The 72,089-nt window shown below is 40.3% G+C and overlaps 2 protein-coding genes and 1 pseudogene across 4 annotated transcripts; all 3 read left to right on the top strand.

The window, feature by feature from the left end:
- Positions 1 to 47,792: 47,792 nt before the first annotated feature.
- Positions 47,793 to 47,968, top strand: LOC122007480 (annotated as a pseudogene).
- A 4,768-nt stretch (positions 47,969 to 52,736) lies between these two features.
- Positions 52,737 to 56,135, top strand: LOC122005929 (serine/threonine-protein kinase PCRK1-like). 3 transcript variants are annotated; one of them, XM_042561178.1, is made up of 5 exons: positions 52,737 to 53,028; positions 53,531 to 53,902; positions 54,450 to 54,710; positions 54,835 to 54,957; positions 55,381 to 56,135. In XM_042561178.1, the coding sequence occupies exons 2-5, from the start codon at positions 53,531 to 53,533 to the stop codon at positions 55,891 to 55,893; spliced, it is 1,269 nt and encodes a 422-aa protein (XP_042417112.1). In that variant the 5' UTR covers positions 52,737 to 53,028; the 3' UTR covers positions 55,894 to 56,135. The 3 variants fall into 3 exon arrangements, with proteins under 3 accessions (XP_042417112.1, XP_042417111.1, XP_042417113.1); XM_042561177.1 differs by lacking the exon at positions 52,737 to 53,028 and adding an exon at positions 53,038 to 53,187; XM_042561179.1 differs by lacking the exons at positions 52,737 to 53,028; positions 54,835 to 54,957 and adding an exon at positions 53,038 to 53,187.
- Positions 56,136 to 60,342: 4,207 nt separating this feature from the next.
- LOC122005927 (DNA-directed RNA polymerase II subunit RPB7) lies at positions 60,343 to 64,816 on the top strand. The gene is made up of 7 exons (XM_042561176.1): positions 60,343 to 60,567; positions 62,298 to 62,442; positions 62,538 to 62,703; positions 63,008 to 63,058; positions 63,267 to 63,332; positions 64,113 to 64,181; positions 64,483 to 64,816. The coding sequence occupies exons 2-7, from the start codon at positions 62,327 to 62,329 to the stop codon at positions 64,546 to 64,548; spliced, it is 534 nt and encodes a 177-aa protein (XP_042417110.1). The 5' UTR covers positions 60,343 to 60,567; positions 62,298 to 62,326; the 3' UTR covers positions 64,549 to 64,816.
- Positions 64,817 to 72,089: the final 7,273 nt, after the last annotated feature.

Here is a 72,089-nt window from a genome sequence, read left to right as displayed (position 1 = left end):
CTGTTTCAGCAGATTTTTACCCATGAAGAGTTCAGTTTCAAGAGAATACTCTCAATAATGGTTCAGCCGGAGCTCCAAGATATCACTGACAAGAACTTTCATAGAGATATCACACAAGCATTAGAAAGAATGCAATGCAATCATATTGAAGGAATACATGCTTAAGTCATTATAATTCTTCCTTTCATGGTCTGTTCTATACACTTCTGGACTCTAAAATGTCTGTACAGAAAATGCAATAGACTCAATCTGGTTCCTTACACATTGCTAATCATTTTATAAAGTTGTCAACATGTGTATCACAGTTGAATCTGTAGATCTCTAAATTTCTGAATCCAGAATGCAGTACCATCTCTGGATTCCAGTAACAAAATCTAACACCAGTTGCAACGTATACATTTTTAAACTGAAACCATTGGATTTCCCTTTCTTCATTCTGCATTTCTCCTCTTCCCCTATTCCTGTTTTACTGAGGTTTTCTTCAGTTATAAATTTCTCACAATTGGGTGCTATCATCACATATACTAGGCACTCAACTAACATTCCAAGGCTTAATCAGCAATGACATACAAAGATCAATAGTCCTGTCGTGCCATCTCAGAATTAAAAACTGAAGTGCAGCTAGAAAATTCCAGATTCTGCATCTTTTGCATTCCTGTTACAGCAGCTTCCATTTTTTGTTTCCCAACATTATGTATTCACTGATTAGGAAATTCAGAAGTTTGGAGTTAACTTAATAAAAGCTGGGCATTATCAGAAATTAAGTCCACTAAAACTACATGCCTTGAGCCATGGAAATCTTCATACAAAGAATTTCAGAAATGGTTGGCACACAACACTTGACAGTTCCTTCTTACTTAAACTTCAGTTTGCAACTCTAAGAACCCATTATCAATTCTTGCACGCCAGAGACATTGGTACTTATTCAGTCATGAATTAACAGATGCTCCAATTCAAAGTGTTGATGGCCATTCACTTCACCAAAAATTCCAGAGTGGCACATTAGATCTATGACAGTTTCTTCCTTTCTCTTTTTCTATCAGAACCTTGGATTCAAGTTTCAGAATTCAAGAGCTAAGTTAAGCAAGAAATCTCATTTGGCATCTGCATTTCAAATTCCAACAGCTCATGCTTCTGTTGTCTAACACATACACTTTATTGAAGGAAAGCTATGACCTCATCCTAGACGTTATGCTTATTCAAATTAAAAGATCAATTTCCTCAGCATCAATGCCAACGAGAGAAAGAAACAAATCTTAGCTTCACAAGTTCAACAGCAAAATCAGTAACTCAGCTCAACAAATCCAGAATTACATGAATTCAGATTTTCTGTATTCGTTGATACAATTCCAGAATTCCAGAAATCAGATTCAAGAGTCTATTAGCAGGACTAAATCTATTTCAAATTCTGATATAGCTCTTAATGTGCATCACCATTCAAGCAATCAAAATTAGGTTTCAATTTAAATAGAGTTCCAAAATCCGAAACAACTCAACACTTCTTCAATAATGTTGCCAATATCAGTTACAAAGTCTCTAAACTGGATATAATATCTTGTTCCCGATCAGAAAATGTGTTGAAAGGTTGGCACAATTGCATTACTGTACTCCATCAATTTCTGAAAATTCCAGCCTCTTCCAGACTTAAGTTTCAAAATTTAGAATTCTAGAACTTTTTGGCTTAAATCAAGTAGAACTAAGCTTAACACAAAGTATCATTTAGCACTAATATTGATAAGAGCTTGAATTCTAAACGTTGCTGTTCAAAAATAGCATGAGGAGTTGGCACATAACATCAAGTTTAGTAACTTAACTTGAACAAACAACACATCAGATTTTCAACAATATCAATATCAGCTCCCTAGATTTTAAGAGCAGCACATACAAACCAAAAGTAGCCTCTAAACCAAGCCAAAAGTGGAAACTTAAATAAGAACTCCAATTACTGCACATTGTATCAAGTAACCATAATCAAGGTCCATGTTTGAGACTCCCACATCACTCTCAAAAATCACAATTCAATACTTAGGAAACCATCTCTCTTCTTCAAAATTCTTGAACATAAACTAATTTTCCCCAACATTTAAAACTTTGTCCATCTTGTCAAGCTAACTCATCAAGATAGTCAACCAAAACCCTCAATGAAATGGACCAAGCAAAGGTAATCAAAGGTTAAAAATAAAAGAGGAAAATGTTTTAAAAAAATTATGAAGTAAGGAATTGGAATTAATGAGGGAACTAGAATGGATAATATCCTTCCTTTCCATGCATAATATGTCATTGTGACTTTGAAAAGAAGTTAAGCAAGTTCTAAAGTTCAATTGTTGTAAGTGCATGCCACACAAAAATATAATAGAGTATAGGCTTAAAGTGGTCCTCTCTAGGTAATTTCATGCAATCAAGCTCAATCAATCAAAATAGAATCCACCACCATTTTAACCAATATCATATAAGTAAAGCATCCAATCATGTCACATGACCTAAAATTGATGATCAAATTTAAGATACTTTTACCATCTTAAAAATATTACTTAGAAAATTCTCATAGAGACTTTTATTCAAAATGACATGCTATATACTAACAAAATGCAAAGTATGAAAGTAAAATGCAATGTAAAGTATGAAACTAAAGAAGTCGCTCAAAAAGAATTTATTACCAAAGCATGAATTAAAATGCAAAAGAAAGCTAAATTAAAACCAACTCCCCTTTAATTCCCGGTGGTTGACGAAGATTTAAAAGATGAAGCCACCCCGGAAGTGGAGTAATCATGGATACAGACATATCCTTTTTATTCTTCATTTTTCCATTGCAAATTCTTTCTGGAGGACAGAGGCAGTTCAGATCAAGTAACCATTTCAAAATCCTATGGCTACCTGCAAGATCAAAGAAAAACACCTCCTGTGCACTCACATGATTAGGAGAAAATTAAATGCAATTAGTGTCTAAACCCAATGGATAAAAATGAGTATCACATGCTATAAAGTCAAAAATAGGTACCTTAAAGAAGTTTCCAGGGAAATACTAACTTTATCATGTTGAAAGGTACCTAGAGTGGTGTTTGTTACCTTTTTCTCATCAAGTAATGGCTCAGGTTCTGGTTCAGGAGAATGTACTGTTGGGTTTTTGGGCCGCAAAAATTACTTTTTCGCGTCGTGAAAACCCCGAAAGCCCCGCCACCGGATCCGTGCGAAGAATAAAACGTCGAAAACATTATGAGTACGAGTTTACAAACTCTAGATCTACATTATAGTATGAGTTTTACCCTTGATGCGTGCCTTTCGCGAATCCCGCTAGTCCAATGGTGTCGGATCTCAAGATTGTCAAAGTAGACAACCCTCTAGAAGTATCCACATGAACACAAGAAGGAGATCACCAAACTAAAGTGTGCTAGCACCTTAGTAGGGTTCGGCAAGATGAGGAGAGGAAGAGCAAGAAGAGAGAGCACTAGGAGGAAGAAGATGTGAATGAATACAATTGAATGAAAAATTCATTCTTTCCCATCAAAAGTGGTCGGCCACATTCATGGAGTTGTAACCTCCATTTTTACATTAAGTGTGGCCATTAAAGAGATTTGTAACCTCCATGAGGTGGCATACACATGTGCTAAATATGATGATGTGACACCTCATCATTGGCCACTTAATGCCAAGTCACAAAAGATGTGGCATAAAGTCAAGTCAAACTTGACTCTTCCTCTTCCTCTCAAGTCAAATCAAACTTGACTTAATCTCTCTCATGGTTGATCTAATCCAACCATTTAATTCAAGCCAATTTAATATAATGAATCTAATTCATTTAATTAAATTGATTCAATGAGTCATAATCTAAATTAGACTCATTGAACACATGAATCAACTTGAGTCCAACTCAATTAGCCCAATTAGGATTACTCTTAATCCAATTTGATTCATCACATGAATCTAATCCTCTTGGTTCATCATATGAACCTAATCTCCATCTAATTGTCCTTAGTGTGTGACCCTATAGGTTCTTGTAACGTTGGCAATGCCCCTAAACCCATTTAGGAGAATAAGTAATGAGCGGTATCTAGCAACACATCATTACTGTTGGTCCCTTTGAAGGCCGGCAAGAGGGGAAGGGTGAATTGCCCTATAAAATTGAAACCAAAAACCCTTCTCGGATATTCAACTAACTTCAAAGAACTTGTAATTAAAACGGCAGAGACTAATTAAGACAGAAAGTAGACACAGAGGAATTACTTGATTTGCAATCAGAGGATTGCTAATCCAAGGCAAAGAAGGCGCACTAATTGATTCTCCTCTGGGCGGAGTAGTCTCTTACAGCGTTGAAAGCACAGAAAGAAATAACACAAATGAAAGCACTGGATTACAAGTAGTTCGTTGTCTTTAAGCTTCTGGACCAAGGCTATATTTATAGTCTTGGTCCGGGTGCCTGGAAGGGTTCCGGGCGCCCTGGGGGGGATAAATTTTATCCCCCAACGGTCGGATCGAGTCAAAACTCGATCCTGTTGAAAAGTCAATTCCGAGCGCCCGAAAGGGTTCCGGGCGCCCCGGTCGGTTCCGGGCGCCCCGGTCGGTTCCGGGCGCTCGGAGCCCTAAGCTCAACATAAGTTGACTTTTCGACTCTGGTTCAGCTCGTCTCAATTCGGCTCGTCTTGGTCCGGGTCTGTTCGCTCCGGCTCCGCTAGCTTGGGTGATCTCGACCTTCCGGAATAGGGCTCACCCGAACCCATGTTCCGACATTCTCCTCGAGCAGCCTTCCTTCCCGGTTTCTCGTCCCTCTAGCGCCGCGCACGCACTTCTCATCCACCGGTGTACTCTTCCGCGGACACCTCGTCCCTCGGACGCACCGAGCCCGTCGGCTCTCTCCCGTGCCGTCCTTCTCGCTAGCCGCGTCTTCCGCTCGACTTCCTGTGTTCCTAAGCTCCTGCACACTTAGACACAAGGGTTAAACAAACGCAGGACATAACTTAGCTTGTTTGATCACATCAAAACACCTTGGGGTTCCAACAATCTCCCCCTTTTTGATGTGAGCAACCCAAGTTAAGTTAGGGAAAATATAAGCAAGAAGAAAAAATTTATATTCAAATAAGTCCAAGTATTTTTCATTTAAAAAATTATAGTACCTCCCCCTAGACTTAACATACTTCTCCCCCTTTGATCACATAAAAATTGGGGTTATAAATAAGTCTAAGGTAAATTAAAAAAAACTTTAAGTGTAAAATATTTAATAATGTCCAAGTAAAATTCATTTTGAAACTTATCTCAACATTAAAAAAAAAATTTCTAATTAAAAAAAATTCTAAGTTAATATTCATAAGAAACAATTCTAAGTAAATTTTAAGAAAAATTATAAGGCAAAAAAAAATTCTAAGATAACTTAAAAAAAATTCTAAGTCAATTTTCATAAAAATTTCTAAGATAATAAAAAAATTTCTAAGAAAAAAATTTAAACACAAATTGAATAACTCTTTTAAAGCATTAAGTAATTTAAATTAATGCTTTTTCAGTTAGTCAATTAAACTCTTCATTTCAATACTTGGCTTCCAGGTCGTGGCGAGGCACTAGGCCTTCTTAGTTATTGGAGCAACAACCACTTCCTTAGACAAAGCCTCATAAAGAAATTAGTTGTTTAATTTCCTTGCTGAAAATGCTAAGTCTGATTTTAATTTTAAATTAAATAGGTTTTTGGAACCTAGTAGAGGTTCCTACCTACAGGATTAACCAAGTATTTTCTAGGTATATAGATTTTTGATATATTTCTAATTTGACTTTGATGAAATCTATAATACCAATTTAAGCCTCTATAATTTCTAAAAGTTGAAATATTTGAACCATTGGATTTTTTCAATCTTTCTATTTCTTCTTTTAGTTTTTCATTTTCAATTTTTAATTTTTCAAAATCCTCTATAAGACATGATTTTGCCAAAATTCTCTTTGTTTCTAAGATTTCATTTTCTAATTTGGCATTTTTATTTTCTAATTTATACATGGATTTAGTCATAGCTTTGATACCAAAGTAAAGTTCATCAGGGGGTAAGAGGCATACCTCACTTACCATATCAGACTTGAAGCCTGAATCTCCCCCTGCTTCGCTACTTCCATCTGAGGTCGCTCCCCCTTCATCGATGCTGGGTTCTGATGTACTTTGTCCTTCGTGGCTTGCCATCAGTGCAATCCCCGCATATTCTTGAGCTTCTGATTCAGATGAAGAAGTGTCATCCCAAGTTGCTTTTAGGTTGTGTTTCTTGGGTGTCTTCATTTTAACCTTCTTGAGTTCTGGGCAGTCTTCCCTTAGGTGTCCCTCCTTCTGACACTGGTAGCACCGTACCTTTCTTCTACCTTTTTGATTCTTTTTATTCTGCATTTTAAATTTATTAGATCTAAAAAACTTTTTAAAGTTTCTTACCATGTACGCTTCTTGATCGTCTTCGGAGTCTGACTCGAGTTTATCCTTGTTGGTTGCGTTCAGCGCCATAGTCTGGGTTGTGTCCTTTGATATCTCTGCATATCTAGTTTCATGTAATTCAAGGGTAGAAAACAATTCTTCTAAAGTACTTACCTCCAGGTCTTTTGAGATGTAGTAAGCATCGACGATTGATGTCCACTCCGGAGTTCTTGGAAACGCGTTGAGCGCGTAGCGTATAGTGTCTCTGTTTGTTACCGTTTCACCAAGGTTTTCGAGACCAGTAACTAGTTCTTTTACCTTTGCATGTAGACCGGCTACTTTCTCACCTTTCTCCAGACGAATATTCATCAGTTTGTTGCGGAGGATATCCCTTCTAGCGAGCTTTGCTTCAGACGTGCCTTCATGGAGTTCCAAGAACTTCTCCCAAAGTTCTTTAGCAGATAAATAGTTTCCGATGCGGTTGACCTCTTGAGGCGGTAACACGCTCAGCAGGTGATGTTCCGCACGGCTGTTTGCTACCGACTCATTCTGCTCCTTCTTTGTCCAATCGCTCTCTTCTTTTTCTTTTCCATCTTTATCTATTAGAGCTAAAAAAACCATATTCCATAATAAACCGAATTTCAAAATCTGTTTTTAGGAATACCTCCATACGACGCTTCCAGTCTGCGAAGTTCCCCTCGAATTTTGGTGGGACGATGCTTGGTCCGGCCATCTTGTTGCTTCGATCGGCGGTTAGTCCTCCTGAAGCGTGCCTTGCTCTGATACCACTTGTTGGTCCCTTTGAAGGCCGGCAAGAGGGGAGGGGTGAATTTCCCTATAAAATTGAAACCAAAAACCCTTCTCGGATATTCAACTAACTTAAAAGAACTTGTAATTAAAATGGCAGAGACTAATTAAGACAGAAAGTAGACACAGAGGAATTACTTGATTTGCAATCAGAGGATTGCTAATCCAAGGCAAAGAAGGCGCACTAATTGATTCTCCTCTAGATGGAGTAGCCTCTTACAGCGTTGAAAGCACAGAAAGAAATAACACAAATGAAAGCACTGGATTACAAGTAGTTCGTTGTCTTTAAGCTTCTGGACCAAGGCTATATTTATAGTCTTGGTCCGGGTGCCTGGAAGGGTTCCGGGCGCCCTGGGGGGGATAAATTTTATCCCCCAACGGTCGGATCGAGTCAAAACTCGATCCTGTTGAAAAGTCGATTCCGGGCACCCGGAAGGGTTCCGGGCGCCCCGGTCGGTTCCGGGCGCCCGGAATGGTTCCGGGCGCCCGGAGCCCTAAGGTCAACATAAGTTGACTTTTCGACTCTGGTTCAGCTCGTCTCAGTTCGGCTCGTCTTGGTCCGGGTCTGTTCGCTCCGGCTCCGCTAGCTTGGGTGATCTCGACCTTCCGGAATAGGGCTCACCCGAACCCATGTTCCGGCCTTCTCCTCGAGCAGCCTTCCTTCCCGGTTTCTCGTCCCTCGAGCGTCGCACACGCTCTTCTCGTCCACCGATGTACTCTTCCGAGGACACCTCGTCCCACGGACGTATCGAGCCCGTCGGCTCTCTCCCGTGCCGTCCTTCTCGCTAGCCGCATCTTCCGCTCGACTTCCTGTGTTCCTAAGCTCCTGCACACTTAAACACAAGGGTTAAACAAACGCAGGACCTAACTTAGCTTGTTTGATCACATCAAAACACCTTGGGGTTCCAACAATTACTACCTAGGTTACAAGAATGTTGAGATCCAACATCACCTTGTGACTACTAATTGTGACTCCTCACAATATATGGCAAGTGTCCTTCTATCCAAGACATCTAGATTGATCAATGTGAGGCATAGACCGTGTCATCCTCTGACCAATCTAAATCTTGAACTCCAAGTAAACTCACTCAATCAAATGAGCTCAATATCTCATATTGACTCATTTAGGCATGGCCATGCACTTCGTGGTCTCACTCTATCAAGAATATCGATGTCGCTCCCGTCATATAGGAGGGATAGATCTCATCTACTTCACTCACATCCCTCTGCATAATTCGTTACATACCCGATAATCGGCTTTATAGTCAACCCAGTTACGGGTGACGTTTGATGAAACCAAAGTACATAACTCCTTATGTAGGGATCCATGGTGACTTCAGGTCTAAGGACTAGTAGTCATACTAATAGCCACATGAGAAAGTATATGACACTCATATAATGATCCATGATACTTTCTCATGGCGGGTCATTCAGTATACATTCTCCAATACATACCCATGTGTCAACTTGATATCTATATATCCATGACTTGTGAGATCAAGTCATCGAGTTGACCTACATGCTAGTCTTATTGCATTAACATTGTCCCTGAATATTAATACTCGACTAGGAATGATTAAGAGTAGTGTTCCCTGATCCTGTCCGAACCAGGAGTCAACGGACACTGGGCACGTGGCGCTCCCTGCTAGATCCTCGAGTGCTCCGGCGAACCTGCAGCAAAACCGAGCCGGGAGGGGTGTCCCGGCGACGGCCCTCCGACGCTCAAGTCAAGCGAGGAATAACAAAAAGGTGGCCTCAAGATGAAGACTTGCATACCTCCGGTGAAGAAATGGAGACCTTATATAGACCTCTCGAAGAAGCCTGGGCGCGCCAATCAAAGCAACCACCTGCTTTTGACCATGCCCAGGTATGGGTCTGTCAGAAGGACCATGCCCAGATATGGGTCTGTCAGAAAGACGTCCATGAGGCCATACTGCTACTATATCAACCTTTCCATGATGTGACGGCAAGATCCTCCATCGTGCACTCTTGTGTACGGCGTAATCATCAGACATGCCGTTATTGACATCCCATATCCTGAGCCAAACGAATAGGCCGCTCGGCTAACCTTCGTACCCTCGCCCTTATCCTGGCCGAACGGACCACCCGTTCGGCCCTTCGGTCCCAGCCGGGCAGACGCCCCGCTCGGCCATTCGGTTCTCCCGCCTTGGCGTCGGAAACCCCAGCCCATGACTGGGTTATCTTTGATTCCACTCGGACCTACTCAGCTGCTCGGCGCGGCCATTAACCGCTTAGTCAGCCCTCCATCTGTCCCCATTCTTACCGCCGTATCACTTGCCTTCCCTTCAAGTCTAGTCGAAGGAGGCAGTGAGTCCGACTGACTGGACTATGTGTCCGAGCGGGCGGTCGCCGCCTTTCCGTAGCTTATAATATCCCTAGGGCCGTTCGGCCCTTCTGCCAAATTCAGCCGCTCGGCTCTTCGTTTTGGTTGTCTTGTCGCTCAACGTGGATATTTTCTTGTCTAAATCTTCTCGAAAATCACGCAAATCCTCTCCATTAAGCCGAAGCATGCGCGGTATGGGCGCCTTAATTGCACCTGGTGACAGAGCGCCACGTGGCTCCTCTTGCGTGGCGGTGATGATCCGTACGATGGGACGCCGATTGCTTTGAAATGGACGGTTAGATGATGACCTTGTCTCCCGTGACCTGCATCCGACGGCGGAGGCCGACCGACCTCAGCCGTATAAAGCCTCCGTCTCCTTCCTTCGCCGCATATTCGCTTGCGCGTTGTGCTTCTGCCTCTTCCTCTGCCGTGACCTCCGACGATCCAGTTCCTGTTTTTCGGCGGCTACCATCTCACCGGTGATCCTTTCCGTCCGTTTCCTTCTCAGTGAGTCTTCTCCCTTCGTTTACAAGGTCTTCCCAACTTGTTTTGACTCTTTTGTTCCCATTCCCTCGATTTCTTGCTATCTTTTTGCTTCTTCGAGATGGCAAGCTCCTCCGAACCCACTGTTGGTGTTCATGGCCCTTGGTACCTGACCATGGAGAGTCGATTTGATGAGGAGGGTGCTCGGCGCCTTGTTCGGACGTATGGGATTCCCGATAACCATGAAATAGTTATAGCCGACCCGACTGACCGGCCCCATGACCCCCCGATCGGCACCATTTGTTTTTTTCTAGACCAATTCCAGGGCGGCCTTAGATTTCCTACCCATCCCTTTATTTTAGAGGTTTGTAACTATTTTCGCATCCCGCTCGGCCAACTTGTGCCGAATTCCTTTAGGCTGCTAAGCGGGGTGGTCGTCCTCTTTAAGCTGCACAGTATCCCACTCGACCCCAAGATATTCCACTATTTCTTCTATCCCAAACAATCCGAGTTGGGCACTTTTATTTTCCAAAGTAGAATAGGCTTCAAATTTTTGATAATATGCCGACCTCCAACAAACATTGGAAGGAGTTCTTCTTCTACATACGACTTCCCGAGCGGCCAGCGTTTAGAACCAGATGGCAGACCGCTGTGCCGACCCAGCTAGAGCTCGGCAAATTCAGAAGCAGTCCAGCCTACCTTCATGCGGCAAACTGGTTGTCCGGTCAACGGTACAAAATCGACCAGTTGCTTCTCAAGGGAGTGTTGTATATTTTTGGATTATCTCCCGTTCGGGCCAACCTCCCCTACTGCATGGGTAAGGACTCTTTACTTCTTTCACCTTTTTTGTCTAACTGATTTTAATTTCTTCTACTGTAGCTGAAGTCATGTGGCGCTCCAAGGCTACCGACCATCTGAAGTTGAAGGTCGTGGAAATTGAGGCGGCCACCAAAAAAGAGCTCGCCGAGCGGGGTCTCATACCCAGCCGCCCGGCAGATGCAGGAGAGGGGGGGGCGCAGTCTGCCCCTGAAACAGAAGTTACCCCATCTGCTTCAACGGAGGTTGAGGCGGATCCTGTTTCCTCGGCCCCCGCCGAGCTGGGAGTCCCTCAGGTCGGGGATCCACCACTGGAAGTTCGGCGAAAACGTCGAAGAGACTCCAGCCTTCCGCCGACCCAGGTGGGCGAGCCACAGGCACCGATCGGGGTCGCTTCGCCAGATCACACGCCGTCGCGGATCGAGACCCCAGTGACCTCACCTACCGCACAGCCCTCTGGCTCTCCTCCACGGACGCGTCGTCGCTTACGACGGTTGGGCGAAACTTCCACCATAGGGGAGTCCTCGTGTCAGGCGACCGCGGCTGAAGAAGCGTCGGCCGGCCACCCGACCATCAAGACCACCCTCCGATTCCCATCGGAGGAATATCTATTGTCCGCCGATCGGCCATCGAGCCCCGTTCACGAAGTAACCCTGACGGGTCCGCTTGCCAAGCTCTTCGAGGACGCCCAGATTCAGGTGGCCCTCATGACGCCCAAGCAGCTGGGCGATAACAACATGCAGCAGGCCACTCAGGTACGCTTATTTTTCTCCCCGTGCCATGTTACCGTTTGGCTCCTGATTTTATTATTTCCCTTATAGCGTTGGGCTGAGCAAATCGCCACTAGCCATCGGCTAGCCGAGTTGGAGGATCTCCTGGAAAAACTCCAAGTGTCGGGAGGTCCCACGGCCGAGCGGGAGAAACAAGCCCTCGAGGCCGAACAGAAGAAGGCCGCCGATCTGGCTGCAGAGGTAGCCCGACTCGAAGACTTGGTGAAGAAGCGTGACGGGGATGTGAAGCGCGCCAGTGGCTGGAAGAGGCGAGCGATTGCTGATCTAGATAAGATGAAAGTTGAAGTCCGGGCTCTAGATCAGCAATCTAAAAAGCTGGAGTCCCAACTGGCTTCCGAACGGGATGGGCGCTCTGCTGAACGCACCAAAGCGGAGGTGGACCAGAAAGTTCTTCAAGATTCACTGATTGCCTCCCGAGCGGCGCTCAGACAATATAAGGAGGGAGAGTCGAGTCGCCTAGCAGCAGCGCGCCAAGAATACCTCCGCTCGGAACGGTTCGGCGCAAAGTTCGGCGGCAACGTTTCCTCAACTTTCGCCGAGGCGGTCAAGGTCACCATGGCGTACTTGAAGAAGGGTGGCCACCTTCCCGCGGGGATGCACATTCCCGCTTCCGACCTGGCGGCCATGATAGATGATATCCCGGACGCCTTTTTTAATTTTGAGGACCCGGAGTGAGGCGAGTTCTTTTAAGTGCTTTCTGTATTTCATCCGCTCGGCGGATGCAAAGTTTTTGTATGTGCCGTTCGGCCTCCTTAAGTTCCTTTGCTTGTACTTTTTGTTTGCCCTTCATTGTCCCTTTTTATTCTGTTTGATGCTCATTCGTAGAATCAATTAGGCTCCACGTGTTTCTCAATAAACGACCGACCAGGTTAATCACTTGGCTCGTTTTCGTCAAACTCGTTTAGCGATTGGCTGTACTGTTTGCATTCAGTGAATGCGAAGTATTGACAAACCGATGGCCGATCGGACCTAATTAATTTAGTACTTGCGAACGCTCGTTATTTGGCGTCCTTAGTTTCGTCCAAGTTCACAATTGCGAGTTCGGCACTCGATCTTTGACGGAGCTCGTCGGCCTTCCGCTCGGACGTTTATAGACGTCGGCTCGTCTCTCGATCTTTAACGTCGGAGCGCGACGGCGCGAATATTTATAGTCAATCGGCGCGGCTCTCGATTTTTAACGACGGTGCTCGTCGGCGCGGCTCTACGGTTTAACGTCTGGGCTAGACGGCCTTCAAGGCTAACTCCTTACCAGGTCAAGCGACCTTGGCCTTCATAACTTATCCCGTACCTGAACAAATTTTATGCCCATCCGAACGGCACGGGTCATTTGCTTACGAATCTAAATGCATACGCCATTCAGCGGAGAATGCTCAATGTGTTTTCATCTTTTTGCTCCCTAGCTTGGAGAACGTACTCCTGGCCGAACGACTCAGGGTCTGCTTCGTCGAGCCTTTTGGCTAGGATAATATACCTCCGTCCGAATGGTACGGGGCCTTCAATTTTAGAGCGCTTGGCTCGACCCATTTACCTCCGGCCGAGCGGCTCGGGGCCTTCATTCTTTTGTTGGCGATGCTTTATTTGTTCTCTTGATTTTTCGTTTCTGCATTTCAAGTATTCAGTCGAAAAAAGTACACAAGATGATTTACATAGGCACACCTTTCACCCTGCCCGGTAAGGCTGGAGGTGGTTCGCGCTCCACGGCCTATCTAGCTGCCGACCTTCCTCATCCTCCAAATAATACGCACCCGAGCGGAGCTTCTCGATGATTTTGAAGGGACCTGCCCACGGGGCTTCAAGCTTGCCGACGTCGCCGACCGGCTTGACTTTCTTCCAGACAAGATCGCCAACCTGGAATGATCTGGGAATGACGCGCCGGTTGTAGTTTTGCTTCATCCGCTGACGGTATGCCATCAGCCGAACGGATGCCTTGGCTCGCTCCTCGTCAATCAAATCCAGCTCCATATTCCTCCGATCGGCGTTGCCTTCATCGTACAATTGGACCCGGACGGACTCGACGCCGACTTCAACCGGAATAACTGCTTCGCCGCCGTACACCAGATGAAAAGGTGTGACGCCCGTTGCTTCCTTAGGAGTCGTCCGGATGGCCCATAAAACGCCCGGCACTTCATCCGGCCAACTTCCTCCCACGTGGTCGAGCCGAGGTTGGCCACTTCAGCTTGACCGTTGCTCTGAGGATAGGCCACGGACGTGAAATGTTGCTCAATGCCGTAGCTTTTGCACTAATCCTCTAACATCTTCCCTGTGAACTGCCGCCCGTTGTCGGACACTAGTCGGCGAGGGATGCCGAACCGACAAATGATGTGTTGCCAGATGAATTTTTTAACCATTTGTTCAGTGATCTTTGCTAGCGGCTCGGCCTCCACCCACTTGGAGAAATAGTCTACCGCCACTAGTAAGAATTTCCTCTGCCCGACCGCCATCGGAAATGGACCGACAATATCCATTCCCCATTGGTCGAACAGGCATGAAACGCTTGACGCCTTCATTTCTTCGGCCGGTCGGTGGGAGAAGTTGTGATACTTCTGGCATGAAAGGCAGGTATATACTGTCCGAGCGTCATTTGTTTGTAAAGTTGGCCAAAAGTATCCGGCCAAGAGGAGCGCCCGCCCGGATGACCCCCGCATGATCCTTGATGTACTTCCTGGAGGATGTAAGCTGAGTCCTCCGAGCTTACACATTTCAGCAACGGGCGCGAGAAAGCTTTCTTGTAAAGCTGATCTCCGATGAGTGTAAACCGACCGGCTCTTCTTCTGAGGAGTCGGGCTACATATTCATCGGAGGGTGTGGTGCCCGAACGGAGAAATTCTATAATAGGTGTCCTCCAGTCACTTGGAAACGTGAGGCCTTGCATCCGATCGACGTGCGCCACCAGCAGTACTTTTTCAATTGGTTGCTGAATGGCAACTGGCGTTATTGAACTCGCGAGTTTGGCTAACTCGTCTGCTGCCTGGTTCTCCGTTCGGGGGATCTTCTGAATAAGAACCTCTCAGAAAGTAGCTTTGAGCTTTTCAAAGGCCTCAACGTAGAGTTTAAGCCGAACACTGTTGATTTCAAAGGTGCCAGAAAGTTGTTGAGCGGCCAACTGTGAATCCGAATAGAGAGTCACCCGACCGGCACCCACATGCCGGGCTGCCTGCAATCCGGCTATGAGGGCCTCATACTCTGCTTCGTTGTTGGTAGCTTTGTAATCCAGCCGGACGGATAGGTGCATCTTCTCTTCTTGAGGTGAGAGCAGCAATATTCCAATCCCACTTCCGAGCCGAGTGGAGGACCCATCCACATATATTCTCCACATAGCTTCCGGCTCTGGCCTTTGCACTTCGGTCACAAAATCAGCCAAGGATTGTGCTTTGATCGCCGAGCGGGGCTGGTATTGGATGTCAAATTCACTTAATTCTGTCGTCCACTTGATGAGCCGTCCGGACGCTTCTGGATTCAACAGTACTCTTCCTAGTGGACTGTTCGTCCGGACAATGATGGTGTGAGCCAAGAAATACGGTCGAAGGCGCCGAGCGGCTAGAACCAAAGCAAAGGCCAACTTCTCGAGCCCGGTGTAACGAGATTCAGCATCTTTTAAAATGTGGCTTAGAAAATACACCGGCTGCTCCCTCACAAGTGCTGAGCCTACAGCATGCTCAGTTGACGACAAATAAATATAAAGTGACTCACCCCCGATCGGCTTGGCTAGCACTGGCAGAGAATTAAGATATGTCTTCAATTCTCCGAACGCTCGGTCACATTCTTCATCCCACTGGAACTTAGTAGCCTTGCGCAGGATCTTGAAGAATGGAAGGCTCCGGTCGGCGGTTTTGGAGATGAATCTGGACAAAGCAGTTATCCGATCGGTTAACCTCTGCACTTCTCTTGTATTTCTTGGGGGCGGCATGTCTTGCAGAGCTTTCACCTTGCTGGGATTTGCTTCGATTCCCCGCTCGGTCACTATGTACCCCAAGAAGCGCCCTCCTTTTGCTCCGAACAGGCACTTCTGGGGATTTAGCTTGACTCCATATTTGCGCAGCGTTCGGAAGGTTTCTTCCATGTCCTTGAAAAGATCGGCCGCTCGGACGGATTTGATAAGAATGTCGTCCACATAGACTTCAAGATTACGCCCGATCTGCTCCTTGAACACTTTGTTCATCAAGCGTTGATAGGTGGCCCCGGCATTCTTCAATCCGAACGGCATCACATTATAGCAATATGTGCCGTCGGCCGTTACGAAGCTTACTTTTTCTTGATCTTCCTGGATTAATTCGCAGCCGGCCGTAGAGTCCACCAGCTGATCTATCCGGGGCAGAGGATAGAAGTCCTTGGGGCATGCTTTGTTTAAGTCCCGAAAGTCGATGCAGACTCTCCACTTGCCGCCCGGCTTGGAGACCAATACTACATTGGCCAGCCAGCTCGGGAACTGCACCTCGCGTATGTTTTTCTACTTCCGCCCGGATGATGGCATTCTGCTCGACACTGAAATCCCTTTTTCTCTGCTTCACTGGCCGAGCGTCCGGTCGGACATGCAATTCATGCTGCGCTAGGCTCGGCGAAATTCCGGGTAACTCATGTGTCGACCAGACGAAGACATCATGATTTCGTTGGAGGCATTGGATCAGTTCCTCCTTCTGCTCCTCCTCCAGATCAGAGGCGATAAAAGTTGTAGCCTCCGATCGGGTCGGGTGAATCTGTACTTCCTCTTTTTCTTCATAAATTAAAGAGGGCGGCTTTTCAGTGATGGCATTTACCTCGATTCGAGGTGCCTTCCGAGCAGAGTTGGATTCTGCTCGGACCATCTCGATATAGCATCGCCGAGCTGCTAACTGATCTCCCCGTACTTCTCCCACTTTGTCTTCGACGGGGAACTTCATCTTCTGGTGGAAGGTTGAGACGACCGCTCGGAATTCGCCGAGCGCCGGTCGTCCCAAAATGACGTTGTAGGATGAGGGAGAGTCGACCACCACGAAATTTATTGTCCTGGTCCTCCTGCCCGTAAACCCGTAGAGGGGGTCGTCATGGGCTGCAGCTCGGTTCGATCAATTTGCAGCTGATCGAACGCCTTCTTGAATATGATGTTGACCGAGCTCCCTGTGTCAACAAATACGCGGTGAATAGTGTAATTTGCTATTACCGCTTTAATGAGCAGAGCGTCGTCGTGGGGCACTTCAACTCCTTGTAAGTCCCCGGGCCCGAAAGTGATTTCCGGTCCACTTGCCCGCTCTTGGCTACAACCGACCGCGTGGATCTGGAGCTGCCGGACGCCCGCCTTTCTGGCTCGGTTGGAGTCTCCTCCGGTCGGCCCACCAGCAATAACGTTGATCTCGCCTCGGGAAGTATTGCTTCTATTTTCCTCTTCCCGGGCGGACGGCCGGGATCGTTCTCTTGACGCTCGGCGATTCTCCTGCCTTGGAGATCGGTGCCGATCGGGCGTCTGTTGATGTCGCCTCTCGGTACGAGTCCGGTCGGCTTCATGGGTCCTTTGTCTCCTGTCGCTGGGAGGAGACCGTCGTTCGGCATTCCTAGGAACGGGGTTAGCCACGAAGGGAAGACTTCGACAATCCCTCGTGTTGTGCGTATCTGTCCGGTGAAAGAAGCAGAACATAGGGGTCCACCTCTTCTTCGGCTTGGGCCGAGCAGCAGCTACCTCTTGTACTTGGGACCTCACCCGAGGGGAGCGGATTGCTTCGGCCCTTGGTCCTCTCGGCGGTTGATGAGTGGCGTGCTGTTTCCGTTCGGCATGAATAGGTGCCCGCTCGGTTGGAGTTTCCTTTTTCCGGGCGGCTTGTGCTTCTTCCACGTTTATGTATTCATTGGCTCGATGTTGCATGTGATCATAATCTCGGGGCGGCTTTCGGATGAGCGCTCGGAAGAAGTCCCCATCCACAAGGCCTTGTGTGAAGGCATTCATCATCGTCTCCGCTGTGGCCGTTGGAATATCCATCGCCACTTGATTGAATCGCTGGATGTAAGCTCGAAGCGACTCTCTCGGCTCTTGCTTGATGGCAAACAAGCTGACACTCGTCTTCTGATAACGTCGGCTGCTGGCGAAGTGGTGGAGGAAGGCCGTTCGGAAGTCCTTGAAGCTAGTGATGGATCCGTCCGGCAGTCTCCGAAACCACCGTTGAGCCGATCCCGAGAGAGTTGTAAGGAAGACGCGGCACTTTACTCCATCTGTATATTGATGGAGTGTAGCTGTGTTATCAAACTTACCCAGATGATCATCCGGGTCCGTTGTTCCGTTGTACTCGCCGATCGCCGGAGGCACGTAGTGCTTGGGTAGAGGGTCTCGTAGAATAACCTCCGAGAATTGGCGATTGATCCGCTCGGGAGATGAGTCCGCCCGGGGAGCTTTCCCTTTTCTGTCATCCCGCCTTGGCATTTCGTCTGAAGAAGATCCTCTATCTCTTCGAGCTGGTGCGGCTTCAGGGGTGCGAAATAAGGCCCGATGGAATGCGACAGTGGCCTGAGGTGCTTCCGCTCGGCCACCCGACGCAGATGTTGCTTGTTGCTCCGGCCGCTCGGCCGCTGCTTTCTGTTTTTGCTCCACAAGTTTGGCGGCCCTCATCTCGACCAGAGCGTCGAGTTCTTCTGTTGAAAACGCCACCGTGTGTTGTCGTCCAGTCTCGTCCATCGTTCCCGTTCGGATGCAGGAGCGTTCCCACAGACGGCGCCAATTTGATCCTGTCCGAACCAGGAGTCAACGGACACTGGGCACGTGGCGCTCCCTGCTGGATCCTCGAGTGCTCCTGCGAACCTGCAGCAAAACCGAGCCGGGAGGGGTGTCCCGGCGACGGCCCTCCGACGCTCAAGTCAAGCGAGGAATAACAAAAAGGTGGCCTCAAGATGAAGACTTGCATACCTCCGGTGAAGAAATGGAGACCTTATATAGACCTCTCGAAGAAGCCTGGGCGCGCCAATCAAAGCAACCACCTGCTTTTGACCATGCCCAGGTATGGGTCTGTCAGAAGGACCATGCCCAGATATGGGTCTGTCAGAAAGACGTCCATGAGGCCATACTGCTACTGTATCAACCTTTCCATGATGTGACGGCAAGATCCTCCATCGTGCACTCTTGTGTACGGCGTAATCATCAGACATGCCGTTATTGACATCCCATATCCTGAGCCAAACGAATAGGCCGCTCGGCTAACCTTCGTACCCTCGCCCTTATCCTGGCCGAACGGACCACCCGTTCGGCCCTTCGGTCCCAGCCGGGCAGACGCCCCGCTCGGCCATTCGGTTCTCCCGCCTTGGCGTCGGAAACCCCAGCCCATGACTGGGTTATCTTTGATTCCGCTCGGACCTACTCAGTTGCTCGGCGCGGCCATTAACCGCTTATTCAGCCCTCCATCTGTCCTCAAGCTGTGACCCTTCAGGAAGTGGGTCCCCCATTCTTACCGCCGGATCATTCCCTATATCATCTCACTATCGGTTCAACTAACCGATTGATATAGGTGAGAATCTTCTACTCAAGGACGCTATTATACTTAGTTTATTTGGCACCAATACAAGTAAGTATTGTAGGATCGAAAAGAATTTAGATATCTCCACAATAGCATGATATTGTCCACTTTGGGCCTAGACTCTCATGGCTTTGCTCTTGGGCTCTCCCCAAAAGGCCTCATGCCAATGGAGATATCTTTTTTCTCTTATAAACCCATGATCTTTCCCATGTGTTTTCAATATGGGACTATGTTTGTAACCTTGCAACCCCAACAATCCCCCCTCAAACAAAGGACCATAGGCTTCCCACGTCCGATCCTCGACCCACCAGGTCTTCCTGCCCCTCGGTCCACCCGACCTACTAGGACTTCATTGCCTAGTCGCAACTAGGACTTCCTGCCTGGTGTCTGGTCCTCTTGATCCGAACATAGGAGCTCCCACTTTCTTTGTTCGAGGTCAATATTGTATCCACATGGATCAATCAGACCATAGCTCTTGTGCACAGTCGGCGGTTAAACCTTCTGGCAGTCCTGGCTCTGATACCAATTGTAGGATCGAAAATAATTTAGATATCTCCATAATAGCATGATATTGTCCACTTTGGGCCTAGACCCTCATGGCTTTGCTCTTGGGCTCTCCCCAAAAGGCCTCATGCCAATGGAGATATCTTTTTTCTCTTATAAAGCCATGATCTTTCCCATGTGTTTTCAATATGGAACTATGTTTGTAACCTTGCAACCCCAACAAGTATAATAACCAAAAATAAATGTCTTTATTTATATAAGAATATGATACAACAAGTCCATAATACAATCATCAAATGATTGGCTCTAGGGCTTTAACTAACAATCTCCCACTAGCACTAGTGCCAATCAGTGTAGGCTCTAAGCCCCAATGACTTAGTGTGACCATCATGCTTCCTCTGTGCCAAAGCCTTGGTCAAGGGATCTACGATGTTAGCCTCTCTAGGTACTCTGCAAATCTTCACATCTCCTCTCTCGATAATCTCTCGAATGAGATGGAAGCGCCGTAGTATGTGTTTGGTCCGCTGGTGTGAGCGAGGTTCCTTCGCCTGTGCTATAGCTCCATTGTTGCCACAATAGAGCTCAATAGGGTCAGCGATACTGGGAACCACCCCAAGTTCAGTGATGAACTTGTGGATCCAAACTGCCTCCTTTGCTGCCTCTGATGCAGCAATGTACTCGGCCTCTATCATAGAATCAGCTACTATGTCCTGCTTCGAACTCTTCCAGCTCACAGCACCACCATTTATGCAAAATACAAATCCTGACTGCGATCGATAATCATCCTGATAAGTCTGGAAGCTGGCATCACTGTAACCCTTTACAGCTAGCTCATCATTGCCTCCACATATCAAGAAATATTCTTTAGTCCTTCTTAAGTACTTAAGAATATTCTTGACCGCTATCCAGTGACTTTCACTTGGATCTAACTAGTATCTGCTCGTCATGCTCAAAGCATACGAGACATCAGGTCAAGTACATAGCATGGCGTACATGATAGATCCTATGGCTGAGGCATAAGGGATCTGATCCATGCGGTCTCTCTCCTCTCTAGAAGAGAGACCTTGAGTCTTCGAAAGACTCACGCCATGTGACATCGGCAGAAATCCCTTCTTGGAGTTCTGCATGGAAAATCGAAGGAGTATCTTGTCAATATATGTACTCTGAATTAGGCCAAGCAATCTCTTAGATCTATCTCTATAGATCTGTATCCCTAGAATGTGGGATGCCTCACCTAAGTCCTTCATTGAGAAGCAACTCCCTAGCCAGGTCTTGATAGACTGAAGCAAAGGGATGTTCTTTCCAATGAGTAGTATGTCATCCACATACAATATGAGGAAGACAACTATATCCCCTACAACCTTCTTGTAGACACAAGGCTCATCTTCGTTCTTGATGAAACCAAACTGTTTGATTGCATCATCGAATCGAAGATTCCAGCTCCGAGAAACTTACTTTAGTCCATAAATGGACCTATGCAGCTTGCATACTCTGCTAGTATGCTGTGGATCTACAAAACCCTCAGGTTGTGTCATGTACACATCCTCGAGTAGGTTTCCATTCAGAAACGCGATTTTGCATCCATTTGCCATATCTCATAGTCATGGTATGCTGCAATAGCAAGCATGATCCAAATGGACTTAAACATCGCTACTGGAGGAAAGGTTTCATCATAGTCAATACCATGAATCTGCTTGAAACCTTTAGCTACCAAGCGACCCTTATAGATAAGTCCATCCATGTCAGTCTTTCACTTAAAGGCCCACTTACACCCAATGGGTTTTACCCCTTCAGGTGGATCAACCAAAGTCCATACTTGGTTGGTGTACATGGATTCCATCTCAGATCTCATGGCCTCTAGCCATTTCTCAGAATCTGGTCTCATCACAGCTTCCTGATAAGTGGTAGGCTCGTCCTCTATGAGAACAACGTCATCATGGTCAAACAAGAGAAATGAGTATCTCTCAGGCTGATGACGTACCCTATCAGACCTGCAAAGAGGTATGTCTACTTGAACTAGTTGTTGTTCCTCAACTCCTTGTGGAACAACATCATCTACAACACTTTGTGATTCCAGTTCAACTTCCATCGAGGCTTCAGTGCTATGGTTCGCATCTTAAACTTCTTCAAGATCGAACGTGCTCCCACTAGTCTTTCTAGAAACAAAGTCCCTTTCTAGAAAGACCCCAGTCTTTGGCACAACTACCTTGTGCTGACTGGGAATGTAGAAGTAATATCCCTTAGTTTCCTTGGGATATCCAATAAAATAGCACCTGTCGGATTTGGGTCCTAATTTGTCTGAGACTTGACGTCAAACATAAGCCTCACAACCCCAAATCCTCATGAAAGACACCTGGGCATCTCTCCCAGTCCATATCCTATATGGTTTCTTTATCACGGCCTTGGATGGAACTCGGTTGAGTATAAAAGTTGTCGTGTCTAGAGCATAGCCCCAAAGGTATGTCGGAAGATCTGTGTGACTCATCATAGATCGTACCATATCTAATAGGGTACGATTCCTCCTTTCGGATACACCATTCCATTGTGGTGTTCCAGGAGGAGTGAGTTAGGATAGAATCCCACACTCAGCTAGGTAGTCACGAAACTCATGGCTAAGGTATTCTCCACCTCGATCTGATCGAAGTATCTTAATACTCTTGCCAAGCTGGTTCTATACTTCATTCTTGAATTCTTTGAACTTTTCAAAGGATTCAAACTTATGTGTCATCAAGTACACATACCCATATCTACTGAAGTCATCAGTAAATGTGATGAAGTACCTATAACCGCCTCTAGCAGTGACATTGAAAGGGCCACATACATCACTATGTATAAGACCTAACAAGTCAGTCACTCTCTCACTGTGCCCACTAAAGGGAGTCTTGATCATCTTGCCTAGTAGGCATGACTCGCACGTCTCATAAGATTCAAAATCAAATGAGTCCAGCAAACCATCCTTATGGAGATGGGATAAGCGCTTGTCATTTATATGACCTAAGCGACAGTGCCAGAGATAGGTTTGATTCAAGTCATTTGACTTGAACCTCTTGGTATTTATGTTATAGATAGGGCTTTCAAGGTCTAGAATGTAGAGTCCTTTCATCAGAGGTGCACTACAATAGAACATATCTTTTAAATAAACAGAACAACATTTGTCCTTAATAATAAAAGAGAAACCTTTCTTGTCCAAACAAAAAACTGAAATTATGTTCTTAGTTAATGCATGCACATAACAACAATTATCCAACTCTAATACAAGCCCAGAGGGCAGAGATAGAAAATAAGTCCCTACAGCAACAGCAGCAACCCGTGCTCCATTGTCTACGCGTAGGTCCACCTCGCCCTTCACCAATGCCCTGCTATTTCTCAGCGCCTGCACATTAGTACAAATGTGAGATGCACATCCGGTATCTAATACCCACGATGAAGAAATAGATATATTGACTTCTATAACATATATACCTGAAGTGGAAGTCTCACTTCGCTTCTTCTTAAGATCTTCCAGGTACACCTTGCAGTTCCTCTTCCAGTGCCCGGTCTGACCGCAGTGGAAGCAGATAGCATCCTTGGCGACCCCTCCTTTATGCTTCAGTGTCTTGCCTTTGCCCTTGGCTTGGGACTCCCTTGCCTTTGGGCTTGCCCTTGCCCTTGTGTTTCTGAACCATCAGAACAGAGTGGGGCTTAGCCTTCTTAAGGTTTAGCTCAGCAGTTCTTAACATGCTAAGCAGCTCTAACAGTGGCTTGTCAATTTCGTTCATGTTGTAGTTTAGCTATCCGGAAAGGATTGCAAGATCAGGTCAGTGGCCAACTCTTGGCCAAGCGGGAATCCCAACCTCTGTAGGTTTTCTATGTACCCAATCATTTTGAGTACATATGGGCCTACGGGAGCCCCATCTGACATCTTGCACTGAAATAGTGCCCTTGAGATCTCAAATCTCTCATGCCTCGCTTGTCCTTGATACAGTTGACGAAGATGTTCAACCATATCATAAGCGCCCATCAACTCGTGTTGCTTCTGAAGCTCAGAGTTCATGGTCGCGAGCATTAGACAGGACACATCTAATGCGTCATCTTGATGCTTCTTATAAGCATCTTTGTCAACTCGCGGGGCATTGGCAGGAGGAGCCTCCGGAATGGGCTGCTCCAGAACGTACAGTTTACGTTCCTGGGTGAGAACTATTCTCAAGTTCCTGTACCAGTCCAGGAAATTTGCTCCGTTGAGCTTGTCCTTCTCAAGGACAGAACGCAGGGAGAAGGAGTTCGTATTCGACGTCATGGTTATCTACAACAGAAAAATGCAGAAAATAAATATCATATTCTTTTAAATTATTTAATTAGGCATTTAACTAAATGATGCTCCCACTGAATTCTATAATTCATGTGGGACAAGATCCACATCATACTAACCCTTGAGTTAGCTTTGGCTAATACACCCAAGATTTAGTATGATCGGTAGGTAACGATTTACCAATTACATCTCTATGCAACTCTTGTTTATAGGATCATTATCTTCAGTTATATTAAAACTTGAGTTAGCTTTGGCTAATACGCCCAAGAATTAATATAAATGTGATTTATGTCCTATCTTTCCAATCATTGGAAGAATGCCTATAGTTATACTCAATTCAACCGAGTTAACTAGGAATACTCAATCTAATTGAGTTTGTACTCGCCCATGCGTTGATAAGCGGGACCAAGATTGTCCCTCCGTACCCTACCAAGATAATATGTGTTGCTCTGCTTTGGCAGATTCAACAACACATGTGATCGAGGTAGTGATAGGTATCACGGCATGATAGGCATTAGATTTGACGTGATTTAGATCTAATCTAAACGATGATGCGTATCATATACTCAATTTAGATCTAATCTAATCGTGGGGTGCATCATGTGCACGACTTAGATCTAATCTAATCGTTATGCACTAATTAATTACTTAATCATGCATCACATATACACAAGCAATTAATTAAATTATTTGTGATTAGTCATGGCCCTACTACGATCTTCTCAAGCGAATGAGAAGATCGGATGGTCAACCTAGGGTCAACAGCTTCTCAAGCTCCTCCCTTAGACCACCTTGTGTTGCTCGCGCCCTCCTCGTAACTCCGTCTCGAGTGGACCATCCACGGCTCCAATTTTGTACATTACAATTTTTGAAACTCGAGTTACAATCAAGTCTAAACTACTTTTACAACAAGAATAAATGGAGAAAGGCACGACGCGCAGATCGCGAATCAAATATACAACATGCACAACACAAATGACGGCGCGCAGGCCGTAATATGAATTACAACACAAATCCAATCAAATTGGGTCTTTTTGGGCCATGACTATCACAAATTATACATAATTCTAAATTATGTAATTTCCATAATTTTTTGTAATTTTAATACTAATTTGTACAATTTTTACGAATAAAAATTCCCGGCGGTCCCGTTTAGCGGTTTTCGGGCGCAATCACGGAACGAATCCCCTTGCGGGGCCAGGGGCAGCGCCCCTACCCGCGATCTAACCATCGCAAGTGTCCCTAAGCGATCCTACAGCGCCTTAGTCTGCTGTCCCAAAAAGTTTTGGGGCGAAACCTTGCCGTTTCAGAAAAATCTTCTCGGTAGTCGAAGCCTACAAGTGTATAAACACTTGTGCTTCGCTTCTACGAGAAAATTACTCATAAAAACCATAAAAAACTTAAATTTACAGAAAATCACAGAAGCTATATTTTTCATAAAAATCAAATTAAACTCGTATAAGTCTTCGCACGTGGCTCTGATACCACTGTTGGGTTTTTTGGGCCGCGAAAATTGCTTTTTCGCGTCGCGGAAACTCCGAAAGCCCCGCCACCGGATCCGTGCGAAGAATAAAACGTCGAAAACATTATGAGTATGAGTTTACAAACTCTAGATCTACATTAGAGTATGAGTTTTACCCTTGATGCGTGCCTTTCGCGAATCTCGCTCGTCCAATGGTGTCGGATCTCAAGATTGTCAAAGTAGACAACCCTCTAGAAGTATCCACATGAACACAAGAAGGAGATCACCAAACTAAAGTGTGCTAGCACCTTAGTAGGGTTCGGCAAGATGAGGAGAGGAAGAGCAAGAAGAGAGAGCACTAGGAGGAAGAAGATGTGAATGAATACAATTGAATGAAAAATTCATTCTTTCCCATCAAAAGTGGTCGGCCACATTCATGGAGTTGTAACCCCCATTTTTGCATTAAGTGTGGCCATTAAAGAGATTTGTAACCTCCATGAGGTGGCATACACATGTGCTAAACATGATGATGTGGCACCTCATCATTGGCCACTTAATGCCAAGTCACAAAAGATGTGGCATAAAGTCAAGTCAAACTTGACTCTTCCTCTTCCTCTCAAGTCAAATCAAACTTGACTTAATCTCTCTCATGGTTGATCTAATCCAACCATTTAATTCAAGCCAATTTAATATAATGAATCTAATTCATTTAATTAAATTGATTCAATGAGTCATAATCTAAATTAGACTCATTGAACACATGAATCAACTTGAGTCCAACTCAATTAGCCCAATTAGGATTACTCTTAATCCAATTTGATTCATCACATGAATCTAATCCTTTTGGTTCATCATATGAACCTAATCTCCATCTAATTGTCCTTAGTGTGTGACCCTATAGGTTCTTGTAACGTTGGCAATGCCCCTAAACCCATTTAGGAGCATAAGTAATGAGCGTTATCTAGCAACACATCATTACTACCCAAGTTACAAGAATGTTGAGATCCAACATCACCTTGTGACTACTAATTGTGACTCCTCACAATATATGACAAGTGTCCTTCTATCCAAGATATCTAGATTGATCAATGTGAGGCATAGACCGTGTCATCCTCTGACCAATCTAAATCTTGAACTCCAAGTAGACTCACTCAATCAAATGAGCTCAACATCTCATATTGACTCATTAGGGCATGGCCTGTACTTCGTGGTCTCACTCTATCAAGAATATCGATGTCGCTCCCGTCATATAGGAGGGATAGATCTCATCTACTTCACTCACATCCCTCTGCATAATTCGTTACATACCCGGTAATCGCCTTTATAGTCCACCCAGTTACGGGTGACGTTTGACGAAACTAAAGTACATAACTCCTTATGTAGGGATCCATGGTGACTTCAGGTCTAAGGACTAGTAGTCATACTAATAGCCACATGAGAAAGTATATGACACTCATATAACGATCCATGATACTTTCTCATGGCGAGTCATTCACTATACATTCTCCAATGCATACCCATGTGTCAAATTGATATCTCTATATCCATGACTTGTGAGATCAAGTCATCGAGTTGACCTACATGCTAGTCTTATTGCATTAACATTGTCCCTGAATGTTAATACTTGACTAGGAATGATTAAGAGTAGTGTTCCCTATATCATCTCACTATCGGTTCAACTAACCGATTGATATAAGTGAGAACCTTCTACTCAAGGACGCTATTATACTTAGTTCATTTAGCACCAATACAAGTAAGTATAATAACCAAAAACAAATGTCTTTATTTATATAAGAATATGATACAACAAGTCCATAATACAATCATCAAATGATTGGCTATAGGGCTCTAACTAACATGTACAACCAAAGGTAGTGATTCTTGGGTACTTGGCTCCAAAGCACAAGTCCCTACACTCTCTTCATCATCATCATCAAATCCAGGCGATCCTTGGGGTATTGCTTCCAGTAAGCAATCCCCTACACTTAAATTCTCTTCAGGTAAATTTTCAATTCCTGCATCTTTAACAACATCTAAAGCAACACTATTAGTAGAATCAGAAATTTGAACAACTACATCATCATCACAAATTAAACTAGAAAATTCTTGTGAAGAAATGGGAGTAGGGTCAGACCTGACAGAATCTCTACTATCCATCTCCCCGCTGGAGTTTTGTGCTTGTAACTGATTGATGGATGACACAATTTGATCTAACTGAATCTGAATATTCTGTATCCTTGAAAATTGTTGCTCTTGATGTTCGCTCATTTGCTGCATAACCTCATTAAATTTCCATGTTGACTCTGCAAATTGTACTTGTGCATCCTCATACCTGAAATGTGAAAAATCCACCCTATTAGAATTATAGGTATTAGAAAATGACTCATACCTATTCTGCTGCTCCACAGGTGGGTAGTACTGAGGCTGATAATAATAATTCTCCCTCCAATCTCCAAAATGTTGATAACATGGATCCATGGTCAAATAGATTTCCTGTTCTTTCATTGTCAATACAGAAGACTCAAGAACATATAAAATCAAACTCATGGATATATGAACATGAAAGCAATTAAAACAACATAATTTTTAAGTTTTCAAAAATAATGAACAATCCTAAGATTATCAAACACCGCTACAATGTTCCCCGGCAACAGCGCCAAAATTTGATAAAGCCTAAAACTCTAAGTGTGTCACGAATGGGCTTATCAAATTAACAATGTATTTCCACTGAACCACTTAAGTACACAATCATGTTGTAATAACGAGCCCAGAATCGAGCCTCGAGGAACCAACGGTCGGATGCAATGTAGGATTGTATTTTATTCCTACTTTTTTGGAGTTTTTAACATGAAAATGGGGGGAGGGGGGGTGGGGGGGGTTTAAGCTGAATCTAAATCTAACAATTGACAAGCAAGTAAATAAGAAACTGATCTAATGCATAAATGAAACCTAACTAGGTGCCAACAATCAAACCATAATGCATTGTCACTCTACGTTGTGATTAAATTATTAACACACTTAAACTAAAAATGAAATAACAAGACACATTTAAAATCTAACCTAAAGCATTGAGTAAAATAGGGAATGAGATAACAAGACACATATAAATATAATCTAAAATATAATTTAAACCCTAGTTTGAAACTTACCTCTTAACAACTAATCAAACACAAACAAAACTTAAACTAATTGCATCAATGAAATTATAACTACTAAACACGGTAAAGAAATGCTAGATGGCATCAAAAGTAATATAATCTAGTTGTAAGAATAGTAACAAAGTGAAATAAACCCTAACTGATCCAACTCACAACCAATCTAAACAAACAACACTCCTTGTCGTCACACAAGAAGTCAGAGACGAGAACGCCCGAGTCCATTCGTCAGTGAAGAACCCTCAGCTGCATATATGCTCGGAATTGCTTAGCCACACCGGCGGAACACCTCCAGTGAGCTGGAAACAACCCGTTACCTCTAGATGGTCGTAAATCTGGATTTCTGCTAACTGGAGCTTTCTGAATCTGGATGAAGATTGTGGATTGCGGATGATCGTCGGATGAAGCTCATGAACAATGAAGGAACACCGCCAATGCTCTCTGATCAGAAGAGAATCACAAATCTGAGGGAACACCCTCCAAATCTGTGAAAACAGAGTATAGCCGGAAGAAGAAAATGCGCTGGAGGGAACACCCGCCAGCGGCACCAGATGATCGGAGAAGCTTCCTCACTGACGTCGTTGCTTGAGAAGTCGATCGGAGAAGGAATCGGGGTCGAAAATCACCGGAGAGGCTCGCGCCTCCTCTTGCACGGCGAACAACACTGTGGTGAAGTTGACGAAGGATGAACACTGTAGCTTCTCTGTTTTAAATCAGATCTAGATCTGAACGAACGGCTGAAATCTATTTGGAGCTTGATCAACGATGGAAAGTCACTTAAAATCCGATCCGAAGGTGCTGATCTTGATCTAGGGTCTGGATCTACTCTCCCTTAGGTCGGATGGACCAGATCTTCACTGGATGGTTCATATCTATCAAATCTTTGATGAACGGCCCATAATGCTCCGTAGCTTGATCTTCTCGTTTAAACTCCGATTCGAGCACAAATTTGGTTCAAATAGATCCAAATCCAAGATCTTTTGATGCCTACAAAACAAGAATCAAATATTAGCATCAAATAACACCAAAAATAAGATAATTTGTAATTAGGTCCAAAAATAAATGTAATACATAAAATGTGATGTAACATGATTTAAACCTATGAAATCAACATCAAACCATGCATATATGAATCAAAATAATACAGTAAAATCATGGTTATCATCAAGGTTGACCGGACGCCTTGTGTTGGGAAGCCCAAGTAGGTCAAAGAATTGACTGGATACTTGACACGAGGAAATCCAGATGGGTTAATGGTGACCGGACATCTAGTGAAAGTCTAAGTGGGTCATGGAGAACCAGACACTTGGCACGAGATGGTAAGTCCAAGTGGGTCAAGGTTGACCAGACACTTTGCATGAGGAGAAAAGTCCAAGTGGGTCAAAGGGCTGATCGGACACTTGGCGAAGAAGTTCCGGCAGGTCAAGGTTGACCGAATGCTAGGCATGAGGAGTTCTAACATGTCATAGTTGACCGGATGTTGGAATTGGGGGCCCTACTGTGGTTCAATCGATTAGTCAATTGATTGAAGGTGTGCTGCGAAGAAGGCTGGCCCAATCAATCGACCGATCGATTGGGAAGTGAAATTACGAGCATAGAATGCTCCCCAATCGATCGGCCGATCGATTGGGCTCCCCAATTGATTGGTCAATCGATTAGAGCAAGTTTTCTCACGCAGACGCGAGAGCACAAAAGAAGGCTGAATCGATCAACCAATCGATTCAGCCTCCCCAATCGATCAACCGATCGATTGGGATGTGATCGTTGTGTAGGTAGCGAGCGATAGACGGTTGGGATGACACGGATCTGACGTGGCAATCGATTGGGAGCATGCCTAATTGATTGGAAGCCCTAGAAGCGCGAAGTATATAACCGTTGGTGAGCTTCTTCTCCGCAACTCTTCTTCCCGATCTTACTGCGATTCTCTCCGACACTCACCGCCAGACTTCGAGCTTGGAAGAGAAGTGTTGTTGCACTTTCCAAAGGGTCCAGAGGCGATCTATATCAACAAGATCAAGCAAGAGAAGGTTTTTTTATTTATACACTTGTGTATTTTTCTTCTTGTTTGAGTGTATCTTATTGTATGAGTCTTGTACGAGATTTCTCCACCTCCGATAGTTACCGTGAAGGAGTATTTTCTTAGTGGAGAGTACTCGTGTGTGTGGATCATTGGATTAGTCACCTCATTTTGAGGTGCATACCAAGTAAATCCTAGTGTTAGCATTACTTCAGTTACATCCACTGTAACAACATCATCATGAAGCTAGACAACAAAGCACGACGAGTTATTCATCCCCCCTCTAGCTACAAATCAACCCTAACAGACAAGAGTCATTCAATGACCATAGAGGTTTAAGGTACAAACCAAAAAGCAAGAAGGATATGGGCTCATACCATAGGGTTCCATATAGCTATGGAACTAACCTTAGGTCTAGGGGTCAAACTAAGGTTACAAGGGAGATCATCCCTAAATTTAACCTTGCAAAGACCAATGTGACTAAGACTTCAAAGAAGCCTAAGAAAGCCACTAGGAAGATTACAAGGGAAGCTATCCCCATAGTTGACCTTGAGGAGTCAAGTATGACCAAGGCTTCTAAGAAGCCTAGGAAGGTCATTAGAAAGGTAACTAGAGAAGTTATCCCTAGTAAGTACCTAGAACACCCAAGGAACATCAATTGGTTTTAAGTTCCTAGGAGTGTGTTCTCTACACCCTAGATGGGTCTAGAGAGTGTCAACTCCAATTGAAAGGGTAGTTAACCAACCTTGAAGAAGTTAACACTTGGAGGGTACTTTTAAGGTAGTTGTACTCCTTAAAAATGAAAGTAGTTTAAATTATTTATTCTTTTGAAGAGTAAAATGTGTCAAAATTTAAGGAGTTGGACTTAATTAAAATTGGCACAAATAGGAAAAGTAAAAGAAATGTCAAGTTGGGATTTTGATATTTTCTTAAGGAGATGAGGGCAATCTAGAATTAATTTTAATTTAAAAAATAATTAGGGATACCTAGATGATAATCTAGGTATATTGCTTATACTATATTGTCATGATTATTTATCCATCATATGACATGTCATCATTTCACACATGTATGTTGCCATGATATCATGATACATTCATACATGCATCATATTATCCATGATATAGATTCAGAGTTTATTTTAGAAAATATGCATGTGATATATGTCAAGATTATTTTCATATATTATTTTAATTCCTTGTAATTAAGGACAATGACATTTATCAACAAGTGACATCCTAGGTGGATAATCAAATTCTACAATGCCTAGATAGATATGCATGATCCCTTAGATTAGGACAAACCCAAAATCTACATCTCACAAAAACCATAAGATGACTTATATGTATTTTAGTACACATTAGATACAAGTGAGATATTAGGAGGGTGAACAAAACTCAAGATGTTGATTTAGTGTATCTTTTTGAGTTTTAATTTCATCAAAACACATAGTTATGTGTTATCCAATCATGGGGAAAGCAAATGTACAAGTCATGTGCATTTAGCCTAAAGATCAGGGTTGGAAATTTGGTTTTGAAAATGATTTCAAATATACTTTAGAAAATCTTGGTGAAGGCTATCTTTTAATAGGAATCACCATTATATAGTTAGATATAAACTTGGAAGAAATATTGAAGTTTTCAAGAGTTTCTCACTTTGTGTCAATCTTTGAAAATAAGATGTATTTTCTTATAAAACTATTTTTTTTCATGATAGTATATGTCTTAAATAATGTTTAAAAGAATTTTCATGAATTTTAGAATTTTATAGAAATTTTGGGGCATTTCTAAAATTCGATTGAAATCGATTTCAAAAATCAGAAATGGTAATAAACTAGGTTAGTCGATTACCCATCTTAATCAATTATGGCAATCGATTATGGTATAATTCTACGAGCACGGAGGCTTACAAAATCGATCACTATGATTGATTAAGAGTTATAATTGATTACAGTAATTGATCAACACTCGAGAATGGATTAAATCCCAACTTTAATCGATTACGGTCGGACTTAAGCGATTAAGAGCTTTGTTTAAGTGCTTAAGACCTTCATTTCAACATAACTAAGTTTATTTAAGTAGAATAAGCCATGTTTAGTCATGTTAACCATTTCTAACTCTAGGAAGTGCCTAGATAAGCATTTAAGGGTAGTTTTATTATTGAAATAAGAAAGGATTGGTTAAAGAAGACTAAGTTGGAGTTTAGGATGAGGTTTAGTTTCAAAGTTGAATGTTGAACCTCATAACCTAAAATTATATGTTTCCTAAAAGTTTAGGATTTTTAAGTCAATGTTGGTGCAATGATAGAAGTTTAGAGCATATTTTGAGGGAGAGCTACTCCTTAGAGACATGTATTTATTTTTCACGAAACCATGGAAGGTTGGAAACCTTCATTGTGATGAATGCTCAAGATTGAGCATTGGAAAACAATGGAAGATTGGATTGTTGGTTGCTACTCGGAAAACCTAATGGTTCCACTGTACAAAAATTTTGTACAAAGGTCAGAACCTTTTCCTAGCTACCATGCATGTGTTCTTTTAAATTAAACTTGGATCGCCTGCGGAACTTAACACGTTTGATCCAAAGTTTAATCTATTTGTTCTTTTAGGTTTGGACTTGGATCTCCTGTGGAACTTAACACGTTCGATCCAAATCACCTAGGTTATTAATTCCATTAAATATTAATTTCCAAAATTGACTTCCAGGACTGCATGGCGAGGCACATGGCCTTCTTGGATATGGGAACAACCACCACTGCCTAGACAAAGCCTTTTAAGGAAAGCTAATATTTAATTTCCTTAAATAACTTTAGGTCAACCGAAAAGAACAATCAAATCACAAGGAAAATAAAAACAAAGAACACAACATCGAAAATAAATTCGAAATACTAGAATCGCATGTCTCTTGTATTTGGTATTTTTTACATGAAGATGAAACTAGTATGATGCGGAAATAAAATACTAGTATACCTTTTCTTTTGCAAGCAAAAACCTCTAGGTCTTCTACCGTATTCCTCTTCTAACCTCGGACGTTGTGTGGGCAACGATCTTCCGAGATGAGAAACCACCAAAGCACCTTCTTCTCCTCCTTGCAAGGTTCCGTCAAATCAAGTGCACCTCCAAGGAAGAAGAGAAACCACCACCAATGCTCCAAGGGATGAAAGCTTTCTCTCCTTCTCCAAGCTAGAAAACCGGCCACCACTTGATCTCCAAGAGGAAGAAGAGATTCGGCCACAACAAGGAGAAGAGAGATCTTGAAGGGGCCGGCCACACCAAGGAAGAAAAGAGGGAGAAGAATAATAAAGTTGTGTGTCATGAAGGAACCCTAACCCCCTCTTTTATATTCCTTAGCTTTGGTAAATAAGGAAATTTAATTACAATAAAATTTCCTTAACTTTCCTTGACATGAATTAATTAAGAAAAAATTAAACAAAATTTCCTTAACCTCCATGTCATGGCCGGCCACATCAATAAGAGCAAACAAGACAATTTCAATCAACAATTTAAAATTCCTTATTTGTCTTCGGAAATTTTAAAAAATAAAATTTCCCTTTAAAATCCCTTCATGGTTGATAAAAAGAAATTTCTATAATTTTAATTTTTCAACATGTGAATAATTTACAAAGAAGAAAAATAAAATATCTTTCTAATCTACAAATAAGGAAAGAGATCTAATCTCTTTCTTTAATCTTTTGTAGATCCTTTTAAGAGATATTTTAATTTTTAATCTCTCTAATTAAATTATATCTTTCACATAAGAAAATTTTAAAATTAAAATTCTTTTTAATTTAATGGGGGCCGGCCACCTAAGCTTGGGTTCAAGCTAGGGTCGGCCACCCATGAACCAAGGCTTGGCCGGCCCTAGCTTGATCCACAAGCTAGCTTGGCCGGCCCCTACATCATGGGTATGAAGGTGGGTATAGGTGGGTATAGTACTCTATAAATAAGAGGCTACGATAGGGACCGAGAGGAGGAATTGGTTTTGGTCTCCCGATAAAATTAAGCATCCCGTGTTCGCCCCGAACACACAACTTAATTTTATCAATAATAATTCATTCCACTAGAGAACTATTATTGAACTACCGCACCAATCCCAAATTACATTTTTGGGCTCCTTCTTATTATGAGTGTGTTAGTCTCCCTGTGTTTAAGATGTCAAATGTCCACTAATTAAGTGAGTTACTGATAACTCATTTAATTAATATCTTAATCCAAGAATAGTACCACTCAACCTTATCGTCATGTCGGACTAAGTCCACCTGCAGGGTTTAACATGACAATCTTTATGAGCTCATCTTGGGGACATTATCAACCTAGATTACTAGGACACAGTTTCCTTCTATAATCAACAACACACACTATAAGTGATATCATTTCACAACTTATCGGGCTTATTGATTTATCGAACTAAATCTCACCCATTGATAAATTAAAGAAATAAATATCAAATACATGCGCTTGTTATTATATTAGGATTAAGAGCACACACTTCCATAATAACTGAGGTCTTTGTTCCTTTATAAAGTCAGTATAAAAGAAAACGACCTCTAATGGTCCTACTCAATACACTCTAAGTGTACTAGTGTAATTATATAGTTAAGATTGTTGGATCTTTCGGGCCGCGAAAACCGCTTTTCGCGTCGCGGAAACCCCGAATCACCCAAGGCCAACGGATCCGTGCAAGGGAAAAACCGAACGAAAATACGAATACGAGTTTCAAAATCTTTAGATCTACTCCTAGATCTATGTGTTGAGAACTTTACCCTTGTTGCGTGCCCTTTCGCGTTCCCGCTCTTCCAAGGAGTTGCCGGATCTCAAGACCATCAAGCATCGGTCCTCTAGAAGTATCCACACGGACACGTAGGTGGAGAAACCTCACACAAAAGGTGTGCTAGCACCTTGGTGAGATTCGGCCAAGCAAAGAGGAGAGGGAGAGGGAGAGCTTGAGGAAGAAGAAAGGAGTAAACGAGGAGTAGAATCAAAAATTCATTTCCTTCCCCTCACTAAAGTGGCCGGCCACATTTTGTTGTGTAACTCCATTTCCACTTAATTACAATTAAGTGGAGGCCATTAAGAGGTGTCTTGTAACTCCCATGAGGTGGCACACCATGAAGATGTGGACCATTACCATTGGTCCACATCTTGCCACCTCACAATGATGTGGCAAATGAGTAACCTCCACTCATTTAATGTGGCCAACCCACATTAAATGCAATGGAGGCTTGTAACCTCCATGAGGTGGCAAAACAAGATGATGTGGAACAACACTATTGGTCCACATCTTGCCACCTCACTCATGATGTGGCAAAGAGTCAAGTCAAACTTGACTCTTCCTCTTCCTCTCTAGTCAAGTCAAACTTGACTCAATCTCTCTCATGGTTGATCTAATCTAACCATTTGATTCAAGCCAACTTAATATAATGAATCTAATTCATTAAATTAAATTGATCTAATGAGTCATAATCTAAATTAGACTCATTAAATACATGAATCAACTTGAGTCTAACTCAATTAGCCCAATTTGGATTACTCTTAATCCAATTTGATTCATCAAATGAATCTAATCCTCTTGGTTCATCATATGAACCAAATCTCCATCTAAATGTCCTAAGTGTGTGACCCAATAGGTTCTTGTAACGTTGGCAATGCCCTAAACCCATTTAGGAGCATAAGTAATGAGCGGTATCTAGCAATACATCATTACTACCCAAGTTACAAGAATGTTGAGATCCAACATCACCTTGTGACTACTAATTGTGACTCTTCACAATATGTGACATTTTCCTTCTATCACAGACATCTAGATTGATCAATGTGAGGCATAGACCATGTCATCCTCTAATCAATCTAAATCTTGAACTCCAAGTAGACTCACTCGATCAAATGAGCTCAACATCTAATGTTGACTCATTTGGGCATGGCCATGCACTTAGTGGTCTCACTCTATCAAGAATACCGATGTCGCTCCCGTCATATGGGAGGGATAGATCCCATCTATATCACTCACATCCCTCTACATAATTCGTTATATACCCAGTAATCGCCTTTATAGTCCACCCAGTTACGGGTGACGTTTGACGAAACCAAAGTACATAACTCCTTATGTAGGGATCCATGGTGACTTCAGGTCTAAGGACTAATAGTCATACTAATAGTCACATGAGAAAGTATATGACACTCATATAACGATCCATGATACTTTCTCATGGCGGGTCATTCAGTATACATTCTCCAATGTATACCCATGTGTCAGCTTGATATCTCTATATCCATGACTTGTGAGATCAAGTCATCGAGCTGACCTACATGCTAGTCTTATTGCATTAACATTGTCCCTGAATGTTAATACTCGACTAGGAATGATTTAGAGTAGTGTTCCCTATATCATCTCACTATCGATTCAACCAATCGATTGATATAGGTAAAAACCTTCTACTCAAGGGTGTTACTATACTTATTTTATCTGGCACTAATACAAATAAGCATAATAACCAAAAAACCAAATGCCTTAATATATATACAAGAATATGATATATATGAATCCATATAATCATCAAATGATTGGCTATAGGGCTCTAACTAACAAAGATAAACTAATTCCTAATTACACTACGACCTTCCAATAGTTTGTTCCTTTCCATTTTGGTCGTAAGCTGCTGTTTATAATTTATAAGGTACTGATAACATCATCTTCTATATGTGACACCACATACTATGTTATCTACAATATAAATTAATTGAACAACTACAAACAAATGTAGATAATTTGACCAAATGTGATTCTTTATTCAAAATTAATGTTTACAAAAGCTTAGGCTTTCCGTATACACTCTAACAATCTCCCACTTATACTAATGACTAAGCTGTCATATCTTCTGCCATACATCTGATTCTCATTCCCTCCACATGCCGATCGAAAGCTTTTGCCGGAAGGGCCTTAGTGAAAGGATCTGCCAGGTTATCTGCTGATGCAATCTTGGCTATGACAACTTCTCCTCACTTCACGATATCTCGTATCAGGTGGTACTTGCGCTCTATATGTTTACTTGTCTTATGGGCTCGTGGTTCCTTCGAGTTTGCAACTGCACCGCTATTATCACAATAAATTGTGATGATTTTGGGCAAACCAGGAATCACATCTAAGTCCATTAGAAAGTTCCTGAGCCATACTGCTTCTTTAGCTGCCTCAGAGGCTGCTACATACTCAGCTTCCATGGTTGAGTCTGAAACGCATTTCTGCTTAACACTCCTCCATGCAATAGCTCCACCTCCTAAAGTAAACACATAGCCTGATGTAGACTTACTGTTGTCCCTATCTGATTGGAAATCTGAATCCGTGTAACCCACAGGGAGCAAATCGTCTGCTTGGTAAACTAGCATATAATCTCTAGTCCTTCTCAGGTACTTTAATATATGCTTTACTGCAGTCCAATGTCCTTGTCCAGGGTTACTCTGATATCTGCTAACCATGCCACGGCAAAACAGATATCGGGTCTCGTACATAGCATTGCATACATTAGGCTTCCTACAACCGAAGCATAAGGAACTGCTTTCATGTCCTTTATCTCCTTTGATGTCTTCGGAGACATCTCTTTAGATAGAGCTACTCCATGCCTAAAAGGTAAGAAACCTTTCTTGGAATCCTACATGCTAAAACGAGCAAGGATTGTATCTTTATATGAAGCTTGGGACAGACACAACATTCTTTTCTTGCGATCCCTTATAACTTTGATCCCAAGAATGTGTGCACAATCTCCTAAGTCCTTCATATCAAATTGTTTGGACAACCATACCCTTACGCCCGATAATACCTTGACATTGTTGCCAATTAACAAAATATCATCTACGTATAGTACAAGAAATACCACCACGTTTCCGTTACACTTCTTGTATACACAAGACTCATCCGGAAACTAAATAAATCCATATGACTGGATTACTTCATTAAACCGGATGTTCCAAGACCTTGAAGCTTGCTTCAGTCCATAAATGGACCGATTGAGCTTGCACACTAGATGCTCTTTGCCTTTTTCAATGAACCCTTCTGGTTGCTTCATATGGATGTTCTCTTCAAGACTTCCATTAAGGAAAGCTGTCTTGACATCCATTTGCCAAATCTCATAATCCATATGAGCAGCAATGGATAAGAGTATCCGGATAGACTTAAGCATGACTACCGGTGAAAAAGTCTCCTCATAATCGATTCCCTCTTTCTGAGTGTACCCTTTCGCAACAAGCCTAGCTTTGAAGGTTTCTACCTTCCCGTCTATCCCTCTTTTCCTTTTGTAGATCCACTTGCATCCAACGGTTTTTATACCATCGGGTGGTTCTACAAGCTCCCAGACCTTATTAGAGTACATAGACTCTATTTCAGAATTCATTGCCTTATGCCAAGATGCTGCATCTATATCTTGGAGTGCTTCGTCATATGTTCAGGGATCAGGTTCATATTTACCCGGGATCAAGTCCGAAGACTCTCCCAAAAACATGAATCTATCAGGCTGCCTTACAGCCCTCCCACTATGACGAGGCACTGTCTGTGGTTGTGTATCATGTGTGACACGTGTTGCAGTCTCTTGTGGTACTTTATCTTATACTGTTGGTATTAAGGTAGACGTGTCCTCTCTAAGTTCTTCTAAAACAACTTTGCTACTGGGCTTGTGATCCATTATATAGTCTTCTTCTAAAAACTGGGCATTGGTGCTAACAATGATCTTCTGGTCTTTAGGACTATAAAATAAACCATCTTTCGTTCCTCTGGGATACCCCACAAACACACGAACTTCTGTACGAGATTCTAACTTATCAGCATCTGGTTTCAGCACATGTGCTGGACTACCCCAAATCCGAATATGTCTTAGACTGGGCTTTCGCCCATTCCACAATTCTGTGGGAGTAGAAGAAACTAATTTAGAAGGTACTAAGTTCAGAATGTACACTGTCGTTTCCAGAGCGTATCCCCAAAACGAATTTGGTAATTCTGAATAACTCATCATCGATCTAACCATCTCCATAAGAGTCCTATTCCTTCGTTCTGCCACACCATTCTGTTGGGGTGTACCAGGTGCGGATAGTTGGGATTGAATCTCAGCCTCTGATAAGTAATTCCTAAACTCTCCTAAGAGGTATTCGCCACCACGATCAGACCGTAGTGTCTTGATACTTTTACCTAGTCGTTTCTCCACATCAGCCTTGTATTCTTTAAACTTATCAAAGCACTCGGACTTGCGGCGCATTAGGTAAATGTATCCGTATCTTGAATAATCATTTATGAAAGAGACAAAATATTCAAAACCACCTCTTGCCTGGACAAACATAGGACCACATAAATTAGAATGAACTAATTCTAACACTTCTTTGGCTCTATACCCCTTGGCCTTGAAAGGCCTCTTGGTCATTTTACCTTCCAAGCAAGATTCACAAGTTGGAAAATTTTCCAACTCTAATGAACCCAAGAGTCCATCGGCTATAAGCCTCTGAATCCTACTTAAGTTAATATGACCAAGCCTTAGATGCAAAAGATATGCTTGGTTCATTTCCGAAGGTTCTTTTCTCTTATTTGAGTTAGAAGATATGTTATTAATTTTTATATTATGCTTTATGGGAGAAATTGGATTTAAAGTATACAAATTGCCAACTAATGCAACAGAACAGATAATCACTTTATTTCGCTTAATAACTACATCGTTACTAAAGGAAACTAAATATCCATCCAAAAATAGTTTAGAAATTAAAATTAAATTCTTTCTAAAACTGGGTACATAAAGACAATTTCTTAAAACCATATTTCTATTTCTATTAAAAGATAAGTAGACGTCTCCCACTGCAACAGGCGCCACCTTAGTAGCATTGCCCATGTAGACGGTAATCTCTCCTTCAGATAGTCGTCGGGTTTCCTGGAACCCCTGCAAGGAATTGCAGACATGATCAGTGGCTCCTGTATCTACACACTAGGTGCTGGTAGATAACACCGCTAAACATGTTTCAACAACTAGAGCATGAGATATACCTTTGTTGTTTTGATTCCTACGAGGACAGTCCGCCTTCCAATGTCCTGACTGCTTGCAGATGAAGCACTTGCCCTTCGGCTTCTTCATTCCAGCTTTAGGTCCTGTACTCTGAGGTTTATTCACTTTCTTTGCTGGATCAACTTGTTTCTTCTTCTTCTTTCCTTTCGCTTTAGAAGTAGAACCATTTTCAGCATAGTGAATATGAGAATTGTGACAAAACAAACCTTCTGCTGCCTGAAGTTCTGTCAGTAGTTCCGCCAATGAATATACCCTTTTGTTCATATTGTAATTCAGGTGGAATTGCTCAAAACTTCTAGGTAGTGTTTGGAGGATCATATCAATCTGGGTTTCCCTATCAATTTCTCCTCCAAGGATCTGTATTTCGTTCAGATAAGCCATCATCTTTAGGATATGATCCCTCACAGGAGTACCCTCTTGCATGGTGGCTGTCATTATCTTTCTCATGGCTTCTTGCCTAGAAGCCCGATCCTGATGACCAAAGAGTTCCTTGAGATTGTTCATAATATCATAAGCTGTTGGTAAATCTTGATGCTGATGTTGCAATACATTTGACATTGAAGCCAAAATGTAACACCGCGCCATCTCATCTGCTTTTACCCATTTCCTATGATATTCAATCTCCTCTTGGGTAGATTCCCCAGTGGGTGCATCAGGGCAAGGCTCAGTCAGTACAAACTTATAGCTTTCAGCAGTAAGAACAATGTCCAGGTTCCTTTTCCAATCTATGTAGTTAGGACCAGTAAGTCTATTTTCTTTTAGTATGATGGCCAGTGGGTTGAAAGTCATCCTAAGAATCACAAATAACTTTTGGTCAGAACTCTAAATTTAGAATAATATTGATTCCTCAAACAATACTATTTTAAATTAACCAACACCTTAAAACGTCGTGAATTTTGTATGTCACGATAGTGTGGACGTATACAAATTCAACATTTGTAAAAGGAGGGTTAAACCCATTAATTTTATTATCTTGTCAACCTAACTTTTTGACAAATAAAATTAATAGTTGGTATCCTTTGGTCACACGAATAATAGCAGTGACTCCGATGGGGAGGATACTATTAGACATGCCTAAGTGTACACCATTACTTGACACTAAGTACATTAATAAGATTGTGCCCCTTCCGATGGGGAAGATCACATGCTCTTAATTAACTTCCTATAGTCATCCAAAATGGAAGTTTGTTCTAGTGATCCACAAACAAGCTCATCCGATATGGAGGAAGGCACTCAGAGCCAACGTGCAAACTTATTTGCATCACTTATAAACCAGTAATGGGGACCATGGAATTTATTTAAAATCCCTCTCCCACTTAGTTATTTAAAATGAGGAATTTTGACTATGCTAGCCTACTTAACATGCATACTAACAAGCACACACAGTCACAGCATAAAAAGCAATAAATAGAAAAACTAATTTTCAACTATTATGGCTTTTATCTATTGCTGTCCTCCGTGTGTCACCAACCCTAGCTGCTGCCATCTTTGGCCACCGCCACCGGGTCTAGATGTCGCATCCATCTTGCTCCTTGTTCCGCTACGTCCCTGGTCCTCAAAAAGTTCCACGCCTTGCAAGATTTGATCCGCGACATAAATAGAATTTTACATTTTTCGATCCTATATTTCTCAAAGGAATGTATATGTGAACTAGATCGAACATAAAATAAAAATTTACATCTATCGATCATATATTCCATAAAAGGAATGTACATGTAACTAGATCAAAAAATAAAATCCTAATAAAACTAAATACAGCTCCTGCTGTATTTTATAATACAATCATGCACACACATAAATGCCCTTGACATGTCCAAGGGTCCAACCACACACATAAAAAAAACTATAAGCCATAATAGTTGGATCCTGCATCCACAAAGTTAGCACATCCTACTATTAACCTGCCTAAATTATGTATGACATGTGCATAATTAAACTAATACCAAATACACAGAGGCAAAACCCTAGCTCTGATACCAATTGTTGGTTGCTACTCGGAAAACCTAATGGTTCCACTATACAAAAATTTTGTACAAAGGTCAGAACCTTTTCCTAGCTACCATGTGTTCTTTTAAATTAAACTTGGATCACCTGCGGAACTTAACACGTTTGATCCAAATTTTAATCTATTTGTTCTTTTAGGTTTAGACTTGGATCTCCTGCGGAACTTAACACGTTCGATCCAAATCACCTAGGTTATTAATTCCATTAAATATTAATTTCCAAAATTGGCTTCCAGGATTGCATGGCGAGGCACATGACCTTCTTGGATATGGGAACAACCACCATCGCCTAGACAAAGCCTTTTAAGGAAAGCTAATATTTCATTTCCTTAAATAACTTTAGGTCAACCGAAAAGAACAATCAAATCACAAGGAAAAGAAAAACAAAGAACACAACATCGAAAATAAATTCGAAATACTAGAATCGCATGCCTCTTGTATTTGGTATTTTTTACATAAAGATGAAACTAGTATGATGCGCAAATAAAATACTAGTATACCTTTTCTTTTGCAAGCAAAAACCTCTAGGTCTTCTACCGTATTCCTCTTCTAACCTCGGACGTTGTGTGGGCAACGATCTTCCGAGATGAGAAACCACCAAAACACCTTCTTCTCCTCCTTGCAAGGTTCGGCCAAATCAAGTGCACCTCCAAGGAAGAAGAGAAACCACCACCAATGCTCCAAGGGATGAAAGCTTTCTCTCCTTCTTCTCCAAGCTAGAAAACCGGCCACCACTTGATCTCCAAGAGGAAGAAGAGATTCGGCCACAACAAGGAGAAGAGAGATCTTGAAGGGGCCGGCCACACCAAGGAAGAAAAGAGGGAGATGAATAATAAAGTTGTGTGTCATGAAGGCACCCCAACCCCCTCTTTTATATTCCTTAGCTTTGGTAAATAAGGAAATTTAATTACAATAAAATTTCCTTAACTTTCCTTGACATGAATTAATTAAGAAAAAATTAAACAAAATTTCCTTAACCTCCATGTCATGGCCGGCCACATCAATAAGAGCAAACAAGGCCATTTCAATCAACAATTTAAAATTCCTTATTTATCTTCGGAAATTTTAAAAAATAAAATTTCCCTTTAAAATCCCTTCATGGTTGATAAAAAGAAATTTCTATAATTTTAATTTTTCAACATGTGAATAATTTACAAAGAAGAAAAATAAAATATCTTTCTAATCTACAAATAAGGAAAGAGATCTAATCTCTTTCTTTAATCTTTTGTAGATCCTTTTAAGAGATATTTTAATTTTTAATCTCTCCAATTAAATTATATCTTTCACATAAGAAAATTTTAAAATTAAAATTCTTTTTAATTTAATGGGGGCCGGCCACCTAAGCTTGGGTTCAAGCTAGGGTCGGCCACCCAAGGCTTGGCCGGCCCTAGCTTGATCCACAAGCTAGCTTGGCCGGCCCCTACATCATGGGTATGAAGGTGGGTATAGGTGGGTATAGTACTCTATAAATAAGAGGCTACGATAGGGACCTAGAAGAGGAATTGATTTTGGTCTCCCGATAAAATTAAGCATCCCGTGTTCGCCCCGAACACACAACTTAATTTTATCAATAATAATTCATTCCACTAGAGAACTATTATTGAACTACCGCACCAATCTCAAATTATATTTTTGGGCTCCTTCTTATTATGAGTGTGTTAGTCTCCCTGTGTTTAAGATGTCAAATGTCCACTAATTAAGTGAGTTACTGATAACTCATTTAATTAATATCTTAATCCAAGAATAGTACCACTCAACCTTATCGTCATGTCGGACTAAGTCTACCTGCAGGGTTTAACATGACAATCTTTATGAGCTCATCTTGGGGGCATTATCAACCTAGATTACTAGGACACAGTTTCCTTCTATAATCAACAACACACACTATAAGTGATATCATTTCCCAACTTATCGGGCTTATTGATTTATCGAACTAAATCTCACCCATTGATAAATTAAAGAAATAAATATCAAATACATGTGCTTGTTATTATATTAGGATTAAGAGCACACACTTCCATAATAACTGAGGTCTTTGTTCCTTTATAAAGTCAGTATAAAAGAAAACGACCTCTAATGGTCCTACTCAATACACTCTAAGTGTACTAGTGTAATTATATAGTTAAGATAAACTAATTCCTAATTACACTACGACCTTCCAATGGTTTGTTCCTTTCCATTTTGGTCGTGAGCTGCTATTTATAATTTATAAGGTACTGATAACATCATCTTCTGTATGTGACAACACATACTATGTTATCTACAATATAAATTAATTGAACAACTACAAACAAATGTAGATAATTTGACCAAATGTGATTCTTTATTCAAAATTAATGTTTACAAAAGCTTAGGCTTTCAGTATACACTCTAACATGGTTATCTTCATTGTTAGAGTGTGAATGATCTAGGATGAGCATTGAATAATGAGTTAATGATCAAGAATAAGCATTGGTCATAATGAAGGGTATGAGACCTTTATTGTGAGGTTGGAAACAACAAATAAGGTTGTAAACAACGTATAGATAACTCTTCAGAGGGAGAGTTTTGATATGTTCCAAAGGGTGAAGAATGTAGGGTTTAAGTTAGGTCTTCTTAACCAAAAAGGGGAAGTTTGTCCTCTTAGTAAGGGGGAGAATGAAGAAAATCCCCATTCATGCTTTGGCGTAAAGAAGAAGTTACGGCTATGGGATTAGTCTAACTTAAACGTATTGTCAAACATCAAAAAGAAGGAGATTGTTGGTGTAATTTTCCTAGGTCAAGGTTGACCAGTTTGACTAAGCTTGAGTTGGCTCAAGTTTAAGTTTTGATGTTTGATAATGTATGGAGATTGTAGTTGCAATTATCCAATTGGGGAGATTGTTGGTGCAATTCCCCAATGATCCAGGATTGACCAGTTTAATGAGAAGAAGAATCGAGTGAATCAAGGTTGAGTGGATACTTGATTGGGAAATCCAAACTGGAAGTTAGGCAAAGGCAAGTCTAACAGGAATGTTGGTAAAAGAAGGGAATCTAAATGGGTCAGTGTTGACCGGACACTTGGTGTGGAAAGTCCTAGTGAGTAAAGCGAAACAGTTGGAAAGCCCTAATGAGTGAAGCTAGGCAGAAGGAAAATCCTGGTGAGTGAAGCTAGGTGGAAAACCTAGTGAGTGAAGCTAGGCAGAAGGAAAATCCTGATGAGTGAAGCCAGGTGAAAAGCCCTAGTGAGTGAAACTAGACAGTGAGGAAGTCCTGGTGAGTGAAGACAGATAGTGGAAATCCAGGTGGGTCAAGGTTGACTGGAGACCTGGTGATTGGAAGTCCAAGTAGGTCAAATGATTGACCGGATACTTGGCACAAGGAGAAAAGTCCAAGTGAGTCAAAGGATTGACCAGACACTTGGTGAAGAAGTCTCAATAGGTCAAGGTTGACCAGATGCTAGGTAATGAGGAGTCCTAACAGGTCATGGTTAACCGGATGTTGGGTAAGGGAACCCTAGACTTAGGTTTGAAAGTTAAGGTTTGGTAATCGACTAGGTTAGTCGATTATCGAAGCTTAATCGATTAAGATAATTGATTAAGCAATTTTCACGAAGTACACAGAGAGGCTCGTAATCGATTAGGTCAATCGATTACGAATACTTAATCAATTACGACAATCAATTAAGCCTAAATTTCACGAATGTACAAAAAGTTTGGTAAGCGATTAAGCATGGGAGCTTAATCGATTATGGCTTGTTTTCGTGAGAACAGAAAGCTTCTTAATCAATTGTGCTAATCGATTAAGAAGGCTTAATCGATTAGGGTAATCGCTTAAGCTTGAAAAACTAGTTGTTGTGCGCCCGAATAAAAGGATTCACTTGCATTGTTCTTAGACGACTCTCCGATCTTCTTCACCGAGCTCACACAGACATCATCACTAGTTCTTGAAGCTTCTTGGAGACAAGTGTTACTGAACTTCCAAGGTCAAGAGGCGTTCCGATATAAGAAGAAGAAGTAATCTAGGGTTTCATGTTGTAAATCTTGTAAGATTTATTATTGTATTAGCTACTTTTGTTCTTCTTCTTGTATTTCTATATTGAGAGCTTGTATGAGGTTTCTCCGCCTACGGATTGTTTCCAAGAAGGAGTATATTTGATAGTGAATGTGTGAGAGAGAGCCGGATCCTTAGATTAGTCACCTCGTTTGAGGTGGATACTAAGTAAATTCATCTTGTTAACATTGAGGAGCCTTGCGTTGAGTTTATCCGCTGCACATCATCATCGACAAAGCGCGAAAAGTTATTCACCCCCCCTCTTCTAGCTCCGAAGTGTCCCAACACTCTGCTCGCAGGATTGTCAATTCTAAGATGTGAGACTAAAGAAAACTCTTGATTTCTAATTGATTAATAAAAAAAATTCTCAATAATACGTGGCAGCTGAGTCTCAAACTCTAGATCCCTGATTAATTAATGAGAAAATTTTCAATAATACGTCGCAGCTGAGTCTCAAACTCTAGATCACTGATTGATTAGTGAGAAAATTTTCTAATAATACACCGTACCTAAGTATTAAACTCTAGATCCTGATTAATGCATTTATAGAAATTACTAATAAATCTTGAAATTATTTTCAATGTGAAAAGAAAAAAAAAAGATATTAACGTAATTTTATTTTGTGCTTTACCAAAATTAGTTAGTAAAAGGAGCATATTCTTAATAAAATAGTAAGATTGTTTATTGGATATTTAAGTAGGATTCTACTAAGACCTACCTCCATACCTGATTAGCTTAATATTCATACCCTACTTAGCTTATGGTGCTCACCTTGTGAGTTGTAAGTACCATGTGTATTTTTTTTTTAAATTTCTTTAGTTTAAATACTATAACTCAAATCCTAAATCCTAAATCCTAAAAACTAAATGCTAAATTTTAAACCCTAAGCTCTAAAAAAAATTATATATATATGCTTGGTGCTCATAAGATGAGCATCATAAGGTAAGTATTCACGCTATCAAAGACTCATATAGGGTAACATTCTTATATAATAGTCTTGATACCCTACTTACCTTATGATGCTCGCCTTGTGAACACCATGTGTAATTTTTTTTTATGTTTTTTAAATTTAATATTATAATTCAAACCCTAAATTTTTTACTGAACCCTAAGCTTTTTAAAAATATATAATAATTAAGGTAATATACATTTTCATGATTCTCTTTAGTTCGATATCTTAAGATTGGTAACACTGTGAGCAGAAAAACTTCTATAAATATCTTGGACCAGCGACGTTAAAAAATATATCTTTTTTGGGCTTTTGGCTAAAATCAAGTGTAGTATCTATTTTTACCGGTTTAATATCTGATATAAAAAATTAAATTAATTTTTTTATGAAGAAAAGTCCGTTATAGTAATTTGTTGCTGGTTCTTGAGCGTCGTCTTTGTATTGTAGTACTGCATAGATTTAGCGTATCCTCACCAAGTCTAATTTATAGATATGTGCGCGATAACTAGTATATATTATAAATATAATAAAATCTTAATAATTAAAATTTAAAAGCAAAATAACACTGTTTACTAGAGCTCCATTATGAGCTGAACACATGCTTGTTTAATAATCTAAAACTGACATGTTAACCGAACTAAGCTAATTTAACTTTTAAACAAATTTATTTTAAAACTAAGTTCAAGCCGTTTGCAAACAATTTAATTTTATTATGAATCAAGGTCGAGCTAAAAAATTAAAGTTTGAATCGAACTTAAGTCGAACTCAAGCTTAGAGAAAAATCAACCGAGCTAGGCTCAACCCGCTTCCGCTTATTGTTCATCTCGGCTTAATTCAATTACACCCTAATCACATACTAACAATGGAAGGATAGTCAATTAATATATATCAAAAAAAAAAAGGGTAAAGGAAGGATATAACTGAAATGTGATACATATTTTTAAAATTATAAAAAATAGATGAGTTAAATGAGTAATATTGAAATTTCATTTTTAAATGTCAATAAAAAAATTATATAATACTATTTATTTATCATCAAATAGGAAAATAAAAATATTGATAAAATAATATCATTTAAATATTTGATAATCTTTAACAGTACTTTCTGGAATATTATTTTAAAAAATTAATATCTAAAATACTTTGTATATTGCACCTTAGAAATAGTTTTAATTAAAATTACATCATTTCAAAGTTTTTTTTTTTTTTTTTTTTTTTTGACTAAGTTACTTCAAGAGTCGAGGATAAAATAGTATTTTATAGTACTATTTTAATACCTTTTTAAAAAAAAAATGATATTTATTTAACTATATGAATAATTAGAAATACTTTTTCAAAGTCATTTTAAGTGCCACTTAGCCGGAATCCAACTATGGTTCGGTAAGTTACCGAAGAATCATTCTCCCACAATCTAAGTAAAAGAAAAGTCACTTTACAAAAAGGAAAGGAAGCAGCCCACTCACTAATGTGCAAATACTTATGCTAAAATGACTTAAACCTAATTGGATTTGGCTAATGATAAGCACATCCACTTAACCACTATCTATCACTGCTGCAATCAGCAAGTAGATCAATCCACAGGTGAAACAAAAATGGCACACTGAAAAAGATTGAGAGGGTTATAAAAATTGTTTTTCAGTATTGAGAATTCAGTTTTTTTTTAAAAATAAAATTGTGATCATTAAAGAAAATCAGAAATAATGGAAAAGACCACCAATTTGCCTTTAAAGAAAGATTTTGGAGTGACATTTCACATCACTAAATTCTTGTGCACCTAATTCATTTGAGGGAATATGATCCCATCCACTCAACCTTGTCTCTAATGTGGTGGACACCCCCAATCCATCACAAAATCCAAGTGGAAAATTTTGCTTCACCCCTCGATTCATCATAAAATTATCTTTTTTTTTACCTCTCGATATGGAATGATTGTAACTTGTGTTGTATCATTTATATATTCTATTCTACTTTTTCTTAAAGGATAATTGTAGTTTTAAGGTGTTAGAGTTACCATTTGAAACTATCATCATAAATAATGTCTCTTATATCATAGTCATGCACGGCATATTATGACATAATACAACAATTAAGTATAGGAGAATTCATAAAACTAATCGATCTTGATATAATGGAATAAGATTTAATTATTGTTGTTATTGTTATATTACGTACGTAAAAGGATACTGAGTATTATCATTGTGATACCACACGATAATAATATCTCTTCAGCATGTATACAATCGATTCATCTTATACCTTTTACTTTGAGCACTTGATACAGTGATAAAGATAAACCTCTCCAAAGGTAGATCAAGGCTGAAAAGATCGACTGATGAGATAATCAAAATCAATAAATCATCAACCTTCAGAGTCACCAATCGAGACAGAGACACACTTGAACGAGTCATATGGACGATCGGCCCTCGAACGGCCGATTGGACCTTGGATGGCCAATCGGGTCTTAGGGTGCAATAAACAGTTATAACCCGGCTAACTAGGCCTTCCTATCAGTCAATCAGACTTATAAATTGATTGGGCATATCACACCCTTGATGCAAATGAAAAGGCTGAGTGAAGACTGAGTCGCTCATCACGTTCTGTAAGGTCAAGCGGGTGATCCTCCTGAGTGATAGCCGATCAGCCCATTATGGGCCTTATGGCCCAACAACTTCGTACTCTCTTTTAGAAGTTTGTGCCATGAATGACAGAAGATATCTTGCAAACAAATCATACTTTCGAAACTTCCAACCTGTTAAATCACATAAATTTGCTAGCTCATTTTAAAAAATGTATCAGAGTCACTTTTGACATGTCCTTTCTTAGGAGTGCTTTGGAATGCTTGTATAAATACAATAGTGATACTATTAAAAGGGATCCCCATTTACAGACGGAGATATGCAAATGCTTTATAATCCTACATGCTCATTGCTATAGTTTTCTTCCACCATTTTTCTTCTCATATAACTCGATTACTGACTTGAGCGTCAAAGGACCAACGTCGAGGACCCTTTCCCTGACTCGACACTAACGCTCTCTGTATTATGCAAGACAACACGGAATCTTCCTTTTGTCAACAGCAAAGCAAAGTCACGTTCTCAACGAATTACCTTCAAACAAAATTATCACTCATGATTTAAACATCGGAGGGGACCTATGACTCTAGACCAACCCTGTCATGTGTATTACCCTACAAATTTTGACGATAACAACTATATAAACCTACAAAAGACATTGTCTATGCTGAATATACTTTCCAACCGTAACTTTAACCATCTCAAAATTATAATTGCCATTTTATATATATATATATATATATATATATATATATATATGAGAAATGCTAGCCTGCGGTGCATTTCTTGCGGTTTTGATGCGGTTGTCTTCCTGATCGGTCTCTGGACCGATCAGGGAACCTCCTGATCGGTCAGGGAACCTCCTGACCGATCAGGGAAATTCCTGATCGATCTGTAGACTGATCAGAAATGATCTGATCGGTCTACAGACCGATCAGGAAGCATTTCTCATATATATATATATATATATATATATATATATATATATATATATATATATACGAGAATGTTAGCCTGCGGTGCATTTCTTACGGTTTTGATGCGGTTGTCTTCCTGATAGCTGAGTGTCTTCTCTATAAAAAAAGGCTGAAACTTGTAACTAGTTCCAAGCTAATTACTCAACCAACTGCTGAACTACCTCCTTGTGTTTTAAATACTACCTAGCTTGTGTGCTGCGTGCAGGAAGGAGGGTCGAGTTAAGCATGAAGGCAAGGTCTCTTCTCTTGGCTGTGGCTCTAACAGCGGTGGTGGTAGTCATGGCTGCAGCTGAGGCAAGGGAGGTGAAGAAGGTACTCAAGGCAACACTCGGCTACTCAGGAAACAGCATCGAGAACCATCACAATATACCCAGAGATCAGTTCGGTGGAGGCGGCGGAAACAGCTATGGAGGCGCCACAGGCCAGCTCCCTCCCTATGGAGACGAAGGAGGTGGCCAGGGCAGTGGAAGTGGAGGCACCAATTAGGAATAAGTTTGGTGTTTATGAAGAATATAAGTGTGTGTTTTGAGTCTTTTGTCGTCGTCGTCGTCCTTGTGAATGAAGTTTTAGTCATCGCCACAGAGAACGTATTCAGAGTCAGAATCAGTGGATTGCGTAAGAGTCGAGATGAATTTCGTGTCTAGGTCACTAATCACGACCATCAGCTCCAATGTTCTTTTTCTTCTAATTTTTTTTCCTTTCTTTTATCCGCTCGCGCTTTCAAGTAAACGGAGAATCGATCTAATCTCTCTTTTAAATCCTAGTTAATTTGATTTAGAAAAGGTAGATCCGCTACCTTAGCGGCCCCCCTAGGCATGGCGGGGTAAACCCCAGGTCGTCACTTCCTGAGAATCGACCCCTGACCATTACGCCAGAGATACCATGCGCCCACCGTCTGTGCTACGCCCTGGGGCCTAGTTAATTTGATTTAGAAGTTCCTTAACGAGGAGCTTGAGGAACACAAAGACTTGCAGTGAGTTCTAGACAAGTTTTAGAGGGTTCAAAATGTTGGATTGTCCATTAAATCCATTTGTACTTTTTAATTTATTCTAATAATCAATAAAAAAAACTTCCTTAAAATTAAATCAGTGAATTAATCGGATTAGAATATTTGAATATCTTCCTTAAAAAAAAATCTTTAATTTAGTGATTGACTTGTAGTGGAGGGCGCGAGCTAGTAAAAGCCTACTTGGCTATCTTAGTGCCTCACACTTAAAGTTCTTCAAATCTTGCAAAATAATCCACTTAATTAATGCGGCTTTACAAAGAAGTTTAACCTTCCACTTCATTGATTTTGACTTTGGAGAACCTAAATGTGAAAGCACAAAACATTTTACTAATTATATTAGGGACCACAATGGAAAAGTGAAGTTGACATATAATCTCCGCATTAAATTTCTCTACACGTCCAAGGAACTCAAATATCTGACCCTACGCAATAATATTTTTATTAAATGACTTTTTAACTTTTGAATTATCACTCTAAATAAAAATAAATTTATATTTAATAAAAATAAAATCATCTCCTATAACAAAAGTGGCTAAATCTACACAAATCCGTTATATAAAACAAATCGCCGCTTCTCTCTACCCACCAAACCAAGCAGATCACGACAAACCGTTATATTTACCTTTTTGTTTTGTCTGGGCGTGTGATATATGCCATATTTAAAACAACCCCCTCTTGTAGCGGATCCCGGCGCTCCGTTACCCGAATCATGCCAAAAAGCAACCTTGTCGCCTGCTGTCGCCATGGCTGGTGGCTCCATCGATCTTATCGACGTCGTCGTCGTCTCAACTTCCACAACGCCCTCGCACCTCCCCCTCCGAAAGAGAAAGCCACAGGTGAGGCTTTCATCCCTCCACGGTGGAGCCACCGCGCCTTGACTTCTTCCAAATCGCCTTCCACTTTCCTCCTTTTTCCTTCTCCCATTCTGTCCCGGAGCAACATTTCGTCGCCCTTTACAAGGATCAAATATTTCGGTAGGCTGTTGCTTATCTCACTGCTTTTTTCTCCTGCTTGAGTGCTGTATTTGCGATTTGTTCAATTTCTGCCCACGCCGCGCCCTTTCCTTGTGGAAAGATCAAGTCTTGGTGTCCAAGGTTGTTTTTTGAAAAGAAAGGTGTTCTAGTTGAATGAAGGTCAGATTTGAGAATTTTTTACTGAATAGATTCTCAAAGATCATCTGCTTTTTTTTAATGATTGCTTATTTGATTGTGTGTTGAGTGTGTTCACCTGCCTAAGAATCATACAGTAGTGTGTTGATTGTCTACTGCATGACATATCATAGTTGATGAACTGACCACAGAAATATTAGTGAACTCTGAGTTTTAGAGGAAAAAATTTAGGTTTGTGATCTACTAGTTAAGCAATGGAGACTGTTTGTGTTTTATTTGATTCTAGAATTGTTACTACAAAAGCTTCTTTCTTGTAGATATGAGAATTTATCCCCTGAAATTCATAACAGAAATTTGGTTCTTTTAGATGAACTGCTTTCATTTCTCTAATGGAGAGAAGTCACCATCATGGTCAAGGAAGTCAAGATCCACTAGGTCGAATAGCACTAGATCTTCAGATCGTGATAGGAGAAGATGTGAATCCGATTCCAATACTTTGCTCGACATGTTTGCTTTCTCTGGACGAAGTTCCCGGTTCCCTAGCCTATCACACAGGCCAAACAATCTCAAAGTATTCACCTTTAAAGAGCTGAAAAATGCCACAAATAACTTTAGCCGTGCACTGATGATCGGGGAAGGTGGGTTTGGATGTGTTTATAGAGGCACAATCCACAGTCCTAAAGATCCAAGCACCAGCTTTGATGTTGCCATCAAAAGATTGAACCGCGGAGGCCTTCAGGTAAATCATTTCTTCTTCTTTCTTTGTTTACTGTTGCAAGACACTTTCAAATTCCAATGAATGCGTTAGCATTTGCTTGTCTATACTGCAAAGCTACACTAACAGCACCACTGTGGATACAAGTAACTATTTTGGCATCAAAATGAAATATTTGTATTGATCATAACAAGGATGAATCAAAGGGCCTGGTGGTTCATTTGGTGTAAAAGTGAACTGTCATAAACTCTTTATCAATAGTATTTATGTAGTTTTACGATTTGTGTTTCATAACTGAAATTCTATTGTGGTAAGTTTCATGAGAAAGAGTTTCTTTAGAGGATGATTATAACACATAGATCATTCCCCTGTGATCTTGAAATATTTTGTGTACCTGCCTGAAATTAATAACAACTTGTTGATGTCGATGTACACACCTACCGATGTAGTCAAATCCAAGTCGGAGAAGAGCTTCCGTATGTATTAGCATCTTCCTCTTTCTGTCTTGTTAGATTTGGATTAAGTAAACTCATTTTCGTCCAAGCTGAAGTCTACCCTATTTGCCTTTCAGGGACACAAGGAATGGATAACAGAAGTGGATGTTCTTGGGGTGGCTGAGCATCCAAATCTCGTAAAGTTAATTGGATGTTGTGCTGAAAATGATGAAAGGGGAATCCAAAGACTTCTTGTATATGAATATATGCCTAATAGGAGTGTAGAAGATCACTTATCAGTTCGCTTTGCTACAACTCTATCATGGCCTACAAGACTTGGAATAGCACTCGATACTGCTCGTGGCTTGACATATCTGCACGAAGAGGGAGAATTTCAGGTTCTCATTTTCTCCTCATTCCTTTGGATTTCTGTGACTTGATACCGTGGTTATCGTGATACAATTAGTAGTTTGCATTGCATATTAATATTGTATATAGAGACCCAATTTTTTGCGTATACAGATTATTTTTCGCGACTTAAAAACATCAAATATTCTTTTGGATGATCACTGGAATGCAAAGCTGTCTGATTTTGGTTTGGCCAGAGAAGGACCCATCGACGAGTCAGGTCATGTTTCAACAGTGGTATGCACACTCGGAAGTTACTTAAGATACCTTAACATTTTTATATATTATACGCCTTGTTAAATTTCAATGTGATTATTTTAGTTGATCTCGGGGCACTTCTTCGAAGCTGAGTTTGAGCACATACATATAAATTTTTTCATATACTTATAATTCTGATAGCTAAATCTTACTTTTCGAATCATTGTAACTATTTTGATAACTCAATCAACATCATCATTGTCATCATGAAGTTTGTATTGAAACTCAATCGCAGTTTTTTTTACTGTTAGTAAACTCTTGTTTGTATAAATATCTATGAACGGTTTACCGAATTCCTAACTATCAATGCTGAAGCATGATCTTTGTATTATCGCACCCGATTTGGCAATTTAGATTTGGTCTGTTGCCAAAGTTTGAATTTACAATTAGATTTTTTAACAGGTTATCGGAACAATGGGGTATGCAGCTCCAGAGTACATCCAGACCGGGCGCCTTACCGCCAAGAGTGACATCTGGGCCTATGGCATCGTCCTGTACGAGCTGATTACTGGTCGGAAACCGATGGACCAAAACCGTCCGAAGAAAGAGCAGAACCTGCTAGAGTGGCTGAAGCCATACACAGCCGATGTGAAAAAATTTCACACGATCGTGGATCCAAGGATACAGGCGGAATACTCTTTAGAACAAGCGATGGAATTAGCTTCCATTGCGAACAAATGCCTAGCGCGAAGCTCAAAGCTAAGGCCGAAGATGAGCGAGGTGTTAGAGATGGTCGAGAGGATTGTGCGCGGCATGGAGATTGGAACTCATCCATTCGACTCGAATCCAGGGCACAAGGTACAATATTGTAGAGAAGAAAGCGAGCGAAAGGATTTGAAGAGGCAAGTTAGCAGTTCAAAAGTCGACGAAGGTAGATGGTTCATGTGGCGACCGAAGCTCTTGAGAGCTCAATGATCATCGAAATGCAAATGCGAGAATCTTCCTGCACCTAAACAATGCCAAACTTGTCTCTGATTCTGAAAGAAATGTAAGCATTAAGCAGTAGAAACTTTTATGTTTGTGTAGTTAGTTAAAAAGATTTCAAATAGTTACGTAATAAGATTTGAAATCTAATCGTAAATAAATCTTTTATTTGATTGTAATAGTTTGGATCAAAATTATTCTAATAGTATTCAATCAATTATGTTCAAATTAAAGCGAACAATTTTAGTTATAATTATTTAATAATTTTGAATGGATCTTTTTTAGAATTTCATATGACGGGAGTTCCGTGCATTTGAGTTTTTTTTTTTTATTTAATAATTTTGAATATGTTAGAGTAATTTTATCTAAAATATCTATAAAACATCGAACAAGAATATTTTTTAGTACAAGATTTTTCTTTAATATATATTTTTTTAAATGAGTACTATTTCAATGATAATAAAAATAAAGGACGTTTTCTAAATTATTTTTTATTTAAATAAATAGTCACAAGTATTTTTTTTAAAATATTAAATCATAGGTTATTATTTATTTTTAAATGTGAGAAAAATAAATAAACAAATTACTAATATTTACAATAATTGAACGCTACCTTATTTTAATTAATATTAATGATCAGATAGTAATTAAATTGTATTTATCAAATAACTAATAATTCAATGATATTGCAATGTTGAATATTAATCATACTTTAATATTATTTATATTGCAACTAACCCTTCGACAAACTAGTAATACGAATTAAACATTAGATTTTAGGATCAAATTAATTATCCATAAAATATAGTAATAAAAGAAGAAAGCTTATTCATTATCACTTCTATGTCATGTTACACATGTCTGCATTATAAAAAAAAAAAAAAATTCAACAACTCTTTTATAGATCTACACTTTCTTATAAATTATTTAAATATAACACAATATAATTAAATATAATATAACATAATTAAATATATCATAATTAATAAATTATTTTTTCACAAATTACAATCATAGCGTGCCCATATACGTTCAACCAAATCGGCTCGAAATTGATTATGTAGTTGATTATCACATAACTCATAATTTCTCTGAATGTATTCTTGATATTCTTGGGTGGAACATTAAAATATTTGTGATGGAGAATCTCCTTAATTATCCAATCAATTTGACTACTGTATCTCCCTCATTCTCAATAATTATGTTGTGTAAAATAATACATATATACATCATGTCCTTCAAATTATTCTTATACCAAAATATCATGGACCTTTGATCATTACCCATTGAGATTGTAGCACCCCAAATGTCCGCTCGACATACTTTCTCGCAGCCACTTATCATTCCTTAAACATTTTTCTATTGAGATCCTGGGGGCATGAAAAACTCATGACGAAAGTAACTCATTCTAGATAGATCCCATCAGTCAGATAGTATCCTTTTTATATATTGTGTATTGTTAACCATAAAATTAATCTCGGGTGCATTTCCTTGTAAAACGTTGTTGAATAAAGGTGATTCGTTAAGCACGTTAATATCATTACGCGACCCCGCAATCCAAAAAAAAAGCATGTCATATACATAAGTCCGCAGATGCGACTACTTCAAGCACAATTATTGGGACGTCATGATCTCCCGGAGTAAAGTGGTCTTTTCAAGCGACAGGCCAATGTTACATTGCCAATGCATACAATCAAAACTATCCAACATACCAGGGAAGTTGTGTCTCTGCTCATGCATTTCAAGTAAGTATTGGATATCAACAACATTAGGTCTTCTCAAATATTGAGCGCCTAACACTCCAATTACACATCGACAAAAGTTGAATAAACATTGAATGACAATTGTTTTAGCGATTCATAGGTATTCATCGCAATGATCAGTAGGAACTCCATACACCAATTGGAGGATAGCCGCTGTGTCTTTCTGAAGTAGCGACAAACTTTTTTTTTCCGTTACATTGACCTTCCATTGAAAATATTCTGAATGATTTTTCAAGACATCAACTATACGAAGGAATAACCCTCTTTGCATTCAGAATCGACATCGAAATATATCATCAAGATATACTAGCTTATCATAAAAGTAATCATTGAAAAGATGATCATGTCTAACTTCATAATCCCGATTCAATTGCCTTCTGTTGGAAATATATGAATAGAAAAGAGACAGAAGAGGAAAGAAGCACTCCATTGTGAATGAGACTTTAGTCCTACATTAGGAGTTTCAAGGCATATTAGTTAGTTTATACTAATTCACATGCATTGATGATATGAACAAATGCATGGGAAAAAACTCTCTCTCACATGTGGGCGCGCAAAGGGTGAAAATCTAGGACTCGGATTGTATTGAACTATGTTAATTCATGTGCGAGCATGACTTGCGCATACCGAATGCCGAACCGGTCGGGGCAAAGTTTGCCCAAGTAGAACAACCAGTATTTTGGCACATAAATCTTTTTGCTGCTTATTTAAGTATGTAACAGATGTATTAAATTAAAATTAATGTAGAATTTAAACGGTGGCCGAGTGAAACATTAGTGTTTCTCAGCTTGACGAGTAACGATCATTGATGCCCCCCATTGGTCTGTTCTCCTATATAAAGAGGTTGTGATCATTAGCAAAAAAAGGTTACACACACAGAAAAGAAGCGCAACTCTCTACCTCCGTTCCCTCCTCCTCTATCGTGTAACTCTTGCTCGGCAGAGTACCCGTAATAGCAGTCAGGTATCACTCAGTTCGCGTGACTAGCAGTACTTGGTGGGAATCACGGTTAACCATTGTATCATAAAAAACAGATGATCCGAGTAAATCTCGAAGCACAACCGGCGGTGGACGAATCTGTTTTAAGGAAACTGTGACCATCGCGGGTCTCGGTCCATTCGCCCGCTCGACCTTTCTACCTGGTCGACTGAATACTCGCTCGGTCGCTCACTTGCTCGGTCTCTTCACCAGCTCGGTCGTTACGCCCGCTCGGCCATTATGCATTCTGCTGCTCTGCCTAGTCGACCACTCGATCTGATCGGTGACTTGATCATTTTGCCAGCCTTGTCGCTCGGCCGATCTACCCGGTCGGCCACTCTACTATTTGCCCGCTCGACCCTTTAGTCCGCCCGATCGCTCTTCTCCTCTCATCCAAAGACTCGGTGTTCTGTAGTCTCCACTGCTCGACCCGTCAACCTCCCGGGACATTAGGTCACTCAGCTTATTCATCCACTTGTCTGCTTCACTTGTTTGACCGCACGCACGCCCAACCACTTGTTCACTTGGCCTCTCAATTTTTCTGGTCAACCAACCAAATATTCACTCGGCCGCTCTATTGCTAGGTCGCTCACTCGCTCGGCCTCTTGGACTACTCAGCTTCTAAGCCCGCTCGGCTGCATCACCTGGTTGGCTGTTCTACTCGACCGGATCTGCTGCTTTGCCCATTCGACTGATTTACTCAATTGGCCGATCAGTCCGATCGGACTCTCTGTTTGATCTGCGAACCATTCGTACTAAAGAATATATTTATAAATAATTTTTTAAATAAAAATTAAAAGTTAAATAATGACTAAAAAATAAAATTTAACATTCACAATTTTTTTTAAATTATTTTTATATTCTATTATTTTAAATAGAAAAAAAATTAATAAAAAAACCAAGTGAATGGCTTCGTGATCATGTAACCGCTCTTTCGGAGCTCCTTGGCAGTACGGAAGAAGCGCCCTCCCATCCCCATTTAGCAAGGAGCGTTTTTTTTTTAAAATTAAAATAAGGTTTTTTTATTTAAATATAATATTAGAGATATTTTTTTAATTAGGATATATATATATATATATATATAGGGACATACGAAAGAGTTGTTGAGAGGTTTTTTTGATAGTGGAAAGATATGTGAGGTTTTTTTCTTTTGATGTGAAGTGGATGTGACAACGAAGGAACTCTCCGAGAGATTCAACGATTGAGAGGGAGTTTCTCTCCATGGCCACGTCAAAGTTTTCTCAGTGTGGATGCTCTAATTACTTATTTCTCTCATGTCTCCCTCGTAGCTGGTCGTAGCCTCCCCAAGTGGCCACGCCTCGCGTAGAAGGAAGTTGTTGCTTGGTGAGTTCAGAGTCTAGTTTGGTAGAATGGTCGCGATAATAGTGGGCTCTATCAGTCCAGTTTCAATATCATTTCACGGAACTGTCACCGTGCATATTTATAAAAAAAATAGAATTTAATCATTAAATTTTTTTATTAAAATGAATTTAGTAATTAAATTATCATTAATAATAATATTAATAATTTGATTAATAATAATAATAATTAGTTAATGATAGGTAAAAAAAATAAATTTAAATATATAAAATTTATTTAATATTTTTTAGAATTTAAAAATAAATTTATATAATATTTTTAGAGGATAATTCTGTTAAACTTTAATTAAGTCTCGGGAATTTATTGGCTAATTAACCTAGGGTTTCAATCAATTCCCCCTAAGCTTTATTCCTACGCCGCCTTCCTCTCATCGCCCGCTCGTCGTCTCTGCCATAGCCACCAAACCGCTTCTTCGGCCACTGCCGTGAGCTGTCAACGGAGAAGAAGCCACCGCCGCCGTGAGCTGTCGCCGGAGAAGACGCTTCCTCTGTTGTGAGCTGTCGCGGGAGAAAACGCTGCCGTGATAATTCGCGTGACAAACCTGGTAAAAAAAAAAAATCCAAAGTTATCTATTGGAAATTTCGCACGGCTCTTGCCGTTCCCGTTCGTCCGGGCGTTCCACGTCCGTTCTGACGAACCATGGTTCGGAGTTTCTCCTCTGTTCTTCCTCCCCTCTCCCTCTCACCGCCCCCTTTCTTCCCCTCTTATTGTATGGTCTCAATTCTCATACTGAGATAAGATCTCCACATTTGATTGGGTGAGATCTTGTCCGATTCACAGAGATCTTCGGCATCTATCATTGATATTTAGATGAAATCATGGCTATGCTTGTGCAGGGATTGCATATCTCCTTTGTGCTGATTGCTTCTTGTACGAACTCTTCTAGTTGTGCTTAAGATGTGTATAGTTGGTGTAATCAGAAGACTAAGCTAGACCTCAGTTTAGTGGTCAGGACTCATGTCGGTGATTCTATCGGATGAATACTGGTAGTTGATCGGTTTGATTTGAGTGTTAGTTTTTGTATATTTACTGACTAATGTCAAGCGCCCCTCACATCCTGTTTCCAAGTTATGTGAAGGGATGAAAATCATGGGATCAGACCGTCGGGTGGTTAGAGGGTGGGAGAAGTTTTTTTTTTTGTTCATGGTAGCAAAATTGGTGGAATCTGCCATCCCAGCGGCCCCACACGGTCGGCCTCACAACCATCTGTGAGGAGGTATATTAGGAAGCTGTAGTTGGCCGTGTGGAGGAGGTTTTTTTTGTTCATGCTTATACGCAAAGTAACTTTGCATGCTCGCATTTAAAAATTAATTATCAAATTGAGATTGTGTTATAGCTTACATAGAGTGATTGCAAGCTCATTAATTTTACTATCAATGTTTGTATGTATTTGATGCTTATACATGGTGTGGTATGGCTATTTATACACATGTGATTACATGAAGGGGCTATGTGTTATTTAGATTTTTGGAATTGTGATTATATTGTCTCAAAATGTAACTTGCCAACACGCTAGCGAGCACCATATGATAGATTGGTCACCGATGAGTGTGTATTGTTAGATGAAGTACATTTGAGCCGCTGTAGTTTTAAACCTGCATGAGCAAGCGCTATATAACTCTTTGTAGTGACAGTGTGAAGGGACACCGTTATGCCTATGTTTCAATCTACTTGTTGACATAAATGGTGGCATTCTTGTGTATTGTTGTGTTGATGTGTAGTGAGTTATGGTGGTAATTGAGTGGATTGATGCATTTGAGTGGGTGATATGCTAACACGATATAACATGGATACATTGAGTTGCAACCAGTGAGCTAGTAACTTAATGTTTCCTTGATAACTTATGCTAGGATTACCAACAAACTATTATAGCACAGCAAGTGCTTTTGGTGACAATGTGTTACGTTGATGTTTAATTCTTTGATCAGAGTTAGATGAGTTCATCTAAGATTGAATTGACTTTTGTGTTTGTATTGTTATATCATTGTGATACGTATCATATATCTTATTTGCATTCATACTACCGTATGCTTACTAGCTATTTCTACTAACAATAGCTTATACTTTCCCTCAAGTTTCAAATTTTGTTCCATTATGCTCTGATACCGTGGACATATATAGTTTTTAATAAAGTTGCATACATTCAGGCAATATTTATCCTTGGGTAGATTGACTTTCGGGCTTGATAGTTATTGCCCTAATTATTTTCTTCAGAAACCATCAGAGAGGATTTCTCTTCCCTTTTCTGATATTTATTCTTCCTAATCATCACAGAGAATCAAGGGAAAGAGATAACGTGAAGAATGTTTTTTCACATAACACTTGAGCGGAACATGCAACTTCACCCACGCCACTTTGGTCCCCACCTCCGCGACAAGCTTGTTGCCAAGCTCATGAAGGACGTAGAGGGCACATGCAGGTTCACATATTGAACTACTCACTCTTTCTTTTTGTGAAAGATGGAAATATTTCTTATTGTGGAAATGTTTTGATGGCTTTTCGTGGGTGATGTAGTGGACGCCATGGATTTGTGGTGGCCATTACAGGAGTAGAGGATATAGGGAAGGGACTCATCCGTGAAGGAACTGGCTTCGTGACCTTTCCTGTTAAGTATCAGGCAGTTGTCTTTCGCCCCTTCAAGGGTGAGATCCTCGAGGCCGTGGTCACCATGGTCAATAAGGTGTGTCCATATTTCCTTTTTTATGAAGAAACAGAAGGTTATTGTTACTTCTTGGTGTATGAATTATGGTAGTAACTGTTTAATATTTGAGATATCATATTTGAAATGCTGATACTGTTCCCTGTTCTTCTAGAAAATTTATTCTCTTTTTATTTTAATCAATTCTCTAAGCTGGATGTTTGGAATTGAATATCCTTTATGTAATCCATTATTTAAATTTCTTATAAAAAGAATTTGGTGCCTAGCTTTTTGTGATTAATTTTGCTGATGATAGTATGCTTTTTCTTTGTGGAACTGCCTGCAGATGGGCTTCTTTGCTGAAGCAGGTCCTGTGCAGATCTTCGTATCAAATCATGTGAGTATAATCAAGAATATTCATATATTAATTTCTGTAGTTGCAGGGTATATTTTCGAAGATGTTTACTATCTGCACTTTCTTTTTTATTTACAATTTAAGGGTAAGAAATGATTTCTTAGTAGTTTACCTGTTCTTCAATAAAAATATGTTTTTTATGTTACTTGCTGGATGTTTTGGGTTGACCAGTTGTTTCTTAAATTTTTAGTTGATTCCTGACGATATGGAGTTCCAATCTGGAGATATGCCAAACTACACAACTTCTGATGGATCGGTATGTTTCCTTCAACTCTTTCCTCTGTTCAAAATTTGTGGCATAATACCCCTTGTCTTAGATTCTACATCAAAATTTATTGGCATTTCTAATGTTTGATTAGTTCCATAAATGCTTTGATTGGCCTATATTAAAATTTATTGCCATACATTTCACAGATGAATAACGGCAATTCTATTTTTCGGTCCCTCCGAATAGATGTTTCCAGTGAGATATCAACTTTTAGAGGCTCATGTAAACAGATTGTTCTTTGTTTAGGGTTATATTCATAACTTTTAGGTCTTGAACCATTTGCAGTTTGTCCCTTATCCTTTTCTCTTTTGCTAACTGTAATGGAGCATGCCATTTTTAATCGTGCAATCAAAGCTTCTTTAAAACTCGTTTCAGAATATGTCCATCAATGTAGACTCAACTCTAAGTTGCTTTCCTTGAAAATTCAATGAAACAAAGAAAGAATGCTTCAATGCAAACACTTGTTCTCTGAAATTTTATGCATGTGTTGAATTCCCTTTTTTATGCTTCTATCAATTTGATAATTACAATCAAATATCACCAAATTCTCTGAATCAGAAAAGTAGACTAGGTATGCTTCCGAATTTCTTACATGGTTAGGTATTAAAACCATTGCGCCATGTAAGAAATTCAAGAAGTCGAACTGTTTATAGTTTCAGAGCTAAGCAAACCTTTCTTGGCACAGTTAATAGCTCTCTATTATGGTACACAGATATGATATGATTTTCTCTGCTTCATGAACTGGTTTAACATCCTCATGTGTTTCAGGTCAAAATTCAGAAAGACAGTGAAGTGCGGCTAAAGATCATTGGTACTCGTGTGGATGCCACAGAAATTGTATGTCTTTCTTTGCATTTCCATAATAGTATCATTATTATCCACTGAATGAGATTCCTATTCAGTAGTTGAACATTCGCTACAATCCAACTTAATGTACTAAATTAGAAACGTTAGCTTATTTTTGCGGGTAGACTAGGAACTTCTTGGAGGGGGGCATTAGGACGAACCTTACTTGTGTTGCAGCTTCGTAAATTCTTTGATTCAAACAATATTCGTCTCTAAATGCGAAGTTATCTTGCTAGCATTTTACATCCAGATTCTGATTTCTTGGCTGCATCTGTCTCTTCCAAAATTGCAGTTCTGCATCGGCACTATCAAAGATGATTTCTTGGGTGTCATCAATGATCCTGGCGTCACTGCTTAGTGAATCAAACACAAAATATTTAACATCAAAGGAGTGGTGTTGATGTTCTTCCTGAAAGCTGTGTGGCGCAAATGTGAATGACTTTAGCCAACTTTTCTTTGAATTGTCACACTAAGTGTCTTTGAATTGTTTGGCTATCACTTTTATTTATAGTAGTTCTTATGGTGCACTACTGTAATTGAGTGGTTGTTAGTCGAAGAGGACAATTAACTGTTAAAATGTACACTAGAAAGTTGCTTAATATTATGCTTTAATGTTTAAGATCTCATGCCTTAACAGCTGTGTTAATATTTGGTTTGGTTCACAGAATGGTACCACAAACTTTCATTTATCCATTCAATTCATTTGGCTTGGTAGTCGTGCTTTAGGGGTGAGTAAAATCTGGATTAAATCCAAATAATTGAATTAATTAATTCAGAAATCTTTTTTTTTTGTAAATCTCAATTATTTAGATTATTTAGTTCGGTTGTGATTATAATTTTTCAAATTTGATTAAATCGAATGGCTATATTGTGAGCGGTTATATTTGAATCTATGCAAATCACTAATAAATAGGATTGACTTGACTGTAACAGCAGTCGATTGATCATGCATTATTAGTCGGCTGTTAAAAAAATGGGTTAATTCAATCGAATTAATTAATTTGATATTAGTTCAATTTATTTCATTTTAATAGTAAAATTTAGTTAGTTCAATTTATCAAAAATAAGTTTAGTTAGTTTGGTATTGCTTTTAACAGAATGCTCGCATCTAAAATATTTTTAAATCTTTCATTTATTGTCAAAATGTTTAGAATGATCAAAAGGATGAAGTTTATGATCTCAACCATATTGGTCAACACACCATTAGACAACTCCATTGGATTTGAGAATGAGATGTTTGTCTTTTTACTTTGCTGCATTAATTTATTTCTTACTGGCCTAAATATCTAAACATTATTAAATTATTAATACTAGTTTTATTGGATCAAGAGGGGACATCTTTGGAAGACATGACAATAAATTGGTCAAATTCCATCTCCTTCTTATTATCCGTGCCTTCCATGCATGCACATTCAATTCTTTTCCTTGAGAGGAAAGCCAAAAGAATTATAGCACATTGTCTAAGTCAATCTTTGACTATTTAGTCAACTAACAAATAATTAATGAGATATTTGAAAGAAAATCTGAGGAGTTCTCATTTCATTAGTATAATCTTGTACTTTACACCCAATGAGAAAGAAAGTTGATCAATTCTAAGCAACTGCTTGCCGCGAACAAAATGCAAACAGAGAAATTCTAAAAACTGAAAAACTCATCGCGATACATGTCTCGATCAGTTATGAGCTGGCGTGTGTGTCTTCGGTCCGGCATAATCCAAATCGAACCTCGGGTGCTCCTTCAGCACTCGATCCCTCAACCGGCGCCGTGAAGCATGGTCAGTCTTTTCACCAGCCAAGTCGACTCCTCGAATTCGATATGCCCCGGCCATCGCCTCTCGTTCCGCCCTGACACTCTGAAAACACATGATATATATGTAAGTATGCACAATGAGATTGAATGACGAATTCATGCACAATGAGATATACACACATACACATGCACCGGGCTTGTACAGAGTGGTTCGAGCTTGGCATGGAGGAAGAAGGGATAGAGTTAAAAGAAGAGCAAAGAAGTGTAGAGCAACAGAAGACATGGCTGCCAGGCTAGGAAACTGGAAAAGGAAACTGAAGGGCTGCACTGTGAATATATAGGAAGGGGGAGTAGCTTAGGGTGCCCTTTTTGTTTTTGTCTCAATAATGGCGATGTGGATAGCTGGGATCAGGGCTACTGCTTGCTAAATAGCAGGAAGATCCATGGAAGTGCCAACTGCCAAGTTATAGTATAATAATAACGGTAATTCTTGTTGGCCAGAATCTGGCCAGCTAGAATTTTGTATGCTCCAATTAGAATGCATGCATGTACATGCATGTAATTAATGTACACAGATGATATTACCAAAATACCCATGTGTACACTTACATGTATTGATTCTAGCTGGCCAGATTCTGGCCATTTAGCATTACCCTAATAATAATGGGGGTGAGGGAATAGGTCGAACGGGTGGTGGGCAATGCATGGAGACCGTGCACGAGGTTGGGTTTCGTGGACAGCACGCGAGGAGGAGGTGGGCGTGCCGCCGGGGGACTGGAGAGACAGGCGGGAGTCGGAGTGGGATCTTGGGCTGGCTCGGTGGCCGCGGGCGAGTGTCGGGGAAAGTGCGAGCAGGGCAGCGCGAGTCACGGCGCGGAGGCCGGGCTGGCTGGCTGGCTCCGTCGCCTCCACGCCCGCGTTTTATTTAAGCCCGCGGCCATTTCGAGGCGACCGAGGGCGTGTTTTGTATATTTTAATCTGTAGGGGCCTTTTTAAAAAAACATTTAGCCATTTTATTTAAGTAGACTAGATGAAGAGGTCTATTCATAGCAAGGTCTGTTACGCAGGACAGAGGTCCAATCAGGAGTGAGCAAAAATTTAGAAAAATCAAATTAACCGAATCGAATCAATCGAATTTAGAAATTCGATTCGATTAATTCGATTTTTGATTTTTTTTTAAAAATTCGGTTCGATTTTATATTAATTCGGTTTGATTTCGATTTTGAATTTTGTAATTCGGTTAAACCGAATAAACCGAATAAGAATATTATTTTAATTAATTTTTATTTTAAAATATAATTAATTAAATAAAATCTTTATTTTTAAAGGTAAAACCAAATAGGATTTTTAAATTCGGTTAATTCGGTCGAAAACCGAATTAACCGATATTTTATCGGTTCGGTCGGTTCAGTTTCATAGGGAAATTTGGTTGGTTCAATTGGTTAAAAAGAAATTCGATTTTCAATTTATTCAATTCGGTCGATTCAATTTTGACCGAATACTCACTCCTAGATCCAACTGTAGGTGGACGTCTTTAGAAAGCAAGATCTTCTAAGAAAACAAACAATGACAATTGACGAAAGGATTTATGGAAAGTTGTGAAATTTTTGAAAAATGTATCTAATTTTCAGATTTTGTAAAAAAAACACATGCCAATCGACTTCTCTTATCTCAAGTGGTAAATAATAAGTAATTTTAATTTTTAGTTATGATTTTTTTTAAAAAATTATTTAATTGTTTTAAATTATCTGAAAAATTTATGATTCTAATATTTGAGAATGTTTATTATGATATTATAAATTAATTTATTATTGTATTTGAGTTTATTATAATATGAATAATATGATTAAGTTTGTTATAATTGATTGGGAGTTATTTTTTTCTTAGGTTAAAAATAATTAATTTGTACTTGTTTTTTTGTCCTTAGATTATAAATGGAACATCAACAATCTTTAAATAAAAATTCAAAAATATTACTATAATTTTTTTAGGAAAAGAGATGATAATCAATCTAAAACTGATAATCAATCGCATGTGTTATACTTCTTACACCAACAGTTGGATCCTCTACTTCCAATTTACAATCTCCTTCTATATCTAGGCTAACAAAACAAAGAGAGGAAGAATTTAATATTTGTTCTATTAAATAAGATTCAAGATTATGAAAATTGATTTATGAATATCCTATTAATGAGCAGAATGAGATTAGAAGAGTATATATCAAAACAGGGTCTTATCAACCAAACTAGCTCAGTATCTAAGAATAAAAATTGAAAAGCTATAATATTCATCTTCAAAGGACCAAGCATATTATTTTTCATGTTTTCTTTTTGAGAATGTAAGTAATTTATTGACTCGTTTTGCACTTATTTCTGAAGGGTTTAACGGTTGGAAGAGAAGTAATAACGGAGAGAAATATGCGTTTCTTATTCATGTTGGTTCATTATCTTCATCGCATAATGTATGTGTTAAATGTACTTAGGATTTGATGAAACCAAAGTAAAATATTAAAAAAGTGATGAATGCTCAATCTATGGAAGAAATTGTAAACAATAGGTTGCATCGTCTAAAGATAACAATCGAAGGTTTATTATGAGTTGTAACTTAAGGATGTCCTTTTAGATGCCATGATGAATTAGAGTTCCTTAAACTATGAAAAGAATTATTAAATTTATGTTAGTATCAGCCCTAAGAGTCAATTATGAGATGATTGACAAGAGACTTATTGTATCATATTTTATTAGTAAAAGATAATATTTATGATTATTATATTTACTTCAGATCTGTGCCAATTGAATAAGTGTAATAATATTTTAGGGTAGTAGGTTCTAACTTACAACAAATAAATTTTTTAGATTGATAGTGAGATGATGTAGATATATCTATATAACGTTACTCTTAACTATTCCTACTCAAACATTAATATACAAGAACAATATTAATACGTTGAGACTAGCATGTAAGTCGACTGATGACTTAATCTCACAAGTCATGGATACAAGATATCAAATTATTACATGAGTATATAGTAGAGAATATGTACTGAATTAACCCGCTATGAGAATATTTTATGGATCGTTATATGAGTGTCATAAATATGTTAGTGCAGAGAGCACAAGATAATTGAACATGAGTTTTGATAATGATAAAGTATTCTAAGTTAAGTATTATTGTTGTTCTAACAATGTTAACTTAGTGTGCAGAAAAGTCCTAGTTGAGATTAGACAAAGAAGTCCTAGTGGATATTAGACAGGTGGAAAGTCCTAATTGCAGCTAGACAACAAAGTCATGGTCTGTGAGATTGGGCAAAGTCTTGGTAGGTCGAGGACGTCAGACGAAATCCTAGGGTCACGGACACTAGATGGGTCGCGAACATCAGGCGAAAGACTGGACGGGTCCGGATCGGACGTCAAGTAGAAAGTCCCAAGGTCTTGGATGTTGAGCAAAAGTCCAGACGGTCTGGAGTATTGGTGTAGGGTGCACCAGAATCAAACCTGAGTTTTAATGTTGTCAAAGGTTTAAGTTAAGTCTTGTTGTGATCTAATAAGTTGACTAAGTGTGCAAGTTGTTTACTCAACCGGGAAAGCCCTAGTCGCGGCTAGACAAAAAAGACTTAGTAGATTGTGGAAGCCAGGCAGAAAGTCCAAGTGGGTCGAGAGGACCCAACACTTGGCAGGGAAGCTCGATAAGTTTGGAGGACCGAAGATTGAGGGAAAGTCATGGTGGGTCGATCCGATGCTAAGCGGCAAAGTCCAAACAAGTATGGAGGACCAATATTTGGCATGTAGGTTGAGGTAAGCAATTGGAGAAGAGCGATAATGAGGGCGTGTTTTGAGAAGGAACAAACTCTAGGTCGTTGATCCAATTGAAGAAATTGAGAAGGTTTCCAAGTTGAGATCGATACAATCTTACTGTCTATTACTACTCATGCATCTTACTATTATATATTACTGTAGTAACTCTGTTTTGCAAGAGCTTTCGTTCTAACTCTATTTTGCAGGAACCAAAGTTTATCAGTCGACCGAACACTAAGATCAGTTGACCAAACCAAGTTGATTCAGACCAGAGATCAGTCGAAGCAGAGTTTGGTAAAGTGATTGATCGATCGACCGAACCATACAGGCATGACATAGATAAGATAGATCAGAAGAAGAGATGGAAGCCAGCTTGATCGGTCGTCTGAACACAGGAATTAGTTGACTGAATGATTATCGTATTAAAGGCGTATTAATGAAGAATTTCGACGAACATGGAAAGTGCATTGTTCGGTCAACAGAACAAGGTGATCGGTTGACCAAACCATTAAAGCTCATTAAATGTGCAAAAATCAGATCTCAGCAAAGAAGGCAGGGAGTGTGATCAGTCGACTGATAGGAAGTTCGGTCCAATGAACTGATCAGTCGATCGATGGGTTTATCAGTCGACCGAATGATGCTTATAAAAGGGGAGCTCGAGGTCCGAGGCAGAGTATCTATTTTGAGTTCATCTCTATGCAAAGCTGCTATTCGTACTACTACTCTGAGTCTCATCTTCAAGCAATCTACTCCATCGAGAAGTGCCGCCGAGCTTCATCTTCTATTCTTGTCAGTATATTTATTTAAGCTTACATTGTATTTAACTTGAAAGAAGATAGTAGTTTGTTACTATCTTCAACTTGCATTTGTACGTATTGCTTCTTTCCGAAGATTTTGGAAGAATCATAGTGGATTGCCCAACGATGCGATCAAGGATGGCAGGTTTTGGAGTAGGAGTCGACGAAAGCTCCGAACCAAGTAACCAACTTGTATCATCTATATTATTTTTGTTTTGCTTTTTCCGCTACCACTTTGATTTCATTTTACGAATCGATATTAAAAGAAAAGTTTTTAACTTGCGATATTCACCCCTCCTCTATCGCATCTTTTGATCCTTCAATGGTATCAGAGCTTGGTAGCTTTGAAATTACTTAACCGTTTTTCGAGCAATTTTAAAAACTTTTTCTTTTTCTTTAAAAGTCTTTTCTTTAATTCTCAAGTAATTTTTTTTTCCTTTATCCCACACTACTAATTGCAGGATGAGAGTCTTTGAAATTTTCTTCTTTTTTATTCTTTGATAGCAAATATTTCAAACTCCTACTAAGAAGGGTACAACACCGTCCGCCCTCCATTGTTCAAAGAGGAGAACTTCAGCTATTGGAAGAGCAAAATGGAATACTACCTCAAGTCTGACATCGAAATTTGGTTCACCATACTTAAAGGATACACTCCTCTGATGATTGATGGAAAGCCGATTGATCCGGTGATAAGGTGGGCCCCCCCCCTTTTATTTTCGTAGAGAAGTCAACACCATGTGAATACCAAGGCTAGAGGCCGATTGGGGAAGGGCGACCGACCGGGCAGTAGGGGCGGAACGGCCCAAGGGCATAAGCAGAAGCATAGACCCGACGAGGGGTCGGGTTTCCGACGCTCATGATAAACAAGGACGCCGAGCCAACATGGAGGTCCGCTCGGCCAATGCATAAATCAATCAGGCTGAATAGGCGTAGCCGAGCACACGAATAAGATTCTCCCGAGCAGACTAGCATTTAAGTCTGGCTGGGTAGAATGGGATTGCCGATCGGCAGGACGTTCACCATAAACATGAAGCAAGGGAACATCCTCTGACAGGAAGTATGGTCGAAGGACATGTTATGTACGAAGGCCTAGGACAGAATGTCCTCATGTCCCATCAGAAAGGTGGTCGAACTGTAGCAGTATGATGTCAAGCAAGGTCACCTGACACGCCATACCCGGGTATGGCCATAGTACACGTGTACATCTCGATTGGTGTGCATGAGCTTCCTCCAGCTCTATATAAGAGCTCACAGACTTCGCCGGAGGTAGAGTGACTCTCATATTCGAAACCACTTTTTTGCTGCTTGCTTGCCTGACTTGAGCGTCGGAGGGTCGTCGCCGGGAACCCCTTCCCGGCCCGACTTCTTTGCAGGTTCGCCGGAGCTCCACACGGTCAGCAGGGGAACCACGTCATCAACTAGGAGAGCACCACGTGCCCAGCATTCGCTGGTTTAGCGATTCAGACAGGATCAATTTGGCACCGTCTGTGGGAACGCACCTGCATCCGACCGGAAGCAATGAACGAAGCTGGACGACCGCACACCGTGATGCTCTCCCA

Source organism: Zingiber officinale, chromosome 7B (genome assembly GCF_018446385.1).
Source record: "Zingiber officinale cultivar Zhangliang chromosome 7B, Zo_v1.1, whole genome shotgun sequence".
Lineage (NCBI taxonomy): Eukaryota > Viridiplantae > Streptophyta > Magnoliopsida > Zingiberales > Zingiberaceae > Zingiber > Zingiber officinale.
Note: the sequence above shows the minus strand (reverse complement) of the source record. Positions and strands in the feature narration are given on the sequence as shown.

Excerpts from the sequence above, each read along its gene's own strand:
- LOC122005929 (XM_042561177.1), top strand. Across the intron at positions 53,903-54,449 it reads TGAACCGCGGAGGCCTTCAG|GGACACAAGGAATGGATAAC; the intron begins GTAAATCATTTC and ends TTTGCCTTTCAG. Across the intron at positions 54,711-54,834 it reads ACGAAGAGGGAGAATTTCAG|ATTATTTTTCGCGACTTAAA; the intron begins GTTCTCATTTTC and ends TTGCGTATACAG.
- LOC122005927 (XM_042561176.1), top strand. The coding sequence starts at position 62,327 with ATGTTTTTTCACATAACACTTGAGCGGAACATGCAACTTCACCCACGC. Across the intron at positions 63,059-63,266 it reads AGATCTTCGTATCAAATCAT|TTGATTCCTGACGATATGGA; the intron begins GTGAGTATAATC and ends TTAAATTTTTAG. Across the intron at positions 64,182-64,482 it reads GTGTGGATGCCACAGAAATT|TTCTGCATCGGCACTATCAA; the intron begins GTATGTCTTTCT and ends CCAAAATTGCAG.